Source organism: Hordeum vulgare, chromosome 5H, assembly GCF_904849725.1.
Source record: "Hordeum vulgare subsp. vulgare chromosome 5H, MorexV3_pseudomolecules_assembly, whole genome shotgun sequence".
In the NCBI taxonomy this organism is placed as follows: domain Eukaryota; kingdom Viridiplantae; phylum Streptophyta; class Magnoliopsida; order Poales; family Poaceae; genus Hordeum; species Hordeum vulgare.
The window spans coordinates 548249563-548317749 of NC_058522.1; the positions used below are offsets into that span (position 1 = coordinate 548249563).

The 68187-nt window shown below is 44.2% G+C and overlaps 3 protein-coding genes across 4 annotated transcripts; 1 reads left to right on the top strand and 2 right to left on the bottom strand.

Annotated features, from left to right (window-relative positions):
- Window positions 1-29923: 29923 nt before the first annotated feature.
- On the bottom strand, window positions 29924-31741 carry LOC123399093 (probable polyol transporter 6). Its single transcript, XM_045093513.1, has 2 exons — window positions 31552-31741; window positions 29924-31437 (listed from the first exon to the last, which is right to left on the bottom strand). The coding sequence occupies exons 1-2, from the start codon at window positions 31670-31672 to the stop codon at window positions 30029-30031; spliced, it is 1530 nt and encodes a 509-aa protein (XP_044949448.1). The 5' UTR covers window positions 31673-31741; the 3' UTR covers window positions 29924-30028.
- Window positions 31742-45049: 13308 nt separating this feature from the next.
- LOC123452717 (guanylate-binding protein 4-like) lies at window positions 45050-52173 on the top strand. 2 transcript variants are annotated; one of them, XM_045129427.1, is made up of 17 exons: window positions 45060-45537; window positions 46756-46858; window positions 46967-47036; window positions 47129-47167; window positions 47264-47381; window positions 47475-47532; window positions 47624-47688; window positions 47781-47787; window positions 47874-47934; window positions 48654-48713; window positions 48799-48818; window positions 48906-48971; window positions 49567-49734; window positions 49816-50073; window positions 50369-50581; window positions 51236-51507; window positions 51604-52173. In XM_045129427.1, the coding sequence occupies exons 1-17, from the start codon at window positions 45437-45439 to the stop codon at window positions 51743-51745; spliced, it is 1821 nt and encodes a 606-aa protein (XP_044985362.1). In that variant the 5' UTR covers window positions 45060-45436; the 3' UTR covers window positions 51746-52173. The 2 variants fall into 2 exon arrangements, with proteins under 2 accessions (XP_044985363.1, XP_044985362.1); XM_045129428.1 differs by lacking the exons at window positions 51236-51507; window positions 51604-52173 and having other exon boundaries at window positions 45050-45537; window positions 50355-50501.
- Window positions 52174-52916: 743 nt separating this feature from the next.
- Window positions 52917-57218, bottom strand: LOC123452718 (bZIP transcription factor RISBZ2-like). Its single transcript, XM_045129429.1, has 6 exons — window positions 56629-57218; window positions 55262-55355; window positions 54608-54806; window positions 53862-53937; window positions 53647-53772; window positions 52917-53442 (listed from the first exon to the last, which is right to left on the bottom strand). The coding sequence occupies exons 1-6, from the start codon at window positions 56968-56970 to the stop codon at window positions 53089-53091; spliced, it is 1191 nt and encodes a 396-aa protein (XP_044985364.1). The 5' UTR covers window positions 56971-57218; the 3' UTR covers window positions 52917-53088.
- Window positions 57219-68187: the final 10969 nt, after the last annotated feature.

The following is a 68187-nucleotide window of genomic DNA, read 5'->3' on the forward strand; positions in this document are numbered from 1 at the left end:
TATCAACATGGGATCTAGTTTTGAAGATCTTGACGTGAGAAAGCCAAGATGAAAACGATTCGAGATTTGGACGCACACTTTAGAAGATAAAATGTTTTGAAAATATGGATCTACGAAAAAAGGGAAAACTTCCAGGTTGCGACAAGTGGCACGCATGCAGTGCGCCACTTATCGCAACCTGTGAAGGTGGGAGTAATCGTTGGAAGGTGAACTCGCTAACTAGTGATTTCAGCACATATTAGGTGCTCCTGTGACGGAAGCTCCTATGGACTGTTGGATCCGTGATTAATGGTTATGGGATGAGTTTTATGGATTTACACACAACTACTTGACTCGTAATGGGGTTTTACATAAATTTACATGAGCTTCTCTAGTGACCATTGGATCACAGATGCATTGTCCGAACTCACAGTGGACTACCTGAACTTAGGTGTTCCCGTAGCACCTGATATTTTCCTGACCCATGCCTACCATTGGTTACAACAATCTTCGGTTACACTCTAACAATTGGAAGTAGTGGGGACATTTTGTGCATAGTATTCCTCAATCCTCTTCCAAAACGTTTCCTTGGATTGATCGACACTAACTATCTCATCGAGAGAGATGTTCCTTTGAGCATATTAGGAAGTTTCACGCTCGTTAACCCTATAGTTTAGCGATTTTGTAAGATTATTCTTGACGACGTGTGGATGGATCTCCTCCACTTCGAGGCTTAGATTTCACACTTCATGGCATCCTCCATTGAGAAGGTAATGTACTTGAACCTGCACGTCAACCATGTGAGGCCGCAATCCTTTCTTCCGGGACGGAGGGAGGGGCACGCCAGCAGGGGCCTAGTCACAACCATTATGGTCAGCTGCACGGGTTTGCTTGGGAGCAACCCTCCTTCCTGTAGTAGCGATTCCGGCCATCTATTTGGTTTCCACATCTCCAGATCCTGATTTGGCACATTTAGGATTGTTCAGTTAGCGAGGGAGAAATCCCACCTTGGCTTGTCGATGCTGGCAGTGATGACATCTACTGGAGTTGTCCCTTTCTTGGAGGCGCTCGCATGGCCTTTTTTGTGCTCCTCTTTATTCATCAAGGGGCGAGGGATCCAACGGTGGCATGGTGTCGCCCCTTTATGAAGACGATGTATATGTTGCTCGTGGCATCCTTGGTAGTTGTATTCGAGATGTTGATGTCGTGTTTGGTGTCATGGTGTGGGCTTCTTCTTAGGGCATGGCCATCAAGGGTGCACTGCACGACATTGTCGACGCTTTCTTCATGGCTCCTTCCCCCCAACTATGTCGTGTCCCGCAACGTGCTTGCTGAAACTTCTAGATGCTTAAGGTGGGGGATACGTTGGTTTGGTCGCTTCTGCACTCGTAGCCACGTGATGGCGGTGCCTCACGTTCGTCGTGACATGGTCTACATGGAAAGTTTGAGGTTATGTTATTTCCCTTGTTGACCTTTTACCCACACTTGGTGTGGTGTACCCTCTCCTCCTCTCTATGTAATGTCACTAGTAGAAACCATGGCTTTAGTCTCGGTTCGTAAGGGTCTTTAGTCTGGGTTGTGCAACCGGGACAAAACAATCGGGACTAAAGCCCCACTTTTTAGTTCCGGTCGTGTTATGAACCGGGACTAAACGGGCTCCACGTGGCCATTCTGTAGCGCTTAGGCCAGGGAACCTTTAGTCCCGGTTGGTAACACCAACCGAGACTAAAAGGAGCGTTGGGGTTTAGGGTTTTTTTTCTTTTGGGAGGAGGGGTTTTGGAGGGTTTAGGGGTTTCATTTTATGTTTCCCTTTTCTTTCTGTGTTTACCATTCAATTTTGTTTCATTTAGAGTTTTCATTTTCATTTTATGTTTTCTATTCAACTCGACGCTAGCTACTAATAGCAGTGAAGGAACTCCTCATCATTGTAGGTAAAATAGCATAAAAAGATGAACTCCTCATTGATCGCGCAATCTCTGGCGTTAACTAGACGAATACTTATAACAACAAACCTTCTCCTGCAATGGCACCAGAAGAATGCTGATAGCACTCCCCGGCAATGAAACTGGAAGAATGTTGTTGATGGCCCACCAGCGCGTGGGTTCGCAGCAGTTTTCGAGGGTAGAGTATTCGACCCAAATTGGTAGATCGCCTGAAGGAGGTGAGAGAATACTCTCGAGTATTAGCAGCTGAATTTGTCGGATTCAACCACACCTGAAAGATTAGTATCTGCAAGCACTTAGTAACAGCAAAGTAGTATGATAACAACAGTGTCAGAAACGATCTGTTGACGGTAGACTATTCCTAACGATTGTATCAATGGCGCCTTCGTTGCCGTGTTGACGGAAGTTGTCAATTCCCGTCAACGGTAGGTGAACCAACAGTGTAGCAGGTAGCAGCAGTGTAACAAGCAATAGTAGTGGCAAGGAACAGCAGTAGTGACAGCAGTAGCAAGTAGCAACAGTAGTAGCAGCAGCAGAGCAAGACAAGTAATAGCAGTAGCAACAGTAGTAGCAGCAGAGCAAGACAAGTAACAGTAGTAGCAACAGTAGTAGCAGCAGAGCAAGACAAGTAACATCAGTAGTAGGACAAACTCGTAGGCAATGGGTCGGTGATTTGTTTGGATGATATTCATCATGCAACAGCTATAACACGAAGAGATATGTGGCTAGCTCCCGTTCGTCAATGTGATGTAGGCATGCATTCCGTGTGTCGTCATACGTGCTTAGGGAAAAGAACTTGCATGACATCTATTGTCCATCCCTCCCGTGGCAGCGGGGTCCAAAAGGAAACTACGGGATATTAAGGTTCTCCTTTTAATAAAGAACTGGACCAATGCATTAGCACTTGGTGAACACATGAACTCCTCAAACTATGGTCATCACCGGGAGTGGTTCCGGTTATGTCACTCCGGGGTTGCCGGATCATAACACATAGTAGGTAACTACAACTTGCAAGATCGGATCTAAAACACACATATATTGGTGACAACATAATAATTTCAGATCTGAAATCATGGCACTCGGGCCCTAGTGACAAGCATTAAGCATGGCAAAGTAGTAGCAACATCAAATCTCATAACATAGTGGATACTAGGGATCTTTCCCCATCAAAACTAACTCGATTACATGATAGATCTCATCCTACTCATCACCGCCCAGCGAGCCTACGAATAGATTACTCACGAATAACGAAGAGCTTCATGGAATTGGAGAGGGAAGAAGGTTGATGATGATGATGGCGACGATTTCCCCTCTCCGGAGCCCAAGACGGACTCCAGATCTGCCCTCCAAATGAAGAACAGGTGGTGACGGCGCCTCCATATCGAAAACGCGACGATAACTTCTCTTTTTATTTTTTCTGGGACGAAAGACAACTTATAGAGCTGGAGTTGGGGGCGGCAGGTGCCTGTGGGCCCCACAAGCCTGCCCACCGCCACCAGGGGGTGGTGGCGGAGCAGGGGCTTGTGGCCCACTGGACCACCCCCTGAGGTGGAACTTGGCGCAGATATTTTTGATATTTTCCAAAACTGCTCCCCGTAATTTTCAGGACGTTTGGAGAACTTTGATTTCTGCACAAAAATAACACCAAGGCAATTCTGCTGAAAACAGCGTCAGTCCAGGTTAGTTCCATTCAAATCATGCAAATTATAGTCCAAAACAAGGGCAAAAGAGTTTGGAAAAGTAGATACTATGGAGACGTATCAACTCCCCCAAGCTTAAAACCTTGCTTGTCCTCAAGCAACTCAGTTGACAAACTAAGAGAGAAACAAAAACTTTGACAAACTCTGTTTGATCTTGTTGTTGCAACTATGTCTAACTCATAACCAGAATTTCAGCAAGATCACAAGTTAACCACATAAGCAAATGACACAAAGGTCTCATGGTAAACTAATATCAATGGCATAATCAGCTAACGAGCAAATAATAATGAGTTTCAAATACCAACACTTCAATCAAAACAAGCATGAAGCAATATGAATAGGTGGTATCTCACTATCTCTTTGTGAGACCGCAAAACATAAATGCAGAGCACTTTCAAAGATCAAGGGCTGACCAAACATTGTAATTCATAGCAACGAAGATCCAGTCATAGTCATACTCAATATCAATCAAAAGCAAAGCATAAAAATGAAAGAGGTGCTCTCTAATTGGTGCTTATTTAAGAGGAGGATGACTCGACAAGAGAATAAATAGACAGGCCCTTCGGAGAGGGAAGCATTGATTTGCACAGGTGCCAGAGCTCAAGCTTTGAAAACAGAGATAATAATTTTGGGTGGCATGCTTTCATTGTCAACGCAATGACCAAGAGTTCTCAATATCTTCCATGCTACTCATGCTATAGGCGGTTCCCGAACAGAAAAGTAAAGTTTTAACTCCGCCACCACCAATCAATCACACTCCACGGCTAGCTGAATCCTCGGGTACCGTCCATACTAACATGAATCCGGGGGGAGTCTTGTTTTACAGTTATGTTTTCGATATAAGCATGGAACTGGGCATCCCAAATACCGGCCCCTTTCTCGTGAATGACTGTGAATAAACACATGTCGAGGATAACACTCCTAGCATGGAAGATACCAATAGCCCTCTGTCACCACATGAGCGGTTCGGGCATGCAAAACAGATTATTTCTTGAAGGTTTAGAGAATGGCACATGCAAATTTACTTGGAACGGCAGGTAGATACCGCAAATAGGTAGGTATGGTGGAATCTCATGGTTTAACCTGAAAGTCAAAGAAAGGAGGAGCAGGAAGGGTAATATGGAAAACACGCTGCCGGTTAAATATGAAGCGGAATAGGAGGGATCCATGATCTCTCTCAAGGAACTGGTAGCGTGTTAGAGCAACACGATCAAGGTAGGTTGTACGGAGAGGACGGTCTTCTGGACGGATGGTTACTCCAAGAAAATTTGCTAAGCGTGTAGCATAAACTCCACCAAAGAAATCTCCCTCACTGGCATTTTTATTCAGCCTCCTTGCTATAATAGCTCCCATATTGAAGCTCATGTCACCTGTTACTGCGCTCTTAAGGATACTAAGGTCGGAAGCGCATAGGTGACAATGTGCACCCTTGCCGTTAACGCACCTACCTATGAAGAGGGCAAGGTAGTGCAAGGCACGGAAATGGATGCTTCCTATGGTGGTTTGCGTGATATCTCTGGTTTCTCCAACAATTATACTAGAGACAAAGTCTCTGATCGAAGACTTAGGAGGATCATTAACACTACCTCCATCGGGTATCTTGCAAATCCTATTGAAATCCTCCACACCCACGGTATAGGATTTATCGTACAGATCAAACAGTATGGATGATTCACGGCCAACTAAAAATTTAAATCTACGCACGAAAGAGGCACTGAGCATAGCATACTGTTCACATTTATCTGAGAGGAATTCTTCTAACCCGGCATTGCGGACAAGTGCATCAAACTCATCCTTGAAGCATCATAGGCATCCTTACACGCAAGAAAGGATAGGCGAAGTAACTCAGAGAATATCTTTGTCACCGATAAGGATTTTCTTGCGTCTAAGGATGCCTATGACACTGAGAAATTAATTCTCAAGTGGAAGGAAAAATCTCGTGAAGCTCGGATGAAAAATGACCCGAATTTTGCCACTTCGCCTATCTTTGTCACCGATAAGGATTATGAATTCTCTGTCGACCCTGAGATAATCTCTCTAGTCGAATCTGATCCTTTTCACGGTTATGAGTCTGAGACGGTCATAGCCCATCTTGCCAAACTATCCGAAGTAGCCAACCTTTTCACTAATGAGGAGAAGATCCGCCACTACTATATCCTTAAGCTGTTTCCTTTCTCTCTAAAGGATGACGCTAAAGTCTGGTTCACCTCTCTTGCTCCTCGATGTGTGCGTAGTCCCCAGGAGATGGTCTATTACTTCTATGAGAAATATTTCCCTGCCCATAAGAAGCAAGCTGCCTTGCAGGAAATATACAACTTTGCTCAACTCCAAGAATAGAGTCTTCCACAAGCTTGGGGGAGGCTCGTCCAGCTACAGAATGCTTTGCCTGATCACCCCCTTAAGAACAACGAGATACTTGATATCCTCTATAACAGACTTACCGATGCCTCTAGAGACTACCTAGATAGTTGTGTTGGTTGTGTTTTTAGGGAACGAACTGTAGAACAAGCTAAGACTCTACTGAATAACCTCTTGATCAACGATAATGCTTGGACTATCCCCGAACCACCTCCTAAGCCAACTCCTAAGAAAATAGGTATTCTATTCCTCAATCCGGAAGATATGCAAGAAGCTAAGAAATCTATGCAAGAGAAAGGCATTAGAGCTGAAGATGTCAAAAATCTACCACCTATCGAAGAGATCCACGGTCTCGATAACCCGGTACAGGTAGTAGAAGTGAATTCTCTGCGTAGGTTTGATGAGAGTGATATTCCTTTTGATAAACCTGCTAGCCTATGCTTTGATGAATTTGACAACTTTGTTGCCAAACAACAGAGTTTCAATGATTATGTTAGCAGACATTTGGAACAAAGTACTCGTATGCTTAGCCATTTAAGTGCTTGTGTAGACAGAAATGTCAATGCTCTAAAGCTTCTGAGTAAACATGCCTCTATGATTACTACTCAGGTAGAACAAGTACTTAAAGCTCAGAATAACCTGCTCAATGAATTAAATGACAACTCTGTCAGAGTCATTACTAGAGGAGGCAAAATGACTCAGGAACCTTTGTATCCTGAAGGTCATCCTTAGAGAATTGATCAAGATTCTCAAGGAATCGATGCTGATACACCCAGTCATACTAAGGAGAAGAAGAAGGATGGTAGAAACATGCATGCCAGTTCACCAAATACTGTCACACCTGAAGAACCTAATGATATTTCTGCGTCTGATGCGGAAACACAATCTGGTGATGAACATGAACCTGGTGACAATACGGACAGTGATGTTCATAATAATGCTCAACCTAGCCATGATGAGGATGTGGAGAGTGAACCTACGGTTAATCCTGATAATCCACAACCTAAGAGATACGACAAGGATGACTTCAATGCTAGGAAACATGGTAAAGAAAGAGAGTCATGGGTTCAGAGACCTATGCCCTTTCCTCCTAAGCCATCCAAGAAAAAGGATGATGAGGATTTTGAGCGCTTCGCTGAGATGATAAGACCCGTCTTTCTGCAGATGCGGTTAACTGATATGCTCAAGATGTCTCCGTATGCCAAGTACATGAAAGATATCGTGACTAATAAACGGAAGATACCAAATCTTGAGATCTCCACCATGCTTGCCAATTACACTTTCAAAGGTGGAACTCCTAAGAAACTTGGTGATCCCGGAGTGCCCACTATACCTTGCTCCATTAAAGGAAACTACGTAAGAACTGCCTTATGTGACCTTGGAGCCGGTGTTAGTGTTATGCCGCTCTCTCTTTATCGTAGACTTGAGTTGGATAAGTTGACACCCACTGAAATTTCTCTGCAAATGGCCGACAAATCAACTGCTTTCCCTATCGGCATTTGCGAGGATGTGCCTGTTGTGGTTGCTAATACCACTATCTTAATAGACTTTGTTATCTTGGATATCCCCAAGGACGATGCCATGGCTATCATCCTCGGAAGACCCTTTTTAAACACTGCAGGGGATGTTATAGATTGCAACAAAGGCAATGTCACTTTCCATGTCAACGGTAATGAGCACACCGTGCACTTTCCGAAGAAACGATATCAAGTACATTGCATCAATGCTATCGAAAAGACTTCATCGATTCTTATTGGGAGCTTTGAATGCCCTATTCCTTGTGTCAAGATGAAGTATGATTTGCTTGTTGGGGAGATACATATCCCCATTGAGGTGACTTAGTGGCTATTTGAATATTCTCCATTCTCTCTTGCGATTCGAGAAGGTTTTGTCATCAGGACTTGATCAACCCCATTGACGGATTTCTTCCGATGACCATGAAACGGATGAATCTAAGAGTCACATACCTCTGTTTTGAGCTTTCCTTTTCTGTTGCTTAGAAGAAAAATGATGGAATTAGTTTAGTTTTTCCTGTTTTCTGTTTTAGCGTCCCGGAGAAAAATACCTCGGAAATAAAAGTTCTCCGATGGTCCTGAAAATTTAGTATGATTTTTTCTGGAATTTTTGAAAATTTATGGGCCTGACCAGTGGGCCACAAGCCCCCCCCCCATCGCCACCTACCCCCTTGGTGGCGGGGTGCAAGCTTGTGGGGCCCACAGGCACCCCCTCCACTCATTCCAGCTCCCAGCCTCTTCTTCCACCTCCAGAAAAAATTGTTTCGCAGCTCAAACCCGTGTTCTTGCTCATTTGGCTGTGATTTTCGATCTCCTTGCTCAAAGCACCATTCTCCGAACTGTTTTGGGGAAATTGCTCCTTGGTAAGTGACTCCTCCATTGGTCCAATTAGTTTTTGCTCTAGTGCTTTATCCTTCGCAAATTCTTGCTACCTTGGTGACCCTGTTCTTGAGCTATAAATGTTGATTTTAGCTGGTCCCAAGTAGTTTTAGCGCGTGATACAGTCTCTAGGCACTAGTAGGAGTAGTTGCTACAAGTTGGGTTAATCCTTACTCATTTTTCTTTCGAAGTCTCTAGAAATTTCAGAATTTTTTAGAGCTAGAAAAAGGAAGAGATGAGGAGGTTCTTGAGAGGCTCTTCAAGCCATAACCACAAGGAGGATGAGAAGAACCACCCCAAGTACGTAGTCCCTCGAGTCACAGAAGTTCGAGCGTGCGAGTGGCCAAGTGATGAATTTTTGCGCGCCGCCGGACTTTATGAAGAATTTTATTACTTGGTGGAGAATTCAGGTCTTACTGCGTTTGTTGAAGATAAGTGCCCACAATATCTCCTCCTCACCAATATTTTCGTTCAAAGCTTCAAATTTTATCCGAGGAAGAATCGTCCCATGGTTGAGTTCATGATTTACGATATCCTGCAGTGCATGACGCTGCAGGACTTTTGCAATGTATGCAAATTACCTTATGTTGGGGATATCCGTGAACCTCGTCCACGGGACTTGGAGGATTTCATTGGTTCCATTGCTGTTGGAGAGGAGAGAGGAGTGTCTCGCGCTAGAATTGCTAGCATACATTTTCTTGTGCTTCGGTACTTCTCACTATTTGTCGGAAAATGTTTGATCGGCCGTGGGGAGGCTGGATCACTTAGTTCTCCAGACCTTGCGGTTTTGCGCGAAGGCCTTTATAACGATAAGACTTATAGCTTGGGCGCTATAGTCGCTCAACGGTTGAACCTGAACCATTCTAAAGGACTCGTCTATGGAGGTATCTATGCTACCCGTCTTGCCAGACACTTTGAGATACCCATTAGACTGGGAAAGGAAGGAGAGATGCTTCTCCCTGAGAGATATATGGATTATGACAGCATGGTTCGCCATGATTTTCTGGATAGAGATGCTAGTAGACGGATGATTTATAACCTGGTGTTTAGTCAGGGTACTCGAGAGACTATTACTTTGCCTGCTCCTTCTTTGTTCGATCTTCATGCAGGCAGGTACACTATTATGCCAGCGGACATCTACACATATTGGGGCTTGGCCCAACCACAGGCGCCCGTGCCCGAGCCGCCAGTCGAGTACAAGACGCCAGTTTATCAGTGGGAGCCAGAGGAGCTCACATAGCCGTGGCATCCACAGTCTGCTCCAGAGTATCCTGGAGCTGGTTATTTCCCACCTTGGGAGTAGACCAAGCTAGGCCAAAAGCCTAAGCTTGGGGGAGTACGTGTTCTCACCGACTTTACATTCATGCTTATGCTTTCACTTTGTTAGCCGGTGTTTACACTTTGCCGCTGTATTATCAATGCTAGTTTCTCTTTGTTTTCTTGTTTTCTTGTTTTGTGTCCTTTTGAGAAAACCAAAAAGATTTTTCTTTCTTCTTTTGCTTGTTGGGAGCTTTCCTGTGTAAATAGTTTTCTTTTTCTTTGTGTCAAGGTAGAAGATATTGGTTACAATGTTTATTGGTTCTTGCATGATTACTTGTTTAACTTTCAAAGAGCCATATTATTTTGTCTTCTCCTTTGTGTTTGCCTGCAGATTCAGCTTAGACCAATGCACTTATTATCGTTTTCATCATTCGATCGTGCAAATGAAACGCAACAATGATGATATATGATGAAGTGACTGAGACTGAAAAGCTGGTATGACCTCTATCTATTTTGTTTTTGTAAATATGGCTAGCTTGTCGACCCATATTTGGCTTTGTTGTGAGAGAACCATGTTTGCAATGACAACTTAGAGATCATAGTTTCTGATGCATGCTTATTTAGCTGAGAGCTTATAATGTTTTGTCTTGATTGCCAACATAGATTTTGAGATGACTATGATGTAGTATGATAGGATGGTATTCTCATTTGAATGTTTCAAGTGGCTTGACTTGGCGCATGTTCATGCATGTAGTTGAAACAAAATCAACATAGCCACTATGATGTTCGTGTTCATGGTGATTTATATCATGTTCATGCTTGCATTTAATGTTAGTCAAACTCATTGCATCTTTATGACTGTTGTCGCTCTCTAGTTGGTTGCTTCCCAGTCTTTTGCTAGCCTTCACTTGTACTAAGCGGGAATATTGCTTGTGCATCCACTTCCATAAACCCAAAAGTTTTTCCATGAGAGTCCACCATACCTACCTATTTGTGGTATCTACCTGCCGTTCCAAGTAAATTTGCATGTGCCACTCTCTAAACCTTCAAGAAATAAATCTGTTTTGCATGCCCGAACCGCTGATGTGGTGACGGAGGGCTATTGGTATCTTCCATGCTAGGAGTGTTATCCTCGACATGTGTTTATTAATAGTCATTCACGAGAAAAGGGTCGGTATTTGGGATGCCCAGTTCCATGCTTAAATCAAAAACATAACTATAAAACAAGACTCCCCCCGGATTGATGTTAGTATGGACGGTACCCGAGGATTTGGCTAGCCGTGGAGTGTGATTGATTGGTGGTGGGGGAGTTAAAACTTTACTTTTCTGTTTGGGAACCGCCTATAGCATGAATAGCATGGAAGATATTGAGAACTCTTGGTCATTGCGTTGACAATGAAAGCATGCCACCCAAAATTATTATCTCTGTTTTCAAAGCTTGAGCTCTGGCACCTCCGCAAATCAATGCTTCCCTCTGCGAAGGGCCTATCTATTTATTTTCTTGTCGAGTCATCCTCGTCTTTTACAAGCACCAATTAGAGAGCACCTCTGTCATTTTTATGCTTTGCTTTTGATTGATATTGAGTATGACTATGACTGGATCTTCGTTACTATGAATTGCAATGTTTAGTCAGCCCTTGATCTTTGAAAGTGCTCTGCATTTATGTTTTGCGGTCTGAGAAAGAGCTAGCGAGATACCACCTATTCATATTGCTTCATGCTTGTTTTGATTGAAGTGTTGGTATTTGAAACTCATTATTATTTGCTCGTTAGCTGATTATGCCATTGATATTAGTTTACCGTGAGACCTTTGTGTCATTTGCTTATGTGGTTAACTTGTGATCTTGCTGAAATTCTGGTTATGAGTTAGACATAGTTGCAACAACAAGATCAAACAGAGTTTGTCAAAGTTTTTGTTTCTCTCTTAGTTTGTCAACTGAGTTGCTTGAGGACAAGCAAGGTTTTAAGCTTGGGGGAGTTGATACGTCTCCATAGTATCTACTTTTCCAAACTCTTTTGCCCTTGTTTTGGACTATAATTTGCATGATTTGAATGGAACTAACCTGGACTGACGCTGTTTTCAGCAGAATTGCCTTGGTGTTATTTTTGTGCAGAAATCAAAGTTCTCCAAACGTCCTGAAAATTACGGGGAGCAGTTTTGGAAAATATCAAAAATATCTGCGCCAAGTTCCACCTCAGGGGGTGGTCCAGTGGGCCACAAGCCCCTGCTCCGCCACCACCCCCTGGTGGCGGTGGGCAGGCTTGTGGGGCCCACAGGCACCTGCCGCCCCCAACTCCAGCTCTATAAGTTGTCTTTCGTCCCAGAAAAAATAAAAAGAGAAGTTTTCGTCGCGTTTTCGATATGGAGGCGCCGTCACCACCTGTTCTTCATCTGGAGGGCAGATCTGGAGTCCGTCTTGGGCTCCGGAGAGGGGAAATCGTCGCCATCATCATCATCAACCTTCTTCCCTCTCCAATTCCATGAAGCTCTTCGTTATTCGTGAGTAATCTATTCGTAGGCTCGCTGGGCGGTGATGAGTAGGATGAGATCTATCATGTAATCGAGTTAGTTTTGATGGGGAAAGATCCCTAGTATCCACTATGTTATGAGATTTGATGTTGCTACTACTTTGCCATGCTTAATGCTTGTCACTAGGGCCCGAGTGCCATGATTTCAGATCTGAAATTATTATGTTGTCACCAATATATGTGTGTTTTAGATCCGATCTTGCAAGTTGTAGTTACCTACTATGTGTTATGATCCGGCAACCCCGGAGTGACAATAACCGGAACAACTCCCGGTGATGACCATAGTTTGAGGAGTTCATGTGTTCACCAAGTGCTAATGCGTTGGTCCGGTTCTTTATTAAAAGGAGAACCTTAATATCCCGTAGTTTCCTTTTGGACCCCACTGCCACGGGAGGGATGGACAATAGATGTCATGCAAGTTCTTTTCCCTAAGCACGTATGACGACACACGGAATGCATGCCTACATCACATTGACGAACGGGAGCTAGCCACATATCTCTCCGTGTTATATTTGTTGCATGATGAATATCATCCAAACAAATCACCGACCCATTGCCTACGAGTTTGTCCTACTACTGATGTTACTTGTCTTGCTCTGCTGCTACTAGTGTTGCTACTGATGTTACTTGTCTTGCTCTGCTGCTACTACTGTTGCTACTGTTGTTACTTGTCTTGCTCTTATGCTGCTACCACTGTTGCTACTTGCTACTGCTATCACTACTGTTGTTCCTTGCCACTGCTATTGCTCGTTACACTGCTGCTACCTGCTACACTGTTGGTTCACCTACCGTTGACGGGAATTGACAACTTCCGTCGACGTGGCAACGAAGGCGCCATTGATACAATTGTTAGGAATAGTCTGCCGTCAACATATCGTTTCTAACACCGTTTTTATCATACTACTTTGGTGTTACTACTGTGCTTGCAGATACTAATCTTTGAGGTGTGGTTGAATCCGACAAATTCAGCTGCTAATGCTCGAGAGTATTCTCTCACCTCCTTCAGGCGATCTACAAATTTGGGTCGAATACTCTACCCTCGAAAACTGTTGCGAACCCACGCGCTAGTGGGCCATCAACAACATTCTTCCAATTTCATTGTCGGGGAGTGCTATCAGCATTCTTCTGGTGCCGTTGCAGGAGAAGGTTTGTTGTTATAAGCATTCATCTAGTTAACGCCAGAGATTGCGCGATCATATAGCAAGACATAATCACCTACATTGAACTCTCCCTTCTGTATTCGTTTGTCGTGCCATCTCTTAACCTTTTCCTTGAACAACTTGGCATTCGCGTATGCCTGGGTTCTCCATTCATCTAACGAGGTGATATCAAACAACCGCTTCTCACCGGCAAGTTTGAAATCAAAGTTGAGCTCTTTGATTGCCCAATAAGCTTTGTGTTCCAGCTCAAGAGGTAAATGACAGGCTTTACCGTAAACCATTTTATACGGTGACATGCCCATGGGATTCTTATAAGTAGTCCTATAAGCCCATAGTGCATCGTCAAGTTTGCTAGACCAGTTCTTTCGAGATCTATTGACGGTCTTTTGTAGGATCAACTTGATCTCCCTATTACTCAACTCAACTTGACCACTAGACTGAGGATGATAAGGAGACGCAACTCTATGGTTGACATATTACTTAGCTAGCATCTTGCGGAAAACACCATGAATGAAGTGTGAACCGCCATCAGTCATCAAGTATCTAGGGACTCCAAATCTTGGGAATATGACTTCTTTAAGCATCTTAATAGAGGCGTGGTGATCAGCATTTTTAGTGGGGATAGCCTCTACCCACTTAGTAACATAATCCACAGCAACTAAGATGTGAGTGTACCCATTGGAACTCGGGAAGGGTCCCATATAATCAAAGCCCCACACATCAAATGGTTCAATGACAAGTGAATAGTTCATAGGCATCTCCTAACGCTTACTGATGTTCCCTATTCTTTGGCATTCGTCACAAGACAAGACAAACTTACGGGCATCCTTGAAGAGAGTGGGCCAATAGAAACCTGATTGCAATACCTTATGGGCAGTTCTATCTCCAGCGTGGTGTCCTCCGTAGGCTTCGGAATGACACTTCTGCAAGATCTGTCCCTGTTCATGTTCAGGCACACAACGTCTAATAACACCATCTACTCCTTCCTTATAAAGGTGAGGATCATCCCAAAAGTAGTGTCTCAAATCAAAGAAGAATTTCTTCTTTTGTTGATAGGTGAAATTGGGTGGTATGTATTTGGCTACGATATAGTTTGCATAATCAGCATACCACGGTGCACTATGCGAAGTGCAGATGACATTCAATTGCTCATCAGGAAAGCTATCATCAATAGGTAGTGGGTCATCAAGGACATTCTCTAGCCTAGACAAGTTATCTGCTACAGGGTTATCAGCACCCTTTCGGTTAACGACGTGCAAATCAAATTCCTGTAGCAGGAGAACCCATCTGATAAGCCTAGGCTTAGCGTCCTTCTTCTCCATGAGGTACTTAATAGCAGCATAATCAGAGTGAATAGTGACTTTGGAGTCAACTGTGTAAGATCTGAACTTTTCACACGCAAACACGACTACTAAAAATTCCTTCTCCGTAGTGGCATAGTTTCTTTGAGCACTGTCTAGAGTTTTACTAGCGTAGTGAATGACATTCAACTTCTTGTCAACTCTTTGTCCTAGAACTGCACCAATAGCATAATCACTAGCGTCGCACATGATTTCAAAGGGCAAGTTCCAGTGAGGTGGTTGAACAATAGGTGCGGTTATCAAAGCCTTCTTAAGTATTTCGAAGGCTTCCTCACAATCCTCATCAAAAACAAAAGGAACATCCTTCTACAAGAGGTTGGTAAGAGGCCTAGAAATCTTAGAGAAGTCTTTAATGAACCTTCTATAGAAACCAACATGACCTAGGAAACTTCATATACCTCTGATATCTGTGGGACAAGGCATTTTCTCAATTGCATCATCCTTAGCCTTATCAACTTCAATGCCTCTTTCAGAGATTTTGTGTCCTAAGATACCTTCATTAACCATAAAGTGGCACTTCTCCCAATTCAAGATGAGGTTGGTTTCTTCGCATCTCTGTAAGACTCGATCAAGGTTGCTGAGGCAATCATCAAAGGAAGACCCGTAAACGGAGAAGTCATCCATGAAAACCTCGACAATCTTTTCACAAAAGTCAGAGAATATAGCCATCATACATCTTTGGAAGGTGGCAGGTGCATTGCATAAGCCAAAAGGCATACGTCTGTAGGCAAAGGTACCGAAAGGGCAGGTGAAAGTGGTTTTATCTTGATCAGATTGTGCAACACGTATTTGTGAGAAACCTGAATAGCCGTCTAGAAAGTAGAAGTGTGTGTGTTTTGATAGCCTTTCTAGCATTTGGTCGATAAACGGCAAAGGATAATGATCTTTCCTGGTTGCCTTGTTCAGTTTCTGAAAGTCTATCACCATCCTATAGCCGGTAATAATCCTTTGTGGGACTAGTTCATCCTTATCATTAGGGACGACGGTGATACCTCCCTTCTTAGGTACGTAGTGTACTGGACTTACCCAATCACTATGAGCAACAGGATAAATGATTCCTACTACCAGAAGCTTTAATATTTCTTTTCTAACGACCTCTTTCATCTTAGGATTTAATCTCCTTTGATGATCAGCAACTGGTTTAAAGTCAGGATCGGTTTTAATCTTGTGTTGACATAGAGTAGGACTAATACCCTTAAGATCATCAAGAGTATATCCAATAGCAGCGCGGTGCTTCCTCAGAGTCCTTAGTAACTTCTTCTCTTCGTGCTCTGAGAGGAGAGCACTAATAATGACAAGATATATCTCCTTCTCATCAAGATAGGCATACTTAAGAGTATCAGGCAACTGTTTAAGCTCGAAAACAGGATCACCCTTTGGTGGGGGAGGATCCCCAAGCAGTTCAACAGGCAGATTATTCTTGAGAATAGCATATTGTTCTAAGACAATTTTATCTATCTCATATCTCTCCTCCATATGCATATCATTTTCATGCTCAAGCAGATATTGCTCTAAAGGATCCGTAGGAGGTACGGGAATAGAGGCAAGAGCAATAATTTCATCTCTACCAGACGACTCTCTTTCATGAGGTTGTCTTCCAAACTTGGAGAAGTTAAATTCATGAGACACACCCTCGAAACTTACTATGACAGTCTGCTTAATGCAATCAATGTGAGCATTGACAGTGTTGAGAAAGGGTCTACTGAATATGGTGGGACAAAAGCTATCTTGTGCAGTACCAAGGACGAGGAAATCAGTATGATACTTCATCTTACCACACAGGACTTCTACGTCTCTCACAATTCCCAGAGGGCAGATAGTGTCTCTATTAGCTAGTGTAATAGTGACATCAATGGGTTCTAACTCAGCAGGTGCAATCTCATCTTTGATTTCATCATATAGAAAATGGGGTATTGCACTAACACTAGCTCCCATATCACATAAACCATGGTAACAGTGATCTCCTATCTTGACAGAAACAACGGGCAGGCCAACTACAGGTCCGTGTTTGTCTTTCGTGTGAGGTTTAGCAATTCTAGCGGAGTCCTCACAGAATTTGTTAACATGCCCATCTATGTCTTCGTCTAAGAGATCGTTGATAATAGCAACACTAGGTTCAACTCTAATCTCTTCAGGGGGTGCAAGTGGTCTAATGTAACCCCTACGTATCACAATTTGAGCTTTAGAATAATCCTTTATCCTAGCAGGGTATAGTGGTTTCTCAGTGTAAGCACAAGGAACAACAGGATCACTAAAAGCAATGACTTTCTCCTCAACTAGATTGGTTTTGGCTATGTTGCTTTCTACAGGAGGATGATATTTAAACCACTTCTCTTTGGGAAGATCAACATGAGCAGCAAAAGATTCACATAGAGAAGCTACTATCTCAGAGTCAAGTCCATACTTAGCGCTAAAATATCTAGAAATGTTTGTCTCAACAAAAGATTTAACGCAATCAAACTTGAAATTCATACCTGACTCCTTACCTTCCTCCAGCTCCCAATCTTCAGAGTTGTGTTTGATTCTCTCCAATAAATTCCACTTGTGATCAATATCCTTCTTCATAAAAGAACCGGTACAGGAAGTGTCAAGCATGGTACGATCTTCATGAGAAAGCCGAGCATAAAATTTTGAGTGATGATTTCTCTCGAGAGCTCATGATTGGGGCATGAATATAACATTGATTTAAGCCTCCCCCAAGCTTGAGCTATGCTTTTCCTGTCACGAGGCCAAAAGTTATAAATAAAGTTCCGATCATGATGTACTAAATGCATAGGATAGAACTTTTGATGAAATTCCAATTTCAACCGATTGTAGCCCCATGATCCAGTATCATCACATAGCCTATACCATGTCAACGCCTTATCCTTCAAAGATAAAGGAAATACTTTCTTCTTTATCTCATCCTCGGGCAAACCTGCAAGCTTAAATAAACCACAAACTTCATCTACATAGATCATATGCAAGTCTGGATGTGAAGATCCATCTCCTGTGAAAGGATTAGTCAGTAATTTCTCAAGCATACCCGAAGGAATTTCATAAAATATATTTTCAGTAGGTACCTCAGGTTGAGGAACAACTCCTCGTGCTTCCGTTCGTGGTGAAGATACCCCGAACAAACTCCTCAAAGGAACAGTTTCCATAGTGACAAGTGACAATAAATTTCAGCACAGTATATAAATGTTTCTTTACCAATTTCCACTTACCAAAGGCGCTTCACTCCCCTGCAACGGCGCCAGAAAAGAGTCTTGATGACCCACAAGTATAGGGGATCAATCGTAGTCCTTTCCATAAGTAAGAGTGTCGAACCCAATGAGGAGCAGAAGCCTCTGATAAACGGATTTCAGCAAGGTAATAACTGCAAGCACTGAAAGTAGCGGTAACAAGTGATTGTGTAGCGAGGTGAAACGTAGCCAGAAAAAAGTAACAAGTAGTAGCAATGGTGCAGCAAGTGTCCCAATCCCTTTTGTAGCAAGGGACAAGCCTGAAAAAAGTCTTATAGGAGGAAAAAACGCTCCCGAGGACACACGGGAATTTCTGTCATGCTAGTTTCATCATGTTCATATGATTCGCGTTCGTTACTTTGATAGTTTGATATGTGGGTGGACCAACGCTTGGGTACTGCCCTTACTTGGACAAGCATCCCACTTATGATTAACCTCTCTCGCAAGCATCCGCAACTACAAAAGAAGAATTAAGACAAAGTCTAACCATAGCATTAAACTAGTGGATCCAAATCAGCCCCTCACGAAGCAACGCATAGACTGGGGTTTAAGCTTCTGTCACTCCAGCAACCCATCATCTACTTACTACTTCCCAATGCCTTCCTCTAGGCCCAAATATGGTGAAGTGTTATGTAGTCGACGTTCACATAACACCACTAGAGGAAAATACAACATACAGCATATCAAAATACCGAACGAATATGAAATTCACATGACTATTATTAACATGACTTATCCCATGTCCTCAGGAACAAAAGTAACTACTCACAAAACATAATCATAATCATGATCAGGGGTGTAATGAATAGCATCAAGGATCTGAACATAAACTCTTCCACCAAGTAATCCAACTAGCATCAACTACAAAGAGTAATCAACACTACTAGTAACCTTACAAGTACCAATCGGAGTCGTGAGACGAAGATTGGTTACAAGAGATGAACTAGGGATTGGAGAGGAGATGGTGCTGATGAAAATGTTGATGAAGATGCCTCCCCTCCGACGAGAGGAGTGTTGGTGATGACGATGGCGATGATTTCCCCCTCCGGGAGGGAAGTTTCCCCGGCAGGATCGTCCTGCCGGAGCTCTAGATTGGATCTGCTCAAGTTCCGCCTCGTGGCGGTGGCGAAACCACGAAAAAGCTCCCCTCTGATTTTATTTTTCTGGACCAAGACGCTTCATATAGCAAAAGAGGGGGGCTAGTGTGCCGTCAGGGAGCCGACAAGCCCCCACTCCGCCACCAGGGGGTGGCGGTGTCAGGGCTTGTGGCGCCCTGGCAGCCCCCCTCCGATAGTTCTTTCGCCCAGTATTTTTTATATAATCCCAAAAAAATCCACGTAACTTTTCAGGGCATTTGGAGTGCAGAATAGTGAACTAAGATTTACTCCTTTTCCAGTCCAGAATTCCAGCTGCCTGAATTCTCCCTCTTCAAATAAACCTTGCAAAATAAGAGAGAAAAGGCATAAATATGGTACCACAAGTAATATAACAACCCAAAAAGCAATAAATATCAACATGAAAGCATGATGCAAAATGGACGTATCAGCAGGCCCTCGCTCCCCTCTGGCCCATCTTCGTGCTTCATGAAACTTCTGTCACGCTGATTTTTATAAATTTTTCTCGGGATTTTTTGGGCTCTGTAAATTTGGATAAAAGTCCCTGCAAAACAGACATCAGCAAACAGAAACTGGCAATGGGTGCACTGAGTTAGTAGGTTAGTCCAAATATGTGTACAAAGATATAAAAGTGTAGCAAAACATATAACAATGTAACCCAAAAGATCATGGAACAAGCAGAAACTATAGATACGTTTGGGACGTATCAATCATCGGGGACTCCTCACCGACGATCGTCGAGGACTCCTCCGGCGATTGTCGGGGACTCTCCTCACAGGAGATCGTCGAGGACGACTCCTTCGATGATCGTCGGAGCCTCCTCGGGCGGTCGTCGGGGACGACAACTCCTTCGGCGATCGTCGGGGACGACTCCTCTGGCGGTCATCGAGGACGAATCTGACGTTTGTCGAGGAGTCCCCATTATTAAATTCGATATGTTCCACGGTATATTCAAGCAACAAAACTAATTAGGCAGCAATTAGCGCCTAATGATGATCGTCGGCATTGCCGAAGCTCAACGCCGACGACCTGGAAAGATGGTGGTGTCCGCTCAGAGGGCCACAGAAGCGGCGACCGAGGCTTGCCCACATAATCTTTAGTCCCGGTCAAATTCCTTACTATTTACACATATATTAAAAAAATTATAACAAGATCATCATGATACTTCAAATGCTATCATCACGATGAAGTGACCACTAAAGCATCAAAAACAAAATTCATCACATTGTTCTATTTTTGTTTTATCCATATATGTATCTACCTATCTAAGTATGTAATTAAACATATCAAAAACCATTACAGAACATCATCATGAATAGAGAAATGACCAAATTAATACAAGTTCATCACATTAAAACCAAAGTTCTCTAGTGATCAAATGTTATTACTGTAAAAATAAATACATAAAGTTTATACATAGTTCTCATACAAGTAAGAATATATTTTTTAGAAAAGAGATAACAACAAGAGGCTCACCACGGTGGACCGGCGACGAGATCGGCGCGAGTGATCGATGACGGTGACGACGGGGACGAGAGCTTGGAGGAAGAACAGAGGAGAAGAAAGAGGAGAAAGCTTAAGTGTGGCTCAGACACCTCATATCAATGGCATCATGCTCTCAAGCATTTTATCAAACACCTCTTGTGCACAGGAAAGGAAAAGAAACTAGCACACACCTCCCACCTTCTCTCAAGAAAAAACAGAGAAGAGGGGGGCAGGGTACATATATACAACTTTTTAGTCTTGGTTGGTGTCCAAAACTGGTCTTTTGTCCTAGTTGGAGACATCAACCGGGACTAAAGGCTATCGTCCCTTCCACAAACCCTTTAGTCCTAGTTGGTTGACACCAACCGGGAGTAAATGTCACATTCGAACCGGGACTGATGCCTGTCGAGCCCCGTCCGACGTCCTAGGTGCTCGAATTGGGGCTAATGCTCACATTAGTCTCGGTTCTTAACGCGACTGGTACTATTGGCTAGAACGAAAGCCCTGTTTTTTACTAGTGTGTTCTCCTTTTTGTACTGTTCACTCCCATATATCGATGCAAAAAAATACATAAATGTGGTATACCCTCTCCTCCTCCTCTCTTTGTAATGTTTTCATTTTTTACTGTTCCCTCATATACATTGATGAAAAAATACGCAATCTTTGCGTATTCACGGGAACAAAATATCATTTTGGAAAAGTCTTGCCAATGCTCAAGATAGCTACTAGTACAATGCAGTGCTGATAGGTGATCTTTTTGTTTAATATAAAGCAGCTGCTACAAATCAGCCGTATGATTTTCTAGAAAAATCATCCGCCTAACCAGCTATACGATCTAGCGCTTGTGGCCATTCGATCTCACCAAGGGAGCTCACATCTTCTCTTTACTGAACCCGTTCAACTCGATACCATCTCATCTTTCTAAACATGGCGATGTCCTCCGCTGCGGCACGGAGGCTATGCTGCTGCTGCATGTGTACTCGTCGAGGCGCGAGCCGGAGCATCTCCCTCAACTCCGGCGACCGCGACCGACATGCCACATTGCAACACCACTAGTGATTTGGAGCAGCTCCCATGGCAGCCCCATGCTGCAACTCCATGGTAGCACTGTCGAGAGTGCACCATCGGGCTCCATTGCAGCGCCGATGAAACTTCAACGCCTCCTGTGGCGCTTTGTTGCAACTCCGGTGGCGCTTCAATGCAACTTCCGTCGCGCTTCGTTGTAGCTTTGGCGGCGCTTTAGTACAATCACGCACACTTCAATACAACTCCGACGTCCCCGCTGATGCTTCATCGCAACTCCGGCCAGTCTTCCATGCTTCACCGGCTGATGCACCACACGCCGTCAGCTAGCACATCACCACACGTCCACATCGCATGTGCCGCCACGCTTCACTACAGCTCCGACGGCCACTGTGCTGCTTCACCACAAGAACCCTCGCCTAAGTTGCGTTAGAGCAGGCGTCGTCGATGAGGTTGCTTTAAAGCATCTATGGCCAAAGACGACGAGGAAGATGGATGCAGCAGCGTGCGCGGTCCCTCATGTGTTGCAGTAATGGTGCTGATGCCGAAGTGGGTTGTGCAATAGGGGGAATAGCGGCAGCAAATCCTTGCAGTGGGTGGTGGGAGACAGATTGAATGGAGGTGGTGGTGTACTGGTGTGGTACTGCGAGCGCAGATGGAGAGTGTTAGAAATTAATTAATAGATTAATTCAAGGGATGTGTCCAACCCCGAACAGTCGTGTCTCCTCTCTCTCTCTATTGCCAACAGGCACCTGTTGTTCTGGAGGGATGCCTCCAAACAGACACCTCTTCTTCGCACCTCTTCCAGATGTATATATACTTGAGAATCAATAGAAACAGGACTGATCGTCAATTCCCTTTCATTCAATCTCGTTTTATTCTAACACGTTATCAGCACCTTGCCCTAACAGAGCGATTAGGCAGAGAAACAAACGGCGGCGCTCGGGAGCATCAACGAGGCGTGCACGCGCAGACCTCCTTGACGGCTCGTGTGATTCTCGGCGTTATCCGACGTGAAGGTGGCCTCCCGCAACAACCATAGGCGCGTGGCGACTCCCGGTGGTCAGTTGGTTCCTCCCGACGAGATGGTTGTGTCACGGTTCACGGCAGCGACGTACACCGGCAGCCGCAGCCATCCCGCAGCATCCAACGCGCATCACAAGGACGCAATCGAGCGTGTGGCGCCCTAGACCACTTAGCACGACAGTGGGGCCTTGCTCTCCCGTCCGGCAGCACGGCAGGCACGGACGGCGCAGCCATCCCCTTTGGCGCTCCCGCAGCCATCGGCCTCAAGTCGGGTCGCCAAGCACGCTAGCAGTCATCGGCTCGGCGTGGCCCTATGTTTCGTGGCAACCCCCCATGTCTCCTCTACACAAAATCGGTAGCGGCGGCCAGCGGAAGTGGTGGCCAACGGCCATGCCCATTCATGGCGCGCGACGGCCGGCGGAGACAGCGACAACCGAATGAATCGATTGATGGTTGTACAGAGTATGACGAAGAACCTTATCTCTTGAGCCATTTCACAATTTAGCACTTCTACTTTGTCTTAGTGCCAAATAAGGCCATCGGCCTTAAACTACATAGTGCAAGCACCCGTGGCTCACTATAACATTATACATAATGTTCTGAAACATGCACTTTGCGTTTATTACCATCGTAGTACTACTGTTTGAGTAGTCAGACCATTATACATCAGCGGTGACATTGTGCTATATTCTATATGTTTGTCTCACCATTTATTATAGAATAGAAATTTTGGAACAACTATGCATTAAGTCTGGACGCAAATTAGAAACAAGGATTATGGAGTGTCATACTCAAAATGACTACCATAAATTATATTTGTGAATCATAAGGTATTTGATGGCATCTATTGCATATTTCATACATTATCCATCACTACTGTGAGGTCTACGTTTTTGTCATTTTGACAAGATGATTATCTTCAAAATATTAATATGTATATAGCCTATTTTTTTATTTGTGAATCACAAGGTATTGGTGACATCTACTGCATCATTGTAGATTATTCATCATTACTGTGAGGTCTACTTCTTGTCAATTTACAAGATGATTACCTTCAAAGTGCTCTTTCAAATATTAATATTAGATGTAACTACCTCAAGATATCATAAGGTAATATTGGCTTCTACTTTAAAGTTTTGCGCACTATCCATTATTACTGCAAGGTCTACATCATGTCATTCTGACAGACGACTACCTTCATAGTGATTTTCTTAAATATAGCATAACATAAGGTAATAGAGATATGAACATCTACTAACGAAAGTCGGATTATGTTTTCTATTACTCGAAGATCTACACCATATTGGTGATTATCTTCAAAGTGTTATCCTATATAAATTGAGGTCTACACATATGGCTATAAGGCATCAGCTGTACCAGAATTAGCTTCTCCAAAGCATTCATTGTTGTTGGTCACTAAAATATTTTACTCTCATAGTAAATATTATACTTGCATGCTTTCTTGAATATATCATAGGAAACTATGAAAATATTAGCATATATGTCTCATTACCTTCTATTACATTGGTAAAATACATGGCAATGAAGCCTACGACACTATTTCTAATTATAGTGTCGTCCATCCATCAAGATGGGTCGCATAATTTATGGCAATGATTAAGTGTCACAACACTTTTGCAAGGTCCACATCACATTGTCATTATACTTTCAAAGCGACTAACCAATGTGAAATACACAAAGTCTATACGTTTTGGCAGTGACTATCAAGTCACACACTTCCTCAAGAATGAATTCCAAAACATTAGTAATAATTTCATCATATGTGTTGTATTAAAGGATACACCCAGGTTCACCAAGGTTCACCTTGGCCATGATTGTTCCCAAACAAATCATTTATTCATTGATGCCACTTACTCCTAGTAGTAAATTAAATAAATGCATTAGCATTTTCAAGTAACACATGGCTGACATTTCCAAATACACCAAATGCATGATTTGGTGGGAGTATTTATTTTAAGATAATTCATGACATCAGTCGTTATATCCACATGTGGCATTGTTGCCACTATAACTCCATCTTAGGAAAATGTGACATGGCTATTATCTTAATAGCTAATATGTGCATATGCATTTTATAAATCATCAACTTCACTTAGTTATCAAACTGAGTACATAATGGATGAATATTTATTCACCTTGAATATTTCCCTTAAGAGAAACATGTTGCCATGAGCACATTTGGAATGATCACCCAATAATTTTTCAAGACCTCAAGCCTATAGCAACTTACAATTTTGGTAATTATAAAATCAACTTGAAGTTGAGATCTCATGATTTGACATTTTCATATGCAGATCGGGTTGAAAAGCCCTTGATACACTTTACATCTCCTAATGATGATTTTACCATTTTCATGGTAAAGAAACATATTATTTCTTAAAATCATCATATTCACCCAACGGGTGCTTCAAATATTTGCTAGCATTGAGAATACTATGCAAGTCAGTGTTCACAAAATAGAACCATGAGGAATTCAAAGTAAAGTGGAGGCTAAAGACAACCAATGACAAAATTACCTTTTAATTGGGAATTGATCATTTCCAAATGATCACAAAGACAACTCTTAAGTTTGTCAAATGTGTGGTTACATAAATATCGTACATATGATTATCAAACCCTCAAACATATGGTCAAACCACACCATGAGTTTATTAAAAGTCAAATAAGTTCATTGGGGTATTTGAAAATTTGGAAACATACGACCAGAAACTATTCTGGTAAATGATGTTCTCAAATCTTCATCAGAAGGAGAACCAAAAATATAGTGCAATAAAAGAATGATCAATTCGTTTGCGCCTATGATATGTTTGCATAATTCATTTTTTAGTAATATGGTAGACCTCATCTAATATCCCGATTATACCCAAAATATTGTTTGCCTATAGTTGTACTACTACATGTAGTATAATGTCCAATATCCTATTTCGTGGACATTATATTTGATACATTTTGAATGTATGAATCAATTCATACTTAGTTTTGTTGCGTACAAAATAATTTTCTAAATCTTACAAAATATTTGGTTATAAGCCTTACAATCCTGGTTTGGGGTTGATTGGAAAATTATGGACAATTCTATTGGTCACAACTTAACAAGTTGCAAAATTTTCCAAATCATCAGATTTATATGCACCACATGTGTGATAGGGGAAATTAATTTAAGGCACTCTCACCTTACAATTCTAAATGAGCCACTCATTCTTCCTTGAACACGTTCAGAAGATATGTGGATTACTCAACCATTATGTGGTATTATACAAATACTTCATGGTATTCATGGAAACATTTATAAAATGATTTCCAGTGTGTCTCTTGTCACACAAACCATGAATGATATAACTAAATTAATTGCTCAAATTCTCAAAGTAAGAGCAAGTTATCCTAAACAAGGGATAAATCCATTCGAATGGACAACTTTGTTGAACTCATTTCACAAGCAATGTCTGATTATGCATAACAGATTATGTAATACACATAATGGTTTAGTTCAATATCTTATCAAAGATAATGAAATTAATAATATGACCAAACTTATAGAATCATAATTTACTAGCCTCATGCTAGACAAATACGCCATTACACACCATAAGTATGATACAAATCATACCAACTGCATAGCATACTACTTTCCCCTTGTAGGAATTACGTGGAAATCAACAAAGTATTTCCTATCTGCGATAATTCGGTTACATACCAATATCACCACTCCAGCATACATCAATGGGCTCTCATAGAAAATTAGGGATCTGTGTGAGGAATAACAATTTATTCGTCAATCAAAATTATTCATAACCCGTATACTGATTGCATCCGCAATAAGGACATTTCTGGCATTAGCGGGAGATAAGTACCACAAAGAATGCCAAGAAATAAATTTAAAAAGTTATTCACGTTCAGTCCTTATATCCACATACTCAAAGAATCTGAACAAGAAGTTTAGAATCACATATTTGCAACACATTGCAAATCTGCCACATACATTTACTGATCATAAAGGTGTCATTCAATTTTATATTCTTGCAGTAAAGTGTCAGAAAGAGTGGAGGTACCTGATAAACCACTCTTCTCCCGAAATGAGAGCAAGAGGGGGAGAAATCTGACCACACGAGATATAATCGCGTATATGCTTCCACGGAAATAGAGGAAATCAAATCCTCAACCAGTAAATGTAATTCAACATCAAGTTGAAAGAACACCTCACTGGATGCTCATCATCCAAAGCCCGACATAAATGTGCACAAATGGTTTTGTGTCGGGACATCGAAACACCTTGACTCCATTGTTGTAGGAAATCACAAGGAGTTAAAAGGAATAAATACATTTCCACAAATTTCATTGATTCCTCCAGAATCATATAACATAAGTCTACATTTGTCGACATATAGTTCTTCTGAAAATTGCTAAAACCTTTTGGGCCCTGAACCAAAATCCATGGTAGACTGCCTCTTGTACTCATATTGGTTCACATAAAAGGAAGCAAGTAATGAAGAATAACTCTCGCTCATCAAAGAGTGGTATTTACCACAGTAATACCTACTCTTCATAAGTATCTTCCATATGAAATACGAAAAACTTCTCATTCATAGACAAAGTCAATGAGGTGGTGAAAAAGCGAGGCTTGTAGCAAAAGGGTTCACGTAGAGACCCGACATCAAATTATGATGTAACATACACTCCTGGTATGAGTGGAATTAAGTTTCGATAATAAATATCGTTGGTAGTACAAATAATATTATCCATGCAGTTAATGGATGCAGTAACTACATACTCATATGAGTTACTCGTTTTGAAAATTTATAACGAAGTCCCTGATGGGCTTACAGTTCGAAATCCAAAATAAATCGCAACATATTTGTGTAAAATTTCAGAAGTCACTCTATGGCTTAAAATAGTCGGAAATCATATGGTACTACCGACTAAATGATTTTCTTCTTCCGAAAGATTACTCAATGATGATTGTTTATGTGTTAAAAAGGAATACCAAATTTGAATTCCTTATATCACCTCACTATATATCGATGATTTCATCGTCAATGTCTCTACAAGACCTAAACATACATAAAATCATCTCAAGACGGAAAATTTGGATTCAACCAAATTTAGCTTAAGTTTACAACTTGAGCATTCTATCAAGAATACGTATTAGTCTACATATATCCAAAACATATACGAGAAGTTCAGTGTGGATATATCATAACAACAAAAGACATGTATGGTCATACTATCTTTGATAAGGTACAAATCCATTCATACCTAGGGGTGATAATGAAGTGATACTAGGAACTGAAGTTCTATATTTCACTAATGTCAAAGCACTCGTATACTTGCAAACTACGTCAGGCCTGACACTATATTTGCTATCTTTATTCGGATTGCAACTCCCATCAAAAGGTATATGGTTGATATAAGTACTATCATCTTATATCTGAAGATTACAGTAAATCTTGGATATTTTCATCAGGAAATAGAAGATATGACCATGATATGATGTAATGATATTGGCTTTTTATTTGATCCCAATGACGCCATATCAATGACTGGATTTTCTAGAATAGCCTTCACATGGAAGTCATATAAATAGATTTTAATGGTTATTTCCAATTATCATTCTAACATAATTGCTTTATCTAAAGGCATTGTAAAAATATGTATGGATTGGCAGAATGATTAACCACACTCAAAATCATGTGGTTGAGATTCATCAGAATCACATAACTTGATTTATCAAGATACTTCCACTTGTGTTACTCAATACCTACAGGTTATATGAAGAGCAAAATCATAAACCACATTGCTCAGAAATTACTTATCCTCATGGATTATAGAAAGTTGAGGAAACAATTTGCAAATAGAATATTGTTATAATCCAACGGATTATACACAATCTCATGTTCATGTCAATGGTAATGGTATGAGACATCCTCCATATTTGCAAAGTTCAGGGTGAGTAATATCCCAAACTATAACCTATTAACAATCATCAGATTGCATATATTGTACTCTTTTTCCCTTGATGAGTTTTCCCTAACGGTTTCTCATAAAAGGTTTTTAATGAGATAATATAAACACAAGTATCTATATATGCCATATCATTTTCTCCTTATATTTTTCCCACTGGGTTTTAAAGGAGTTTTCAATGGCATGTAGGATTGCACTTTTTCCCTTATGAGTTTTCTCTCAAGTTTCTCATAATGGTTTTTAGTGAGGCAATATCTTCTCAAAGATCATATGTCATACTTTATATTTTCCCTACCAGGGTTTTTAAAGGAAGTACTGGAGGGATGCCTCCGAACAGACACCTCTTCTTCGCACCTCTTCCAGATGTATATATACTTGAGAATCAATAGAAACAGGACTGATCGTCCATTCACTTTCATTCAATCTCGTTTTACTCTAACAGAGAGAACGAGCAGAGTAAAGGGAGGAAGAAGAATCTGCTAGGAAAATTATGTGGACTAGCACGTGTCATGCGGACAAGAGAGGTTTACGCGATGGATAAATCATCCAGCTGAATATAAACCTTTAAACCCTTCCATAGTGTAGCACTATAAATAAAAGTTGTATGAAAATCCTATGAGTAAACACTACGACCGTGTCATATAGGACCATGTGAAAATCCGGGCACAGACAGGTCCCTCCCGACCGGTACATACAGTTGTACCATCGTCGTGAAATACTACGCCTTGTTGTCAGGCACCGGCGACGACGGCTGCTGCCTCCGCCGTGCGTGCCAACCCTGACTGAACACCTCCTCGATCTCCTCCAGGGCCCTGCCCTGCGATTGAGCGTTCTCAGTATTGCATGACCTTACGTTTAAAAGGAGCTAGATCCAAGGTTTCAGGGTTGAACGAATCCAACGGAGGCAAGTGGACAGGCAGAGCTACTCGGCCGGTCGTCCGGGACAGAGGCCCTGTTTGGATCCATGAGTTAGAGTTAGAATTGGTTAGATTGGACCCATCTAACCCCAAAACATCCAAACATGAGGGTTAGAGTTGGTTAGATGCATCTAACCCACCCAAGAGGTGCTTATTTGGGTTAGAGTTAGGTTGGGCCCACAAAAAGTTACTTTTCTCTCTACCTCCACCACACCAAATCCTTGATAAATGAGCCAAATAATTGGAAAAGATGCATTTATTGATAATCTAACCCTTTCATCCAAATACCTATTTGGTTAGAGTTAGTTGAGGACTAGTCTAGGGTTAGAATCTAACTCTAACCTCTAACCGAGTTAGAGTATCCACACAGGGCGAGAGTAGTGGCCTTTTAAAAAGATCGTTTTGGAAATTTCTTGTCAATACTCGCGACAGCAACTGCAACACAGTACTGATAGGTTACTCACCTTCCACACTACTGTAAAAGACTAAAAGCTATAAAATCGTATGAGAAAACACTACGGCCATGCGAAGTCTAGACACGTCCTGGTACATGGTTTGTACCGTCACCGTGAAACACTATGCCTTGCCGTCGGCCACCGCCAACGACGACGACTGCTGCCTCCGCCGGGCGCGCCAACCCTGGCTGAACACCTCCTCGATTTCCTCCAGGGCCCTGCCCTGCGTCTCCGGGCACATGAAGTAGAAGAAGGTGGCAGCCACCACCGCCAACCCGGCGAAGAGGAAGAAGGCGCCGCCTATGGTGATCGCCTCGTACAGAGTGACGAAAGTCATGGACACGCCGGCGTTCATTATGCGGTTTATGGCCACGCCGATGCTGACGCCCTGCGCGCGCAGCCGGAGCGGCCAGACCTCCGAGCTGTAGGCCCACGTGATGGGCCCCACGCCGACGGAGAAGGAGGCGACGAAGGTGAACACCGTGGCGATGGCCAGCGCGACCGCCCAGGGCGCGCCGTGGCCGTGAGGCGACCGCTCGATCACGGTGAGGCCTAGGCCGAGGCAGGATAGCGAGACCACGATGCCGGCCAGGCTAGACAGGTAGAGCGGCCGCCGGCCGACGCGGTCGACGAGCAGGATCGCCGTCATGATGAACACCGTCTTGGTCACGCCCACGCCGATGGTCGCCGCCAGGATCTCGCTGCGGCTGGCGATGCCGGCCGCCTTGAAGATCCGCGGGCTGTAGAGCACCACGGCCTCGATCCCGCTCAGGTGCTGGAAGAAGTGGATGCCCAGGCCGGACACGAGGACGCGACGGACTTTCGGCGTCGGGTGCAGGAACATCTCCTTCAACACGCCCTTGCCGCCGCTGCCAGGCGCGGGCGCGGGCGCGTACGCGGAGTCTCCGTCGACGAATCCGGCTGCGCTCTTGATGTCCGCGAGCCGCACGTCGGCCTCTCCCGCCGTGTTGCACACTTTCCGGAGAACCGCGAGCGCCTCGTCGGGGCGGCCCTGCATGACGAGCCACCGGGGCGACTCCGGCATGGCCAGGACGCCGAGGGCGAGCGCGGCGCTGGGGAGGGCGCCGAGCCCCAGCATTGTGCGCCAGCCGTAGACCAGCGGCAGCTTGGCGAGGAAGTAGTTGGCCACGTAGCCAATGAGGATGCCGAAGCTGATGCAGATCTCGGGGAGCGAGGTGAGCGAGCCGCGGATGTCCGCGGACGCGATCTCGGCGGCGTAGACGGGCGCGATCATGAGCGCGTAGCCGACGCCGACGCCGGCGACGCAGCGGCCCGCCAGGAGCGTGGCGAAGTTGGGCGAGAGGCCCATGAGTACGGACCCCGCGAGGAAGATGCATGCGGCGAGCGAGATGGTGCGGCGGCGGCCCACCCAGTCGGAGACGCGGCCGGCGGTGAGGGAGCCGGCGAGCGCGCAGACGTTGAGGATGCCGGCGAGGATCTGCACCTGCGTGTCGTTGGTCCCCAGGTCCTCCTTGATGAACAGCATCGCGCCGCTCATCACGCCGGTGTCTGCGTCCACAACATCATCCACCCGGTCGGCCGTCGTTAACTCGCAGAATGTGACAGAGAATGATGGACTCATGGACATGCATGCATGGTGTTTCGTTCTGATCACGTACGTACCGTAGCCCATGAGGATGGAGATGATGGAGCCGATGACGGAGCAGGCCACCGCGTACTTGTTCGTCCTCCCACCCGCATCGGCGCCATTCTGCTTCCCCTGCTCCTCCTCTCCCATTCCCATGGCTGATGCCCCTCCGAGATTCAGAACTACTACTGGAAATGGCTTGTACGTCTTCCAGGAGCTGCTGGAGTGATTTGCATCGCGAGTGACTAGGGCCGGGCTGGACTGACCAGCCGCATGCAGCTTTATACGCTAGCAAATATCTCGGGGATTTAAGATGGGGATATCAACCAACCTTGACTTGATGCATGGATAAGAGCTAATTTACTGTGTTGCGTTGGGGTCCGATCAGAGCGGAATCCATTCATGGCTAGGAATAGTCTTTCCTCCCAAAATAAAGGATCAACTGGATAAGAAGAAACCCGCCCAGTACGCATTCTTCTAACATGCAATTTATCCCATTGATGACATCAAACTTTACTGTATGAAACACAGGCGCGTTCTGAGCGTCTACAGCGGGTAGGATCAGCGGCGAATCTACTAGAAAAGAAAATGGAGGAAGGGCTCAGCTGACTGTGTAGTGCAGATATGTGTTAAGCTGGGCTAACAAATGGTTAGATCGGACTTTGAGAATAGTAGTAATAGAAATTAATTAGGCAGTGCTCATTGCCGTCGCGCCGGCCCGTGAGCTGCACGGGGACCGCACCGTTATATCTTCATGCAGCAAAATTTCTTGATGTAACAAATTTCGTTGACGATGCAGTAATTTTCATTCACGGTTGCAACAAAAATATAGTTGTGGCAAAAAAAATATCAACGTGGTTGTAACAAAAAACGAAGCTGCTGATGCGTGGCAGCAAAACAAAATAAGGGTTGTAGCAAAACAATCTGGTGAACTCGGATTGCAACTCCGACGAACATGTATGCAACTTTTTTAGTGAACGTTTGTAGCAAAAAATGATACCGGTTGTATAAAAAATTAACACGGTTGTAGCAAAACAAAAAAACACCGGTTGTAACAAAAAATTCGACGAACTGACGTTGCAACCAAACGTATATACAGATTTGTAGTGAATAAATATAGCAAATTTAAACACCGATTGTAGAGCACCAGCGTCTTCATAGGCAGCGGCGGACCTATGTTGAGCCCAATGGGGGCCGTGGTTGCAGCTTCCGTCGACACTAACCATGACGCGTGTGTGATGCATGAATGGAGAAGAAAAGGAGAGAGAAAAAGAAGGGATTGCATCAGACCATGAAGAAAACGAGTGGACAGAAGCTCCTCATGTAAAAAAGATAAGAAATCTAGAGAGAGAAAGCAACATGCACAAACCCGGAACACGTGAGGACGAGTCTCTCGAGTGGTGAGTCGATCGGCCCAACATTTCGCCGGCCTGCTGACGTAAAACATTTACCAAATTAATTTGGCAGTGCTGGAGGGGGCTTAAACATGTTAAAGCCCCCTCCTTACTAAATTCGTCACTCGATAGGATGGCTCTGGATTATGAATGGGACTATAAAAGCATGTTCAACAGTGACGTCAAAAAACGCGCACGCGGTAAACTAAACGTTTAGCGTGGGGGATGAAAACGCGCGTTCCAGCGAACGCGGGAAAATAACGCGCACGGTAAACTATTGCACGCGGGGGGAAAGCGCACGGCCGCGCATTAGATTTGACGCATCGCTTTCAGCGCGCTTATAAAATGGGATGCTCGCCACTCGGCAGCCCATAGCCACGCGCCCTATGCCGCTTCCTTGCCGCTGTCTCTGCCGCTTCCGATCCGCTCCCTCGCCGCTCCCTCTGCCACCATGTCGTTGTGCCGTCGTGGATCCTCGGGCTACCGCGGCGTCCGCGAGCGCCGCCCCGGCGTCTACTACGTCGAGATCAGGTCCGGCGACGTCCGCCTCGGCCTCGGCACATAAGGAACCTCGCACGAGGCCACCAGCGCGTACGACGCGGCGGCGTGGCGCCTAGGGAAGGCCTCGTGCGCAGATGAACTTTCAGGATGTCCACACGCATGAGCTGATGGAGAACGTCGCATGGGAAACAAAAAATTTCCTACGCGCACGCAGACCTATCATGGTGATGTCCATCTACGAGAGGGGATGAGTGATCTACGTACCCTTATAGACCGTACAACAAAAGCGTTAGTGAACGCGGTTGATGTAATGGAACGTCCCCACGTCCCTCGATCCGCCCCGCGAACAATCCCGTGATCAGTCCCACGATCTAGTACCGAACGGACGGCACCTCCGCGTTCAGCACACGTACAACTCGACGATGATCTCGGCCTTCTTGATCCAGCAAGAGAGACGGAGAGGTAGAAGAGTTCTCCGGCAGCGTGACGGCGCTCCGGAGGTTGGTGATGACCTTGTCTCAGCACGGCTCCGCCCGAGCTCCGCAGAAACGCAATCTAGAGGAAAAACCGTGGAGGTATGTGGTCGGGCTGCCATGGAAAAGTCGTCTCAAATCAGCCCTAAAACCTCCGTATATATAGGTGGGAGAGAGGGGACCTTGCCTTGGGGCTCAAGGAGCCCCAAGGGAGTCGGCCGAGCCAAAGGGGGGGGGGACTCCCCCCCCCAAACCGAGTACTACTTGGTTTGGTGGGTGGAGTCCTTCTTTCCTTTCCCACCTCCTCTTTTTTTTCTCTTTGATTTTTCTTCCAATGCGCATAGGGCCCTTTTGGGCTGTCCCACCAGCCCACTAAGGGCTGGTGCGCCACCCTCAAGGCCTATGGGCTTCCCCGGGGTGGGTTGTCCCCTCCGGTGAACTCCCGGAACCCGTTCGTCATTCCCGGTACATTCCCGGTAACTCCGAAAACCTTCCGGTAATCAAATGAGGTCATCCTATATATCAATCTTCGTTTCTGGACCATTTCGGAAACCCTCGTGACGTCCGTAATCTCATCCGGGACTCCGAACAACATTCGGTAACCAACCATACAACTCAAATACGCATAAAACAACGTCGAACCTTAAGTGTGCAGACCCTGCGGGTTCGAGAACTATGTAGACATGACCCGAGAGACTCCTCGGTCAATATCCAATAGCGGGACCTGGATGCCCATATTGGATCCTACATATTCTACGAAGATCTTATCGTTTGAACCTCAGTGCCAAGGATTCATATAATCCCGTATGTCATTCCCTTTGTCCTTCGGTATGTTACTTGCCCGAGATTCGATCGTCAGTATCCGCATACCTATTTCAATCTCGTTTACCGGCAAGTCTCTTTACTCGTTCCGTAATACAAGATCCCGCAACTTACACTAAGTTACATTGCTTGCAAGGCTTGTGTGTGATGTTGTATTACCGAGTGGGCCCCGAGATACCTCTCCGTCACATGGAGTGACAAATCCCAGTCTTGATCCATACTAACTCAACGAACACCTTCGGATATACCTGTAGAGCATCTTTATAGTCACCCAGTTACGTTGCGACGTTTGATACACACAAAGTATTCCTCCGGTGTTAGTGAGTTATATGATCTCATGGTCATAGGAACAAATACTTGACACGCAGAAAACAGTAGCAACAAAATGACACGATCAACATGCTACGTCTATTAGTTTGGGTCTAGTCCATCACGTGATTCTCCTAATGACGTGATCCAGTTATCAAGCAACAACACCTTGTTTATAATCAGAAGACACTGACTATCTTTGATCAACTGGCTAGCCAACTAGAGGCTTGCTAGGGACAGTGTTTTGCCTATGTATCCACACATGTAAATGAGTCTTCATTCAATACAATTATAGCATGGATAATAAACGATTATCTTGATACAGGAATTATAATAATAACTATATTTATTATTGCCTCTAGGGCATAATTCCAACAGTCTCCCACTTGCACTAGAGTCAATAATCTAGCCCTCACATCATCATGCCAATTACATTGTAATAAATCTAACACCCATACAGTTCTGGTGTTGATCATGCTTTGGCCGTGGAAGAGGTTTAGTCAGCAGGTCTGCTACATTCAGATCCATGTGCACTTTGCATATATTTACGTCCTCCCCTTCGACGTAGTCGCGGATGAGGTTGAAGCGTCCTTTGATGTGTCTGGACTTCTTGTGAAACCGTGGTTCCTTTGCTAAGTCAATGGCACCCGTGTTGTCACAGAACAAGGTTATTGGATTCAGTGCGCTTGGCACCACTCCAAGATCCGTCATGAACTGCTTCATCCAGACACCCTCCTTAGCCGGCTCCGAGGCAGCCATGTACTCCGCTTCACATGTAGAATCTGCTATGACGCTTTGCTTGGAACTGCACCAGCTTACCGCATCCCCATTAAGAATAAATACGTATCCGGTTTGCGACTTAGAGTCGTCCGGATCTGTGTCAAAGCTTGCATCGACGTAACCTTTTACGGCGAGCTCTTCGTCACCTCCATACACGAGAAACATCTCCTTAGTCCTTTTCAGGTACTTCAGGATATTCTTGACCGCCGTCCAGTGATCCACTCCTGGATTACTCTGGAACCTACCTGCCATACTTATGGCCAGGCTAACGTCCGGTCTAGTGCACAGCATTGCATACATGATAGATCCTATGGCTGAAGCATAGGGGACGGAGCGCATATGCTCTCTATCCTCATCAGTTGATGGGCACTGAGTCTTACTCAATCTCGTACCTTGTAAAACTGGCAAGAACCCCTTCTTGGACTGTTCCATTTTGAACCTCTTTAAAACTTTATCAAGGTATGTGCTTTGTGAAAGTCCTATCACGCGTTTTGATCTATCCCTATAGATCTTAATGCCTAGAATGTAAGCAGCTTCTCCTAGGTCCTTCATAGAGAAACTTTTATTTAAGTAATCCTTTATGCTCTCCAAAAACTCTACGTTGTTTCCAATCAGCAATATGTCATCCACATATAATATTAGAAACGCCACAGAGCTCCCACTCACTTTCTTGTAAATACAAGATTCTCCAACCACTTGTATAAACCCAAATGCTTTGATCACCTCATCAAAACGTTTGTTCCAACTCCGAGATGCTTGCACCGGTCCATAAATGGATCGCTGGAGCTTGCACACCTTGTTAGCATTCTTAGGATCGACAAAACCTTCGGGTTGCATCATATACAATTCTTCCTTAAGGAAACCGTTAAGGAACGCCGTTTTGACATCCATCTGCCAAATTTCATAATCGAAAAATGCAGCTATTGCTAACATGATTCTGACGGACTTAAGCATCGCTACGGGTGAGAATGTCTCATCGTAGTCAACTCCTTGAACTTGTGAAAAACCCTTTGCCACAAGTCGAGCTTTATAAACGGTCACATTGCCGTCAGCGTCCGTCTTCCTCTTAAAGATCCATTTGTTCTGAATAGCCTTGTGGCCCTCAGGCAGTACCTCCAAAGCCACACTTTGTTCTCATACATGGATCCTATCTCGGACTTCACGGCTTCCAGCCATTTGTTGGAATATGGGCCCACCATTGCTTCTTCATAATTTGCAGGTTCATTGTTGTCCAACAACATGATTGACAAGACGGGATTACCGTACCACTCTGGAGCAGCACGTGGTCTCGTCGACCTGCGTGGTTCGACAGAAACTTGAACCGGAGTTTCATGATCATCATCATTAACTTCCTCCTCAACCGGCGTCGCAACGACAGAGGTTTCCCCTTGCCCTGCGCCACCATCCAGAGGGATGAGAGGTTCGACAACCTCGTCAAGTTCTATCTTCCTCCCACTCAATTCTCTCGAGAGAAACTCCTTCTCGAGAAAAGCTCCGTTTTTAGCAACAAACATTTTGCCCTCGGATTTGAGATAGAAGGTGTACCCAACCGTCTCTTTTGGGTAACCTATGAAGATGCACTTTTCCGCTTTGGGTTCCAGCTTTTCAGGCTGAAGCTTTTTGACATAAGCATCACATCCCCAAACTTTAAGAAACGACAACTTTGGCCTTTTGCCATACCACAGTTTGTATGGTGTCGTCTCAAACGGATTTTGATGGTGCCCTATTTAAAGTGAATGCATCTGTTTCTAATGCATAACCCCAAAACGATAACGGCAAATCGGTAAGAGACATCATAGATCGCACCATCTCTAATAAAGTACGATTACGACGTTCGGACACACCATTACGCTGTGGTGTTCCAGGCAGTGTCAACTGTGAAACAATTCCACATTGTCTTAAGTGAGCACCAAACTCAAAACTCAGATATTCACCCCCACGATCAGACCGTAGGAACTTGATCTTCTTGTTACGATGATTTTCAACTTCACTCTGAAATTGCTTGAACTTTTCAAATGTTTCAGACTTGTGCTTCATTAAGTAGACATAACCATATCTACTCAAATCGTCAGTGAAGGTGAGAAAATAACGATATCCGCCGCGTGCCTCTACGCTCATCGGACCACACACATCAGTATGTATGATTTCCAACAAGTCACTTGCACGCTCCATTGTTCCAGAGAACGGAGTTTTAGTCATCTTGCCCATGAGGCATGGTTCGCACGTGTCAAGTGAATCAAAGTCAAGTGACTCCAAAAGTCCATCGGCATGGAGTTTCTTCATGCGCTTTACACCAATATGACCTAAGCGGCAGTGCCACAAAAATATGGCGCTATCATTGTTAACTCTAACTCTTTTAATCTCAATGTTATGTATGTGTGTATCGCTATCAAGATTCAATATGAACAATCCTCTCACATTGGGTGCATGACCATAAAAGATGTTACTCATAGAAATAGAACAACCATTATTCTCTGACTTAAAAGAGTAACCGTCTCGCAACAAACAAGATCCAGATATAAGGTTCATGCTCAACGCAGGCACTAAATAACAATGATTCAAGTTCATAACTAATCCTGATGGTAACTCAAGTGAAACTGTGCCGACGGCGATTGCATCAACCTTGGAACCATTTCCTACGCGCATCGTCACTTCATCTTTCGCCAGCCTTCGTCTATTCCGCAGTTCCTGTTTCGAGTTGCAAATATGAGCAACAGAACCGGTATCGAATACCCAGGCACTACTACGAGAGCCGGTTAAGTACACATCAATAACATGTATATCAAATATACCTGATTTTTCTTTGGCCGCCTTCTTATCTGCGAGATACTTGGGGCAATTGCGCTTCCAGTGACCCATACCCTTGCAATAGTAACACTCTGTTTCAGGCTTAGGTCCAGCTTTGGGTTTCTTTGTCGGATTGGCAACAGGCTTGCCGCTCTTCTTTGAATTACCCTTCTTGCCTTTGCCGTTTCTCTTAAAACTAGTGGTCTTATTCACCATCAACACTTGATGCTCTTTACGGAGTTCAGACTCTGCGACTTTCAGCATCGCAAACAACTCGTCGGGAGACTTGTTCATCCCTTGCATGTTGTAGTTCAACACAAAGCCTTTATAGCTTGGCGGCAGTGATTGAAGGATTCTGTCAGTGATAGCCTCTTGCGGGAGTTCAATCCCCAGCTCAGCTAGACGGTTTGAGTACCCAGACATTTTGAGCACATGTTCACTGACATACGAGTTCTCCTCCATCTTGCAAGCATAGAATTTATCGAAGGTCTCATACCTCTCGATCCGGGCGTTCTTCTGAAAGATAAACTTCAACTCCTGGAACATCTCAAATGCTCCATGACGCTCAAAGCGACGTTGAAGTCCCGGTTCTAAGCCATACAAGACTGCACATTGAACTACTGAGTAGTCCTCCTTACGTGCTAACCAAGCGTTCTTAACATCCTGATCAGCCGTAGCGGGTGGTTCATCTCCTAGCGCAGCATTAAGGACATAATCCTTCTTCCCAGCTTGTAAGATTAGCTTAAGATTACGAGCCCAGTCTACAAAGTTTCTTCCATCATCTTTCAACTTAGCTTTCTCTAGGAACGTATTAAAATTCAGGGTGACTGTTGCGTGAGCCATGATCTACAACACAAACATATTCAAAGTGGACTTAGACTATGTTCAAGATAATTAGAGTTTAACTTAATCAAATTATTCGCTAAACTCCCACTCAAAAAGTACATCTCTCTAGTCATTTGATTGGTTCATGATCCACTTACACTAGCTCAAGTCCGATCATCACGTGAGTTGAGTATAGTTTCAGTGGTAAGCATCCCTATGCTAATCATATCATCTATATGATTCATGATCGACCTTTCGGTCTCATGTGTTCCGAGGCCATGTCTGCACATGCTAGGCTCGTCAAGCTTAACCCGAATGTTCCGCGTGCGCAACTGTTTTGCACCCGTTGTATGTGAACATTGAGCCTATCACACCCGATCATCACGTGGTGTCTCGAAACGACGAACTGTAGCAACGGTGCACAGTCGGGGAGAACACAATTTCGTCTTGAAATTTTAGTGAGAGATCACCTCATAATGCTACCGTCGTTCTAAGCAAAATAAGGTGCATAAATGGATTAACATCACATGCAATTCATAAGTGACATGATATGGCCATCATCACGTGCTTCTTGATCTCCATCACCAAAGCACCGGCACGATCTTCTTGTCACCGGCGCCACACCATGATCTCCATCAACGTGTCGCCATCGGGGTTGTCGTGCTACTCATGCTATTACTACTAAAGCTACATCCTAGCAAAATATGGGCTTCCCCGGGGTGGGTTGCCCCCCCCCCCTCCCGATGAACTCCCGGAACCCATTCGTCATTCCCGGTACATTCCCGGTAACTCCGAAAACCTTCCGGTAATCAAATGAGGTCATCCTATATATCAATCTTCGTTTCCGGACTATTCCGGAAACCCTCGTGACGTCCGTGATCTCATCCGGGACTCCGAACAACATTCGGTAACCAACCATATAACTCAAATACGCATAAAACAACGTCGAACCTTAAGTGTGCAGACCGTGCGGGTTCGAGAACTATGTAGACATGACCCGAGAGACTCCTCGGTCAATATCCAATAGCGGGACCTGGATGCCCATATTGGATCCTACATATTCTACGAAGATCTTATCGTTTGAACCTCAGTGCCAAGGATTCATATAATCCCGTATGTCATTCCCTTTGTCCTTCGGTATGTTACTTGCCCGAGATTCGATCGTCAGTATCCGTATACCTATTTCAATCTCGTTTACCGGCAAGTCTCTTTACTCGTTCCGTAATACAAGATCCCGCAACTTACACTAAGTTACATTGCTTGCAAGGCTTGTGTGTGATGTTGTATTACCGAGTGGGCCCCGAGATACCTCTCCGTCACACGGAGTGACAAATCCCAGTCTTGATCCATACTAACTCAACTAACACCTTCGGAGATACCTGTAGAGCATCTTTATAGTCACCCAGTTACGTTGCGATGTTTGATACACACAAAGTATTCCTCCGGTGTTAGTGAGTTATATGATCTCATGGTCATAGGAACAAATACTTGACACGCAGAAAACAGTAGCAACAAAATGACACGATCAACATGCTACGTCTATTAGTTTGGGTCTAGTCCATCACGTGATTCTCCTAATGACGTGATCCAGTTATCAAGCAACAACACCTTGTTTATAATCAGAAGACACTGACTATCTTTGATCAACTGGCTAGCCAACTAGAGGCTTGCTAGGGATAGTGTTTTGCCTATGTATCCACACATGTAAATGAGTCTTCATTCAATACAATTATAGCATGGATAATAAACGATTATCTTGATACAGGAATTATAATAATAACTATATTTATTATTGCCTCTAGGGTATAATTCCAACACGAGCAAGCGCAGGACCTTGTCCCTTCGCCTCGTCTGATAACAGACCAGGACCGTGAGGAGCACCGTCGGCGGCAGCGCCGGCTCCTCGTCGTCGAGGAGGACGAGCGAGCCATGGCGGAGTGGCGCCGGCGCCACCCGGAGGACGTCACCACCGAGAACGCCTTCTGGGCGGAGAGGACGACAAGGCGTCACGAGGAGCGGGACGACAGGCTGATGACCCACAAGTATAGGGGATCAATCGTAGTCCTTTCGATAAGTAAGAGTGTCGAACCCAACGAGGAGCACAAGGATCTGACAAGTGGTTTTCAGCAAGGACATATCTGCAGGCACTGAAATTATCGGTGACAAGTGATTGTGTGGTGAGATGATTCGTAGCAAGCAACAAGTAGTAAAAGTAGTAATGGTGCAGCAAAGTGGCCCAATCCCTTTTGTAGCAAGGGACAAGCCTGGACAAAGTCTTATAGGAGGAAAAACGCTCCCGAGGACACACGAGAATTTCTGTCATGCTAGTTTCATCATGTTCATATGATTCGCGTTCGTTATTTTGATAGTTTGATATGTGGGTGGACCGGCGCTTCGGTACTGCCCTTACTTGGACAAGCATTCCATTTATGATTAACCCCTCTCGCAAGCATCCGCAACTACGAAAGAAGAATTAAGACAAAGTCTAACCATAACATTAAACTAGTGAGTCCAAATCAGCCACTTACAAAGCAACGCATAAAATAGGGTTTAAGATTCTGTCACTCTAGCAACCCATCATCTACTTACTACTTCCCAATGTCTTCCTCTAGGCCCAAATAATGGTGAAGTGTTATGTAGTCGACGTTCACATAACACCACTAGAGAAAAAACAACATACAACATATCAAAATACCGAACGAATACCAAATTCACATGACTATTATTAGCCTGACTTATCCCATGTCCTCACGAACAAAAGTAACTACTCACAAAGCATAATCATAATCACGATCAGAGAGGTAATGAGTAGCATCAAGGATCTGAACATAAACTCTTCCACCAAATAATCCAACTAGCATCAACTATAAAGAGTAATTAACACTACTAGCAACCTTACAAGTACCAATCGGAGTCGTGAGACAGAAATTGGTTACAAGTGATGAACTAGGGTTTGGAGATGAGATGGTGCTGATGAAGATGTTGATGGAGATGAGTCCCCTCCGATGAGAGGAGTGTTGGTGATGACGATGGCGACGATTTCCCCCTCTGGGAGGGAAGTTTCCTCGACAGGATCGTCCTGTCGGAGCTCTAGATTGGTTCTCCTCAAGTTCTGCCTCATGGCGGCGGCGAAACCACGAAAAAGCTCCTCTTGGTTCAACTCCACAACACGAAGTAGGAGTCTCCCAAGCGACACCTAACCAATCTAGGAGGCACCACCCTCCAAAAGGTAATAGATGCGGTAGAATGATGAACTCCTTGCTCTTGTGCTTAAAAAGGTAGTCTCCTCAACACTCAATCACTCTCTCACAAATTTGGCATGGGTAGGAGAGATTGATTTGGTGGAAAGCAACTTGGGGGGCTAGAGACAAAGTTTCAAATGGTTGGATTGAAGTCTCTTGATCTCAACACATGAGTAGGTGGCTCTCTCTCAGAAAAATGGATATGGCAAGTGTAAGTATGTTCTGAGTGCTTCTCTGCGAATGAGAGGAGGTGGAGGGGTATATATAGGCATCCCCCAAAATCCAACCGTTACAACATTATTGCCCAACTCGATGACACCGAAATGAATCTCGGTGGTACCAAGTTGCACTAAATGTGGCAACTTTTGAATTCTCGGTTAGACCGATATATAAATCTTGGTGGTACCGATACGATGACCTAGAGCAGTTTTCAAATCTCGGTGAGACCGATTCCAATCTCGAATTCCAAATCTTAGGATTTTCTCAATAGAAAGTTGGTCACATGCTTTCGGTGGCATCGATTGGAAACTTGGTGGTACCGAGAGACTAGGGTTTGGAAAAGGATCTGTCTCTCGGAAAATCGGTAGGGCCGGGTGGAAAAGGCTGGTGGCACCGATTTTGCTGGTTTGGCTTGGGACAGAGATACTTGTGGGAGAAGTGAGTGAATATTTTTGGTGGCTATCTGCAAGCACTTGAGCAACCAATTCATCATAATGCATCACCCCCATTTTAATAGTATTGGCTTTCCTATGGACACAAAAGTGATTTCTCACAAATGTAAAATGAAGACTCCTTTTGCTTGAAGCTTGAGCCAATCCTATTCCTTTCCTTGCATCAAGGGACTTCTCCTCACAATCCTTTGCCCAAAGCTCTTTGTGGACTATACCTGAAATATACCAGGTAAAAGTGTTAGTCCAGGAGACAATGTATGTTTTCATGATTTTATCAAAACCACAAAGGGAGAATATGTGCTTTCACCCCTAGCCCTAGCACATCCACCTCCTCCCTTCCGCCACCGCCACCTGAGCCCATCAGCCATGCCCACACACACAGCCACCACTACACGATCCAGCAACGTCTCTGGCTCCTTGAGCAGGTCCGGGTCCGAAGGCCACGGGGCTACCTCTGGATCTGGAGGAGGATTTCGAGGAGAACGAGGAAGTGAAGGAGGAAGAGAAGGAGGAGTCAAGGATGGAAGTGGATGAGGAGCAGGAGTCGACGAAGGAGGCACCGCCACTAGTTGTGGGGGAGGACCAGCAGGAGACGGCGGAGGAGGCGTCTCCACTCGATGAGAGAGGAGGAGGCGTCGGCGATGGAGGGGTGTGGATCTGTGGTCGGAATAGCTGGCCATCCCGAACTCCATCCACTCGGAGTCGGCTGTGGAGGCGAGTCGTCTCTGTCGGTAGCGAATGGAGGCGACGCGGGTTGTGCAGGAGGCGGCGCAGCCGGCTCAGGCCGTCTCCGACGACGACGAATAGTAGCATAGCATGTAGTACGTAGGCTATTTATTTTGCATGCTTTTGTATGGATCTAGGTGATGAAATATGAGAGAGTTGAATGTGGACGAGGATATTTGAGGCGTGACCGATGAGTGTCCGCGGACGCGCCCATCCGCGGTCGTTTGAGGGGTCGGATTTTACAAGTTGCGGGCCCATGCCATCTACAACCGGACATAACAAATATGACCCACTAAACGCCCGTGGATGCGCCTAGTCAATGACCAAAAATGTTACCTACTTGTGTGTCCGCGCAACCACATTCCTCATTTTCTTCTTTATATGTTTGATCACCTACACGTGATTGGTGGAGAGAAAGAGAAAAAGAAAAGAATGAATAAAGAAAAGAAAAAGGTGATCTCGCATGGGGTCGTGTCTTATGTGACGGACTGGCCCGCGTCCGCGAGCCCTCATATCCTCCCTATATTTGAGATGGATATTAGAGTTCGCGGACAGTCCGAACGTATAAGAATGATATATGAGGGGTACAGTTAAGTCATTTTTTTTTCTTTTCTCTTCGGTCACTGAACGAGGTGTCAGTTGAGGCGTCCGGCTAAGAGCACGTTTTGCTCGTTGAGGGAACCCGGAACGTAGCATTTTTCTTTTCTTTTTGTTTTTTTTATGCGATCAGCATCTTTATTTGTACGGAGGGAGTACTCGACGGAGCATGAGGCAGGCAAGTCAACCGGCCGTGCCCGCATCATCGGAAGGCCACTGCCGCGCGGGCCCGCCCGGCTCCACGTGCCGCGAGCGAGGTCGTCGGAGCCGTGCTCCCGCTCAGGCTCAGCTCCCCTGACTACCGGGCCCCGGAAAAAGAAAACGTCACCTTTTTTTGTTTGCGAGTGAAAAAGAAAACGTCACCCACTCGCACAAAAATGCCATCACAGCGAGCGCGCCTTAAACAAATGGGATTAATAACGACGACGACATTAAAATCATTTGATTTCCTTCCCTCTCCCCGAAAATCTTCCACCTCCCCTCCCCTCTCGATCGAGCCAGCGACCTCGTCGTCGGCGCCACCACCACCACCACCAACCCCGTTCCCCCTCGCCGAAGCAACCCCGAGGTCGCGTCGCGTCGCGTCCCCCCCGTCCGCCAGAGCCCCAGATCAGATCCCCACCGATCGCTCGCCAAGCTCCCCCCCTCCCCATTTCCGGATCCCTCTTGCCCCCTCGCGGCGACGTCTTGACGGGTGGTGCCCTCGCCTCCCGCCGGCCATTGCCGCCCCGCATTGGGGGGCGCGCGGGCGGAGATCTGAGGCGGGGAGGGGGCGCCGGGACGGGACGCGGGGATGGGCCGCCGGTGGGGCCCGGGGATCTGCGCGGTGGCGCTGCTCTGCCTCGCCGCCGCCGCCGCCGCGGGAGATCCCGATCCCGACGAGCTCGACCGCGCGTGAGTCCCGCTCCTCGACCCCTGTCTCTCCTTGCTTACATGCCCCGTCGGTGCTGTCGATTGCGGTTGCCTGTGCCGTGCCGTGCCGTGCCGCTCAGCGGCGTCCAAACGGATTTAGTAGCACGTACTGTATTCATTTTTATTGCTTTGGAGAAATTGCACAATGTGGCGTTCCGTCTGCCGCCGGCCCTCTAGCTCTCCTCCCATGCACGTGCGGCCATTGCCGGAACCGTGAATGCTTTTGCTGATACACGCGACGGGGTGATACGCTGTCCTAGAGTAGTAAGAATGGGAAAGCGTTCCGCGGTTCCTGCAATGCTAATCCTGTTTGCCGTCTCTTCCTTCCTCAGTCCCACCTCGTTTCATGCCATGTGCTTCTCATGTCTTCACTCATTCCCCTTTTCGAAAAGAAAGATGTATTCATTCATTACATACAAAACAAGTTTGGTGAGATGTCGAGGAATAATACTGTGGTTGGTACTCATACATCGTGGCTTAGTACATGGACGAGGCCATGCTAATACTTCCTCCGTTCCTAAATATAAGTCTTTGTAGAGATTTCACTAGTGGACTACATACGGATGTATATAGACATACTTTAGAGTGTACATTCAATCATTTTGCTCCGTATGTAGACATCTAGTGAAATCGCTTAAAAGACTTATATTTAGGAACGGAGGGAGTACATGGTTGTTACATTACGACCTGGACATGAACAAGGTCATTTTGTTACTGTATACCCATGAGCCATTGCCAACCGCCGCAACCGAGCTTCAATTGTACAGTAACTAATTTGATGAATTATGCTTGCTTTAGAGTTGATTGATGACGGTTGCTGCTTGTTTTGTTTACTTTTCTTCTTTCAATTTAGTGATGCAATGCATTAGGCCCCGATGTCCTGTAGTTTCCGTAGAACATTGCTATATTAGCAAGAAGGTCATCATTTTTTCCTTTTATGCGAATGGCGGTTGTTCTTAGATGATGATACACTGGACACTCACAGTGTGTACAGTGAGAAACCACACCGAAGGATTCATTCACAGCAGCACTGGATTGGCTACCTTTTTAGGAATTAAACCCTGAAGCACACAACTTCGTTTACGGATACGCTTACCAGCATTCTGTTGAAAATAATGAAAGACATAGCTGTGCTCATTATGTGCTAGACTTTTATCGAATTGGCTACCTGTTGCGTATTAACCAGTTATGCCTGTGCAGGTTTCCGATCGTGGAGCCAGATTATGGCCACACTAAACTCCGTCTGTCAGAACAAGGTCTTGAGGCCATTCGAAGGATCGAAAATCCTATCGCTATTGTTGGTGTAAGTTTGGGTTATTAGTTGGAAGAGATTATACTCTTTCTCATTTTTCATTTTTTGAATAACGCCAAAGCACCATCTTAATGTCTGCCAATTGTTTGCCCAACGCAGGTCATCGGTCCATATCGATCTGGAAAGTCGTTTCTTTTGAACCAACTTCTCTCCTTATCATGTGATAAAGGTAGATGGTGCTTGTCTCCTCCTAGTAGTAGCCATGGATTCGATGAAATGCATTCCAGGACTAATGAGAAATTAATAAACTTGATGATGCAGGTTTTGGAGTTGGTCATATGCGGGATACTAAAACTAAAGGTGATTTTTTGTGTGAATTCATGTTCTTGTACCTGTATTGTCTACTTGCTGAGGGAAGTTTATAAACTTATGATCATACCTATTCTCTTGTTGCAGGTATATGGATTTGGGGTAAACCTGTTGAGATGGATGTTGATGGCACCAAAGTATCTGTCCTTTATCTTGACACAGAAGGATTTGAGAGTGTTGGGAAGTCCAATGTATACGACGATAGGTTTGTGCTCCGATGTGTGCTGCTTGCCTTTTTCTGATTTACTTTTTCTAGGACTGAAAATCATACTGTGTTGGAATATTTTTCTTTGGGCAGGATATTTGCTTTGGCGACAGTCTTAAGTTCTGTGCTTATCTATAACCTTCCTGAGACGGTGCTCTCTCCTTTCCTCCCTCCCTCCCTCCCTCCCTATGTGTGTGTGTATGAGCATAAAATTTTATTTATCGTGACTTTGCACATTGCAGGTGCGTGAAGCTGATATATCGAGGCTCTCATTTGCTGTTGAAATAGCTGAAGAGTTCTATGGAAGGTTTGATTTCTCTTTCTGTTCTTATTTGCAATTTAATATTTTCTAACGCTGACATTTTCCCTCAAAATTTGTTTGCTACTTGTGGCGAGCAGAGTGAAGGTAATATTCTATTTTCTTTAATTGATATCGGCGTAACAGGAATATGTTTAACTATTAACAGAGCTTCTTGTTCTGAATTGCATCAGGGGGAAGAGATTGCTTTTGAGCCAGCAAAGCTTCTCTGGCTTATCCAGAGGGACTTCCTGCGTAAGTTACTTCTTAAATAGTTGTTGCTCTGAGCATGAATAAAAAAAATCGAATTAGCGTCTGAACTTAACAAATATATGACTAATGGCCATTATTATGTACTGCATGTGATAAACCACAGACAAGTATATGACCAATTTGTCTGGGTGGCAACGTGTTTATAGGGGGTTCACCAAGCATAGCTTATGCCAGTTTAATAGGCAGAATTGATAGCACATCAAACCATGGACTGTAATTAGTGCACCATCTGTTATTGCACCATGAGTAATCACATACTCCCTCCGTCTGGAATGACTTGTCGCACAAATGTATAAAAATGAATGTATCTAGAACGAAAATATATCTAGATACATCCATTCTCATGACAAATATTTTCGGACGGAGGGAGTATCATTCATTTCATTCCTGTTCCTAGCAGCTCACCTCTTTATGAGATGATGAAGGTTTATTTGCATACAATATGTTTTACTTGACCTATGTTATTGGGGTCATTTACCACTGCCGTGGTGTCAATTTTTTTTGTATTTAAGCTGTTAAGTATTCAGATTTTGCTGTGTATTAGATGATGTTGTGCTAGTGTTGGGCGAAATGATGCACTTGAGTTATGCACTTCTCTTATCATCTGTCTCAAGTATCTGATATTTTGCTTACTACTTTTGTATCCACTCGTGCTAATACATAGAAATGTCTTCTGAGAGTACTTCATTTTTTTTTAACAGAAGGAAAATCAGTTCAACAAATGGTCAATGAAGCCCTCCAACGGGTGCCTAATGCTAATGGTTAGTTCAATTAACGATATTTTAGCTGAGAAAGTCTTATGTACAGTTCAACTGACATGCTTTTTTGTTGTGTCTATTTCTTCAGGGAACAAATATATTGATGAGGTACGGTTATCTATGAGTCTACAGTTTCTTACAAAGAGATATTGAAATCCAAACTCTGATACAGTTTTTTTCCTAATGTGTTTTTAGGTCAATCAAATCAGAGATTCGTTGGCGGTTATGGGCAACAACAGCACTGCTTTTAGCTTGCCCCAGGTGCATTTATGCTAAATTGGATCTAGGTTCAAACTTTAGTTAAGATAGCCGTTAACTTACTTAAAGATCTTGTAATCTTGTTTATGAAGCTTATTTTCATTATAAAACCTCCCTCGGGAAATACAATTGAGAGCACAAAGTCTTTGGACGATTACTTTCAAAGTTTCTCTTCCGAAATGTAATTGCAAAAACTAGCTAAAACCATATTCCCGAACTGGAGTGACAATCTCATAAATTATTTCAGAACTTCTTTTAATGCGTATTTCTACAAGCTTGTTTTCAATTTTTATTTTGAGCATCTATGTTGAAATATTTCCTGTAAAAGGTCTTTTCAGAAGCTTAGGTCTGAAACACTTATTGGAAGTGAAACGCATCAACACTCTCCAACGATAGAAAAATCTTCTTTTTGAACCTTTTTTCAAAAGCAAAACCATTTCCAAGAGGGTTTCGGCAAAGCTTGCTTGGGAAAATTCATTTTTAAGCTTTTGGTACAACTTTTGAAAACCTACATTGAAAACTTGATATTAGAAACTCTCTCTAAAATTTGCTTTCAATATCCTTTTTTTGACATCATGCAGCTTATTGTTATTTACAGCCTCATCTACAAAGAACAAAGCTATGTGACATGGAGGACAAAGAGCTTGAGCCGTTATACGTAACAAGGCGAGAGCAATTGAAGCAGGTTGTTGGATCCATAATTAAACCTAAATTTGTGCAGGGAAAAACTCTGAATGGAAAGGAATTTGTGTCCTTTCTGCAGCAGGTAAGATACTTGATGTGGTTGCTATTGACATAAATAGGATAAAATTAGTTTCTTAGAGTAACGGTTCCTCTTATGTTTCAGATACTTGAAGCTTTGAATAAAGGAGAGATTCCATCAACAGGATCTCTTGTTGAAATTTTCAACAAGGCTATTCTTGAACGCTGTCTGAAGGTGTATAAGGAAAAACTGGAGGGCTTAGGTCTACCTGTACCGGTGGAGAAACTGCAGCAAATTCATGAGGTGGCAAATGATGAAGCCAAAATGCTCTTTGATAAACAGCACTTTGGTAAGCATCATGCTGTACAGTCAGTCCTCAAGCTTGAAGATGAGATTAAAAAGGTTCGTTAATAGTTCTATGTTGTTCCGATGTAATGGGTATTTAAATGCACGTAGTTTTCAAACGGTATCAATGTTTTGCTGCACTTTAGACTGAATTACAAAATGCTCCTTTGATATGGACTTGTGGTATGAACATAATATATGTAATATGGTGATACAGATCTTCATGTGGATTCTGGATTCTCAAATCCTTTTTGTTATTTTTTTGTTGCTTTTTGTGCCATTTCTTACATGCCTTGTAATAAACTTCCACTCAATATAATATATTTACATACTTACAGGGTGTACCTTGTAGGTGTACAAAAGCTTCCTTCTAGCTAATGAGTATCAATCATCCAAGCTTTGCGAAGCACGTTTCTCGGAATGTGAAGATCAAATGGATCACCTTCAAGTCTTGAAACTTCCTTCCATGGCAAAGTTCAATGCAGGTTTTTTTTACTGCAATCGGACGTTTGTAACAGAATGCGTGGGGCCTGCAAGGGAAAGATACGAGCATAGGATGTCAAAGGTCTGTCTTTTATTCCGAACATACTTTGCAATTGCATGACAAGCGGATACAGCAGCACTTATGCAGATTTATAGACAATTGTTGAAAGTAGTGTTCTAAATAGCGGGCTATGCCAAATAGCGGCGGACCTCCAAATAAGCTATAGCGGGCTATAGCATGCCATTTGTACCTGAAACCATTTAGCGGCACCCTGCTGAAAAGGCTATAGCGAGATTATAGCGGGGCTATAACCGGCTATTTAAAACTATGAAACCTTTCTGTTATTCATTCATTGCCCGGTATCAAATTTCATCTCATGTAGCTATTGTGCTAGAGATTCATGCATTCCCATATCGGCAACATTTTCTCCCATGGGTAAGGCTAATATTTGCGACCTTATAGCACAGCGCTACTGTTTCCTTGAATAGCAAAAGAACCATGCAGACTAATGAACATGGCATTAAGCCTTGAGAAACATCCCAAAATAAAACTCATGCTTCAGCTCTTTGCATCTGTCATTTAAACCCTGGCATGGCATGTTGATATGCCATGCTTCAAAATCAGATCATAGATTCTGTAAATTGTTATTTATCTGGCTTTCCTCATCAATGTACTTCAGTTCTTTGAAAAATATGATTAATATCTAACTGAACTCCAATTTGGTATTGTATCCAGATGCTCCTCAAATCTCGTGCTCTTTTCATCAAGGAGTACAATAACAAACTCTTCAATTGGTTGGTGACCTTCGCTCTGGTCATGGTCGTGCTTGGGCGCTTTGTCATCAAGTTCTTTTTACTTGAAATTGCTGCTTGGGTGATGTTCATCTTCCTAGAAACTTATACGAGAATGTTCTGGTCAGCGGAATCGTTGTACTATAATCCAGCCTGGCACATCATCGTTTCTTCCTGGGAAACCATCGTGTACAGTCCACTTCTCGATCTGGACAGGTAGACTTTTATCCCCATGTTATGTAAATATATAAGTAGCACCATATATTATCCAGTCCGCCTTCTTTTCTAATAAGCTACCCTTTGTGTCTGCAGATGGGCGATCCCCATATCGCTATTGCTATTGTTTTGGCTTTTTTACTGGCGTTGCTTTGCTAGAAGGAAACGTGGCAGCCGCTCGCTGCTGCCACTGCACAAGAACTCTCACAAGAACTCCAATCGCCCAAGATCAGACTGATCACATGGCTTTGTTTCTGCAGTGGAGATACAAAACATCACCACCAAAAAAAGATAGAAAAACAAGAGGATAGTTTTGGGTCTTTCATCCATGTGGTTGGATGGGCTTTCTTTTGATGACGGTCGCCATGGCACATGTGCTGCGCCTTGGACTCATTTTGGCTGATGATGGGACGGGCATTCTGGCGTCTGGCGCTTGCGCTTAGCGTTTGTTGTAACATGGATATATTTATGTACTTTTGTAGATGCTAGGATGTTCTTACGAGGTGTGGCCTCATTCATTGGTTGTTGTTCGCTTGCGAACAAACCTCATATATGGATCTGTTTTCTTAAGCCGTAGTGCGCACGATTTTCTGAACAGACTGTGATGGACCTTACATTTTTGCCGTAATGGGCAATGGAATCCCTTGGTTTGGGCATTTCTCCAAAGTGTGCTTCTATACTGTCATCATTCACAGCGTCATTTGCAATCAACCTTGCACCTGTTTTGCTGAACTGCTCTGGATGCTTTCTGGTGCCGTGCCAGGGGTATTCTTTGGTATTCAGGTGAATATCAAAGGTTTGCCGATCCGTGGGTGTATTGTTGCTAGCTTGCCATATATTCGGACCTTCTTTGGTTTGGAGGAATTTCATAGGAATTCTGTTGGATAGGATTCTTGTAGAAATTTTCAGCCACGTTTGCCAAGTTCCTTTGTATCCTATGGTAAGCGAATTTCTAATGCCATGTATAAAGATTTGTTGGAGTTGATCCAGTCTCATGCAGTTTCTACAGATGAAGATCTTGGTTCATAAGGTGTCTTTACTCTTGAACTCGGTGCCTTTTTCACTTTGCCAATATCTCATCGTTTATGTGGACGTTGAGATTCCTTGACGTGTTTCATCTTTTGTCTTAGAGAAAGAAAGAACACCCAAACACATCTTGTAAGTATAATCATCGATAATGACGAGTCAAAACCTCCTCCCTCCCAGGCTATCAGGATGAAGGTTCATAGAGATCCAAATGATGAAGTTCCAAGGGCATCGTCATTGAGATGATAGTCTTCACCTGATGCTTCTTTTCAGCTAGGATCCCGTTTGTTAAGTTTCTTTTGACTATTAATGTTCGTCGAAAATAGATAAACAGGAAAGCAGGTGCCAGAAACCACATCCATCCAAAGTATTCACCCGGCAGCAATGACAACGCACAGTTTTACTAAATCTGCTGTGTTCCAGAAACATAGCGACGAGGACACTAGAGGTCACAGCCAATGAACAAATAGCATAGGATTATCAACATCCACCACCAAGATACGTCTGCCCAACAATAGTTTCTTGGACTTCATGGCCCCGAGGAGGTGGCCGCTCCTACGAGGTCGATCCGGACGAAGCTGGCCCGCCGCACATCCTCTTCTGGAGGTGCTCCAGGCTCGCCACACGATGCAGCGAGTCGGGTCTGCCCATCTTGCTGGTATCCATGGTCTCGTTGAGGAAGTTGTCATCCTCTTGAGCCGAGGAAGCCATCTCGGGCATGTATCCGTTGTTACCACCAGCCTCGCTTGTGGAGAAGTAAGCGCTCAGGTCGTCCGGGACGGCAGCGTCGGAGGTGGCTTCTGATGGAGAGCCAGTGAAGGGCATGCTGAGAGATGACATGTCGGACCCTGCAGGGAACAGAGCGCTCATGCCTGTCACCCGCTTCACCGAGTCCTCGGCCATCTTCACCTGCAAAATTTGGTGTGGAAGTATGTTCAGAGCAGACAATGAATGGCCAACATAGAGACTATAGGATACACTGGCAGCGTATTCTTTCTCTAAAAACTAGGTATTGTGCGGTCTGAGGTGGGCATGCCATTTGGAACAAGACTAGGTGGCCAATCCAATAGACGCAGATGCATAGCAGATAAGGCATATAATAAAGGAGCGTACCTTTGCTCTTAAGGTTTCAACATCCGCCTTTAACACCCTATTGTCAACAGCAGCACCATTGTATTTCTGATTAACATCAGCAAGCCGCCTTAACAGCGAGGAGTTTTCAACTCTTAACTGTGATACCTGTAACGAGCCATCCACAACAAAAACTCATTAGGCGCCTTTTTCAGAATCCACTGCCAGTCAAGAAACAACAATGTAAATTGTCAAACCTGTGCTTCGAGTTCATTCAGGTGAGCTGCCTTTCTGCTTCTTGAACGCCTGGCCGATTCCCGATTGGATTGCTTCCTGGAACCAGTCAAGAAGCTAGCATAATATCCAAGAAGTGGACGCTCAATAGCGTCATAGAGAGAGACCCCGGCACAACATCAGGAGTTACACTATTCAGGATAAAAATATATTACCTCCATCCCAAAAAGCTTGCCTTAGATTTATCTAGATACGGATGTATCTAACAGACTAACACTAAATCTAAAACAAGCTTTTTGGGACGGAGGGAGTACCAAAGCGCAAACCAGCATACCATGATGTACACTTCAATAATTTGACATTACTAAAGACCCAAATGCCATTGTGCAACCTATATGCCTTGTGCGCTGTGCATACTTGTATCTAACCGTGGTATCATTTTCAGTCATGTACTAAGCAGGCCATTCTGATCTTTTTTATTCTACTTGATACCATCACTCCGTCAGTATCAGACAAGTCATCTAACAAATATGATATGGATACTTTTTTTAACCATTAACTTGTCCATTGAACAATCATAAATCATATAAGCAACGAGCTATGCCTATAGCCAAGATAAGAACACCCATACGAATTACTCTGTGTAACATGGCAAAGGGATGAATGAGGGGGGATTCTAAAGGAAGGGCTAACTTGAGGAAAAGGGGCATTCATGCATGATGAGACAACATGATGGTGCATATAATCACAAGAAGGTACAAATGATTACCTCCTCCGCAGTCTTTGATCAGTAGGGACCCCATTCCCAGTGATCTCATCTTCTCCTTCCATATCATCATCTTCTGACTGCTCCCGCGAAGAAGAGCTAGCGGCTTGCTTTACAAGGGCATCAGCATTTTGTACCAGATGTGGACCCGACACCCCGCTTGCGCCACCAGCTAGCTTGTTTTGAAGTGGAACCACATTACCTGATATGTGTCCAAAAGCCAGGCATGTCATGTCAGCATCACAGAATATGCTTTTCTGTTTATGTTTCACAACATGGCATATAACACGATTCCAGGGAACTATGGTTTACACTACTCAGTTAAACTGTGAAGTCTATCTGCTCAAGGAAAAAACAGGATGATTTCTTCTGAGAACTCAAAACAGGATACTGAGTGTGCCCCCCTAGGCTGCGAAAAAAGGATAGCCATAAACACGCTTGCCAGCAGGCAAGCAAAGAAATGTTTTAACAAGATTCCAAGAAATGTAATTTAATACCGTTCACTTCAAAAAGAATATTGCCAGATTTATGAGAATCAGGGAAAAGATGTAACAAATCAAAGATTTAAGAATTATTAAGAAAATATGGTATGCACGGTAGTTCATTCCCTACCGCAGGTTCCTAACTAGTTCAAAGATGTTACCAGAAGATAAGTACCTCCTATGGGATTAATAGTGCCTATATGCTGAACATCTGCATTTGGCAATGACGGACTAGCTGCAAAACGTTCTGGAGGCATGGCACCAGAGGCCTGCGGACGAAAATGACATGAGCTAGTATTACAAATGAGCAGAATAACAGAAATGCATTATAAAATGAAAATGCGGACGAAAATGACACGAGCTAGTATGACAAATGAGCAGAATAACAGAAATGCATTAAAAATAAAATAAAAATGCACATGAATTTGTCCTTTTAAATATAGGGTTAGTTCTTAGAAGCGAACACACTATCCAGCTCCAGGTAACGCCTCCTATAGAGGGTCGGCCAACCCGGGTTCAATGCCTGGGTCTCACATACAAAACCCCCTCACTGGCACCTGTAGTGCCAGCTCCCCACATGAGCGTGTTTGATGCAGTTCCCTTACCTTCTAAATTTCCCCCCAGGGGGCTGTCTCCCCCCTCCCCCCGATTGAGTGTTTTAGGGTTAGTTCTTTGAAAAGGCTACAGTTGCAATATCATAACAGTAAGAGGAAAAGACAAACAACTTAACAACACATCTTTAGTGGGGAAACTCAAGGAGAGAAGTTCTGATTAACGAACAAAACAAATTATTGATGTGCTGGAGTAAAAAATCAAAAGCTCATATGATTTCCTAGAATATACTCCCTCCGTCCCATAATATAAGATCTTATTACATCCAGTTTACTCACATATTGGATGTAACAAGATCTTATATTATGGGATGGAGGGAGTACAAGACAAGCTAATTTCATTGGTCTTAAAACTGGAAACAGACAGAAGACAAATATAAAGGTGACATCATCAGCCAGCTAAAGCACAAGCACACCCGCTTTATGACAGGGACTCAAATTGAGCCCCCAAACGCTCACCAAAAAGTGGTAAAATGGTAGCCGCATTGGACACCCAAATACTCAGAAATTCACAGAATCATCAAACTCGCAGCACACTCTGTGATCTCTATTCTAGCCAATGCCCACACATAAGGATAAACCATTTTGTTTTTTGTTTTTTTATTTTTTTTGGGGACAAATGATGCACTATGAAGACAGATTTTGCCCGAAACCATCCAGATCGCAGATGCTAGAATATCATAGCCAAGGCGGCAGATGCTAGAATATCATAGGCAAGGCGGGGACTGAACCAGTCGTATTGTACATCATCTACAGATTGCTAGAACCGAGCAGGCAATGCAGGGCTCTGCAGATCACAGACGCCGTGAGAAGACATTACTGGTAGCATAAGCGAAGCACGATGACCGATCTAAAAACGGCTAAACACTTCGGAGCAGGCCGTAGCATCCGAAACGCCTAACAAGATGGTATAAAGAGCCGACGGCCGTACCCTCCACATGGCGACGGCGGCGAGGTCCTTCTCGAGCTTCTGCTTGAGCATGGCGTTGTACTCCACCGGGTCCACCGCCGCGCCCGTCGCCGTCCCCGCCACCGCCACCGCGGAAGCGGCAGGCCGCTTGACCTCCGCTCCGCTAGCACCGGACATCGGGCTAGGGTCGGCGGCGGGGCTGTCGAGCACGGCCTCCTCGAGGAACTTCTGGAAGTACCACTCGGACGGGCACCGGTTCATGGCGCCGGCCCCTCCGGCGGCCGGCGCCCCCGCCGCCGGCCGCGGCGACGGCTGGCCCCAGAACGGGTCGGGGATCTCCTCGACCGAGAAGACGCGCTCCATGCGAGCGTGCGAGAGAGAGAGGAGTCCGGCGGCCGGGGCGTCGGATGTCCCGATCCGGTGGGTGGGATTTCGCGGAGGATTCGAGGGTTTGATCGGGAATTTTCCTCCCTCTGGTCGGTGTGGTGTTGGTGTTGGGTTTCGCTTGGGGAGGAGGAAGAGCAGGGATTGGATGGTAAAAGGGAAAATGGTGAGGTGAGTCAGCAGGCGATCACGAGTCCACGGCTCCGCGCCGGCGCACGCGGGATTTCTCCTTCCCTTTTCCGCATTTTGGAACGTGAATTTATTCTCTCCCTACTTTTTTTTTTTAAGGCAATCACGGCATCACACAGAAACGACGTAAACACTCGTATAAACGTACATATACTTACCTTTGCAGACGTGTCGTTGTGGATGAAAACGTCTTGTTTTATTAAATACACATCGACATTTCTTTTGAAATGAATCTGTAAATAATATGAGTATTAGCACTTGAATTTTGATGGGTTGAAGATACCATTGTTCATCTAATCATCCAATTATAAGTTGGTTCATTTCTCTTCCTTATTCTTTTATATTCTTCTTCTTTTAAGGATATGAGCTTTTGCTTTTTCTTCTTGGCTTTCCTTTTTGTAAACAGATTGCACTTTTATTTATTTAGTCTGAAAATGGATGCTTCCTCGAAGGCTGGTGGGGCGGGCAGCCTTGCTTATTCTATCTTATCTTACCCTTTGTATTTACTTATTTATTTCAACAGATTTTTGATATGTTCACCAACTTTCAATATTGCATAAATATGAAACCCTACTACTAACAAGGATACCTCCCTAGCCCTAGTGACACAAGAAACGAGGCAGACCAACACCGTCGCCAACGTGAGGCATGAAAAAGAAATAGCATGCCTGTTTTTCTTTTTTAAACAAAATGATGAACATGTATCAACGCTTAAATAAAAATCAGTTTATTTTTTCGAATGTCCCTCCAACCACCATTGTACAAGTGCTTAGAGGACTTTTCCTTAAGGTTTTGCTTAGTGGACTTTATTAGAAAGAAAAGGTAAGATGGCCTCAAAACAATTCTCCGGCTATACGCACGCATAACGGAGGCTTCTCCTTCGGCACCCTCCAGCATGGAAGGCCACCGGAGCACATGACAACAAAGGCTACTGGAACATGAGGGGGCGGAAGCAACATAGGGCGGCACCGGGGTGGGTACGACGGGAAGAGGTAGCTGGCAATGATGCACATGAGCCGTTTGTGAAAATGCCAAAGAAAGATAGAGAGAGGAGGAAGAAGAATCACGTGTGAGATTCACCTGTAATAACCGTTAACTTAACGGTTAAAATACATAGTTGACTTTGGCACCACATCATCATGACAAGTGGGTCATGCATGTCATAAACGTGTTTAAATCGTTTAACTGACCATTATCTGAATTTGGTAGTTTTTAGTCATAAAATTAAGAAATTTTAGTAGTTTTCGGTCACTTTTGTAAAAGTGATAGTTCTGTGGGACGCATACACCTGAAGTGGTTGTTTTTTTGTCAGTCCCCTACAAACCTCCTCAAACCCTTCGCATCGAACAAGGTCTTAGGGATATGAGTTTTTGCTTTTTCTTCTTGCCTTTCCTTTTTGAAAATAGATTGCACTTTTATTGATTTAGTCTGAAATGGAGGCTTCCTGGAAGGCCGGTGGGGCGGGCAGCCTTGCTTATCCTATCTTATCTTACCTTTTGTATTTATTTATTTATTTGAACATATTTTTGATATGTGCACCAACTTTCTATATTGCATAGAATTGAAACCCTCCTACTAACAAGGCCCGGGACTCATCACACCTCCCTAGCCCTAGTGACACAAGAAACGAGGCAGACCAACACCGACGCCAACGTGAGGCATGGAAAAGAATAGCATGTCTATTTTTTTTTGAAACAAAACGATGAAGATGTATCGACGCTCAAATAAAAATCGGTTTACTTTTTTCGAATGTCCCTCCAAACACCATTGTACAAGTGCTTAGACGAGTTTTCCTTAAGTTTTTTGCTTAGTGGACTTTATTAGGAAGAAAAGGTAGGATGGCCTCAAAACAATTCTCCGGCTATACGCACGCATAACAGAGGCTTCTCCTCCGGCACCCTCCGACATGGAAGGCCATCGGAGCACATGACCACAAAGGCCACCGGAGCATGAGGGGGTGGAAGCAGCATAGGGCGACAGTGGGGGTGGCTACGATGGGGAGAGGTAGCCGGCAATGATGCACACGAGCCGTTTGTGAAAATACCAAAGAAAGATAGAGAGAGGAGGAAGAAGAATCATGTGTGAGATCCATCTGTAATAACGGTTAACCTAACGATTAAAATAAACATAGTTGACTTTGCCACCACATCATCATGACAAAGTGGGTCCTGCATGTCATAAACGTGTTTAAATCGTTTAACTGACCATTATCTGAATTTGGTAGTTTTTAGTCATAAAATTAAGAAATTTTAGTAGTTTTCGGTCAGTTTTTTAAAAGTGATAGTTCTGTGGGATGCATACACCTGAAGTGGTTATTTTTTTGCCAATCACTTGTCTTCCCTCGCTAAACGAGCATATTTGAAAATCCTGAAATAATTTCAAAAAAATGCAAGCATCAATGTCAAAGTCTATTGCTTGAATCCGAATGCGTTGGTTCCATTAAAAAAGACCTTCTGTGCTAGTCTCAATTCAGCATTTTCTCTCAATTTTGAAGCATACAAATGTGAACCATGTTAATCCATTACTAGAGATAAGAGTGGCACAGCGACCTACTGGCTCACCTACCACCACATAAATGTTTTTTCTCTTTTCATTTCCATTTCCCCACTGATTTGGGGGAAAGGTAATGGAGATGGCAGGTGCACCTCCTCTAATTTGAATTCAGCATATGCGCTACGGAGCTCCTGTACGTTAACGGCGACCAGTGACATGACACGCTCGACTGCAACTTGGTCCATTCTTATCTACCTTCTGCACCATCGACGTGACAAGAATGATGAGCATTGGTTCTTTTCTGATCGCTCCTTTGGCTGTTTAAAGGATATCCTTGTTGTTCTTCCCATCCAATCCAAAATGGTAATGGTAAAGGCCATTTATTTCTCTCCGTCGATAAAGACTCTCCATTTCTTTTCATTGAGGGCAGTCGTCCTCTTAAACGTGCTTTTCAGAATAAGACCGTGTCTTGAATTGTGGTGACATTTTCGTTGTGCAACATCTGTGTCATGTTTTTTTTAATAATGATGTTTTACATAATTAAAGATGTGCTCTTCACCCATCTTCAACGCTGGCCCGCATATTTGCTCCCGCATGCGAGTCCGTCTGTCCATGGACTAGGATGCGGGAGCCGGTCATCCAATGATGTTCGTATATATTTTGACCATTGTTTGTATTAACGAGATGAAATTCGTGCAAACACAGTGATTTTATATAATCCAACGAAATTCATTACATTTTGAACATTTTTCAACTAAAAATTACACTAGAATAAGGTAGTCGATGTCCGACGCCGACGAATATCCATTCCACGACACGGATACCCTTGACTAGTCTACGACCGGCCTCTACGGGTCTCCCTTGCTCATGCCCGACAGTCCACTCAACGGATTAGAATGAGCCTGGGATGTATATGCTTCAACGAAAGGACGACTTTTTGGCAACTGCGCTCATTGGAATGGCACCAAAGCAATACGTGTCTGCCGGAGGGGAAGAGTGCCCCGCTTCCGTGAAGCAAAGATGTTGTGTTGGTTTTGGGGGTGGGGGGACAATGGTGGCCTGCGAGAGCGGGCAAGTCACGGACTAAGTGCACGTCGACGTCGCGACGACGATGGCTTCCTGGGACCCAAGGACGACAACCTTCTATTTTCTACTTTTCCTCATTGATGGCGGCATGCGAGGACGTGTTTGTCGCCGCGTCGTTGATCTCCGTGAAGCCAGCTTCTTTCTCCGTCGGAGAGCACGATTCCATCAACATTGGTGGCGGATGGTGCGGTCACAGGCACGAGAGGAGCGGTATGACACGGCCTCGTCCATGGTAGCCACGATGCCCGTGTCGCCGTGCTCCCCCACATGCCGACCTGGAGCAACTCGCCACCCCACAACAAGCTGGCTTGGAGCGGCAAGTTGCTAAACCACGCGCCTTCTTGGAGCGGCCTCCTCCTCAAGCTAGCATGCAACAGCCTGGAGCGGCGAGGGAGATGGAGCAAAGAGATGCATGGCTCGTATCCGGCGAGCTCGACGGGCCACCCACTCGACTTTTATGTCAGAGAATTCCTCTTTTTGCTTGTCGGATGTCACAAAGAGTGTAAAGAAAATGATACAAGGAGGAGAAGTGAAGCGGTGGTGTGGTGTGATTATTTGACCTGGCGTCGCTTAAATAGCGGGTAAAGGCTAGGATCCAACCATCGTTGTGTTTAATGCTAGCCAACTAGCAAACATACGTGTGGCCGGAATATATTTCTGGGCACACACACGTGGATTTAGTGGATGAAGGCGGACAAACTGTGTCCGTTTGAATGCAGTGAACAAGCATGCAAGGAATGGTGCTCTCTCGGCCGGCACGCCAGTGATAGATCGCGTCCGTTTTAGATCGATGTCAATATGTAGCGACCGCTCTAAAACGGCTTGAATGTGGGTGGGTGGCTATGTACGGAAACACTCACAGGCGAGGTAGGAGGGTTTTCAGCGGAAAAAAGTGCGTCCGGACTTCATATACATCTCAATCGATATGGTCCGTGTTGAATGGCTTATGTGGTCTGAACCACACTATGAAGACGTATATAGATTGTTTGAAAGACTGCGGTGAAGGTGCTCTTACGAGACCTTTTCTCACATGGTATTTTTTCACGTAAATGAATGTTGTGACTGCTATTTTTTTGAGAAGCTGGAGTCCTAGAATATATTTAGAAGCTGGAGTGTTTGAATATTTTCGAAGATGGCCAACGACGAGATATTGAAGTATGTCCGTCGATACTTTAGAGCCCCTTTTACTTAATTTAAGCAAATAGAAATTGGAAATGTTGCGATGCACGTTTTAGAAGGAACATATCAACATGCGATTTCTAAGAGCAACTTCGGTTTCTAAAAGCAACTTCAACCGGCTGATTCAAACGGATATATGATTTATCTGTTTTTTATCTATTTGGATAAACTCATCCACCTATTTTTGTGTTTGGATCGTGCGTGCATTTAACATGAGGACGCATTTTCGTCCTTGCAGCCGGCCCGCGTCCATTTTCTATTGCGTACGTATATTTTTGATTGGAATTGAAACATTATTTTTATTCATCAAAGACATTTTGATACATATATTTGTTGGTATTTGATCTAAGGCCCAACGGGCTGTAGAGAAAAGAAAGAAAGAAAGAAAAAAAAAGGCCAAAGGATAAACATGAAAGAAACGAAAAAGAGAGGGCCACGATCCAACGAACGTGCCCTCGTCACAACAGAAGCGTCCTGATCGGGGCCACCCTAACCAACGTGGTTTTGGTCCCCTGTCGCCAGCGCACATAAAAGGGTTGGGGGCAGCCGGCACCTGTGTGTGAGATCCTATTCGCGTACGGACTACTGTTGCCCCTTACATCCCTAAAACCCTAACCGATCTGGGGGAGCGCTGCACGACGGGAAGACCATCACCAAGCTCTGCCCCTGTTCCAGGACAGTGCCGGTGGCGCCCGGAGGGACGCCGCTTCCCGCCACGATCCTCTACCCCGAGCCTGCATCACGCCTGCATCGAGCAGGCACGGGACATCGCATCGGCTACACCAATGGCCTCAACCATTGGTGGTAAGAACCAATCTCTCTCTCTTATATTGTTTAGGTTGTCTAATTACTAGGCATAAGATCCAGTCATATGAATCCTACGGGATTACATCTAACAATGGTATCTTGAGCCGTTAAGCCTAGATTAGATCCCTAAGATTGATCTGGTTCATGATTATTGGCGTTTTAATGCCACGGGACAGTGCTAATTATCTCAAAAATGGTTAAATCACGTCTGATTAATGTGTTTATGCCACGCTTCCGCTTTAAGTTTTGCACTTTAGGCACTGTTTCCGAATCATGATTAAGAAAGTAGAAGGAGGGGAGTCAAATGTGTCAAAGAAATCAAGTTATTTCCCCATTTTCTGAAACCCTAGTTTTTTCCCCATTTTTGTTCATGTCAAAATTCGAAATCAGAGGCAAAAGAATTGGAATTTGGGGTAAAATGTTTTGGGTCTCACCAAAATGACGCCGCTCCGGTGCTTCCCCTTACGGATTCCACCGTCGGCGACGCCGTCGTCTCTCCGGACGACGCGCGGAAAGAGCCGCGCCCATGGACGCGCGGGTTGGCAGGGCTGCCTCCGCCCCGCAAGCAGCACCCGTCGTCGTCTTCATGGTGCAAGAAAGCACCGGCAGCCGCCGGCGAACATGCGTCACCGGAGCCACGCTCGACGGAGGAGCACGCGGGACGAAATCCCCTGCATGCTGCCCCGGCGAGCGCAGCTGCCGCGTCGCCTTCTCCGGCGTGATTGCCGCCGCCGCCGTGCGGGTACTCCTTGCCGGCGCCCCCCGTGGCCGCGGTTCGCTGTCGCCGTCGCGGACGAGCTCTGCTCGGGGAGTGAGGCGGACCGAGGAAATGGGGAACAGGGGCTCGACCCGCCGTCACGGCGCGAGATGCGCGAGGGGGGAAATGGATTTGGGGGCTAGGGTTTCCCCCTGTCCCGGTTTTCCCTCTGCTGGGAGCGATCCGAGCCGCTGGCTCGATCGCACGGACCAGCCGAAGCGGCGCCCAGACTGGGCTTCGGCCGCCTAACGGGCCGGTTGCGCGCATGGGCTTCAGCCCGAGTTGTTTTAGGCCACAGACAAATAAAAGTTTTTTTTTCTTTCTGTTTGTTTTTATTTTACGTTTTGTCTGCTGGGCTAGAAGTTATAATGGGCCACAATAAGATTCTGCGCATTTTCTGTTTTACTCAGTGCATTTTCTAAAGTTGTTCTAAAAATGTTTTTGCACTGTTATAAATAGAAAATTAACAGAAGAATAATGTTGACAAATTATGTTTAAGTTTTCTGAATAAAATGGAACCAACGAGAAATTTTATTTGGAATTTTTTTATGAAAATAATGTCTATGTCATTTATGGCATATTAATGTGATGTTTTCTTTTTTGTAATACAACCAACGTTGTTTTACAATTCTGATTCGTATATATTTTATTTTATGTTAATTCCTTATTATTTTCTGCCCAACGGTGATATATTTTGGAATTAAATTTTTGCATGAAAATTGATCAACCAACGTAGGTTAATTTTTCTGCAATTTAATTTAGTTATGATGTTCTTTCCCTTACTTATGATATTTTGAAATTATGACAGCTTCCGGTCCTCGTGGTTTCGAAAACATCGAGCCACTAACAGGAAACAACTTCCAAACATGGAAGGACTCGTTGCTATTGCACTTAGGTTGGCATGAGGTTGACCTCGCGCTTAGAGAAAGTAAACCAGAGGAACCTCCAAAGGGTGCCACTGGGTATGCTGAGCTTAAGAAAGCCTATGACACTAAAGTTGAGCAGTGGGAGAGGTCGAACAGAATGGCACTCCTAATTATGAACTTCTCCATCTCAACTGAGATTAAAGGGGCTATTCCCACTAAAGAAAATGCCGCCGAATATTTGAAATCGGTGGAAGAACAATTTAAGGGCTCAGAGAAAGTATATGCTGATGAGATTTTACACAAGCTGCTTGCAAAATATGATGGGCAAGGAAGTGTGAGGGAACACATATTAAGTATGAGCAATGCCGCGGCAAAGCTTAAAACCATGAAGTGTGACTTGAATGAAGAGCTTCTTGTGCTCCTTGTTTTTAGGTCACTACCCTCACAGTTCAATCCATTTAAGATAAATTACAACTCTCTTGAAACTAAATGGAAACTACCTGAGCTCATTGCACATTGTGTTCAGGAGGAAGAGAGAATGAAAAGTGAACAAAAGGATCAAGTTTTCCATGTTAACTCTGGAAAAAGGAAGCAGGAGAACAATGCTCCTGGCAATAATGTGCCCAACAAAAAGCAGTTTTTCAAAAAGACTCCTCCAAAACCTAAGCAATGCAATGAGGCAAGCTGTTCACGTCTCGCTCCTCCAGCGGCTGCTCCACTCAATCTCAAAAATGCCGCTGGAGAAATGATTTGCAACTTTTGCAAAGAGCCTGGTCATGTCAAGGCAGACTGTCCTGGTTTCCTCAAGTGGCTGAATAAAAAAGGTAAAGATGAGATCACTCTCGTAGATGAATCTCTATATGTTGATTTTTCTGAATCTACATGGTGGATTGACTCAGGAGCGACTGTGCATGTCGCTAATTCCTTGCAGGGATTCCATACAAGCCATACCCTAAGAAGGGGTTCAAGAAGACTTAATGTCGCAAATGGAAAGGAGGCTGAAGTTGAAGCTGTGGGCTCCCTCACCTTGAAGTTGCACACTGGTTTCCTACTTCAGCTCCAGGACGTACTTTATGTACCTACATTAAGTAGGAATTTGATTTCAGTTTCATGTTTAAATGATTATGGTTTTCATTGTTCTTTCGGGAAGAAACAGTGTTTCTTAAAATATTGTAATAAGGATGTTGGTCTTGCCGTTCGACGAGGCAAACTTTATATGTTGAATCTTTTCGAATATCCTATATGTGTGAATCTCTGTGAGCTGAATATGAATGTATGCAATCATGAAAAAAATGGGAGAAGTACCAATCCTTCTTCGAAATTGTGGCATCGTCGCTTAGGCCACATTTTGAGGGGGAGAATGGAACGATTGATTAAAGTAGAAATACTTCCTCCACTAGATTTCTCTGACGCGGGCAATTGCATTGACTGCATTAAGGGAAAGTATGTAAAAACAATTAAGAAAGGAGCAGTAAGAGCCACAAGGGTCCTTGAACTTATTCATACTGATATATGTGGACCTTTTAACGTAAAATCTGTGGATGGTTTTGATTCTTTCATTACCTTCACGGATGATTTCTCTCGCTATGGCTATATTTACCCCATACGTGATCGGTCCGGAGCTTTGGACAAATTTAAGATTTATAAAGCAGAGGTTGAAAACCAACTCGATCTAAAGATCAAGGTAGTACGATCTGATCGCGGGGGAGAATATTATGGCAGGCATGCTCCTTATGGGCAAATTCCAGGACCGTTTGCTAAACATCTTGCTGAAAATGGAATTATTGCCCAATATTCAATGCCCGGTGAACCTCAGCAAAATGGTGTAGCTGAGCGTCGCAACCGCACCTTGATGGATATGGTACGAAGCATGCTTAGTCATGCAAGCTTACCAGTAAACCTTTGGATGGAGGCATTGAAAACAGCTGCACACATCCTGAATCTTGCTCCAACTAAGTCAGCACCGAGCACACCTTATGAGATGTGGACGGGAAAGAAACCGAGCATGAATTACTTGCGTGTGTGGGGCTGCCCAGCTGAAGCTAAAGTATTCAATCCACAAATTAAGAAGTTGGACCCAAAGACAATTAGTTGTTTTTTCATTGGGTACCCTCATAGAGGAAAAGGATACCGTTTTTATTGCCCAGGTCACACCACCAAGTTTGTGGAAACCAGGCAAGCGGTATTTTTTGAGGATAATGAAGTCACTGAGGTTAGGACAATTGATCTTGAGGAGAAGCGGGTGTATGTCCCATCCCCGACTATCCGAGAGAGCTTTATCCCTATGACTATCACGCACGAGACACCGGCTGGTGATCCCGAACCTGAAGTGGATTCTCAATCTGACGAGGAGCCTCAACACAATGAAGATCCTCCTCAGGACGAGGACTCCCAACCAAATGATGATCCTCAACCTAATGTTGATCCTCAACCTTCTCGGGCAAGAAGAAACACGCATACTAATGAGCCCGTGAGAAGATCGCAACGAGATAAGAAAAAGGCCATCCCAAATGATTATGTCACTTTCATGTGTGAGGATGAAAATGACATCGGGAAGGCACAAGATCCGACCTCATATAAAGAAGCCACTAAAAGTGAAGACGCGTCCAAATGGATGGTTGCCATGGAAGATGAATTGAAATCTATGAGCTCGAATGATGTTTGGGACTTAACAGAAGTTCCCGATGGAGCCAAAAGGGTAGGCTGCAAATGGGTCTACAAAACCAAATATGACTCCAAAGGGAACGTTGAAAGGTTCAAAGCGAGACTTGTAGCAAAGGGTTTTACACAGAGAGAAGGGATCGACTATAACGAAACCTTCTCACCTGTCTCGGCAAAGGCCTCCTTCAGAATAGTCATGGCACTTGTAGCTCATTATGATTTAGAGTTGCATCAAATGGATGTCAAGACGACATTTCTGAATGGCGACTTGAAAGAAGAAGTCTACATGACTCAACCTGAAGGTTTTGTCATGGAAGGAAAAGAACATATGGCATGTCGTTTAAAGAAATCCATATATGGCTTGAAGCAGGCTTCAAGACAGTGGTACCTAAAGTTCGACAAGGTTATTAGAACTTTTGGTTTTAAAGAAAATGAAGTGGGCAACTGCATATACGTTAAGTTCAAAGGCAGTAGGTTCACAATTTTAGTCCTATATGTGGATGACATTCTGTTGGCTTGCAGTGATAAAGATATGCTGCAAGAGACCAAGAGATTTTTGTCCTCGAATTTTGACATGAAGGATCTCGGTGAAGCCTCGTATGTCCTTGGCATTGAGATTCATCGAGATAGGTCCAACGGAACAATAGGACTATCACAGAAGGCATACCTTGAGAAAGTACTAAAGAAATACAATATGCATAAGTGCTCTTCTACACCTGCCCCCATAGTCAAGGGTGATAAGTTTGGGACATTCCAATGTCCAAGGAACCAAAATGAAGCTGATCAGATGAAGTCGGTTCCCTATGCTTCGGCTGTTGGAAGCATCATGTATGCTCAAGTGTGTACACGCCCTGACTTAGCTTTTGTAACCGGGATGCTTGGCAGATTTCAATCTAATCCAGGACCGGACCACTGGAAGGCCGCAAAGAAAGTCTTGCGTTATATGCAAGGCACTAAAGATTTCATGCCTACATATAAGAAGTCCGATAACCTGGAAGTTATTGGTTACTCAGACTCTGATCTTGCCGGGTGTGTGGATAGCAAGAAATCCACGTCAGGTTATATATTCACACTCGCCGGTGGAGCCATATCGTGGAAAAGCTCCAAGCAAACGATAGTTGCCTCATCTACGATGCAGGCAGAGTTTATAGCATGTTT

Excerpts from the sequence above, each read along its gene's own strand:
- LOC123399093 (XM_045093513.1), bottom strand. The coding sequence starts at position 31,672 with ATGGGAATGGGAGAGGAGGAGCAGGGGAAGCAGAATGGCGCCGATGCG. Across the intron at positions 31,438-31,551 it reads CTCCATCCTCATGGGCTACG|ACACCGGCGTGATGAGCGGC; the intron begins GTACGTACGTGA and ends TTGTGGACGCAG.
- LOC123452717 (XM_045129427.1), top strand. The coding sequence starts at position 45,437 with ATGGGCCGCCGGTGGGGCCCGGGGATCTGCGCGGTGGCGCTGCTCTGC. Across the intron at positions 47,037-47,128 it reads CTCCTTATCATGTGATAAAG|GTTTTGGAGTTGGTCATATG; the intron begins GTAGATGGTGCT and ends TTGATGATGCAG. Across the intron at positions 51,508-51,603 it reads CCACTTCTCGATCTGGACAG|ATGGGCGATCCCCATATCGC; the intron begins GTAGACTTTTAT and ends TTGTGTCTGCAG.
- LOC123452718 (XM_045129429.1), bottom strand. The coding sequence starts at position 56,970 with ATGGAGCGCGTCTTCTCGGTCGAGGAGATCCCCGACCCGTTCTGGGGC. Across the intron at positions 53,938-54,607 it reads GATCAAAGACTGCGGAGGAG|GAAGCAATCCAATCGGGAAT; the intron begins GTAATCATTTGT and ends GACTGGTTCCAG. Across the intron at positions 53,443-53,646 it reads TTGAAACCTTAAGAGCAAAG|GTGAAGATGGCCGAGGACTC; the intron begins GTACGCTCCTTT and ends CAAATTTTGCAG.